Genomic DNA, 72,089 nt, shown 5'->3' on the forward strand with positions numbered 1-72,089 from the left:
CCCCATCTCCTATTCTTAGCCTGTGCATTAATGCACATTATTCATGGTTATTGAGTTGGATAACTGTGGCTGAGTGCCTTCTATTTTTACAATAATTAAAGGGTTTGAAGGAAAATAAATTTAGCTGCTTATGTGCCCTCAAGTACCCTTTTAGGTTGAGAACAAAATGCTAAGACAAGAAGTGAGCCTTTGGCCCTGTCCATGGTTCTGAATTGGAGTTTGAGTTCATGGGATTTTGTAGCCTCAGACAGAGCTGAATGAGACGTTTGTGCATTGCCCTCCAGCTCTGATGATCAGTTGGCCAGAGATGGAAAAGGATTGAACCAAGACCTTAGAACTCATATTAGGTTTGAGCACTTTAGCTTCAAACCTAAAGAAGAGCATATAAAAACAGAGGAGGCAGATGCCCCAGAGGTGCTATGACTGAAGCCATTGTCCATCAAAACCGACTTGGGAGGCCCTTCTGCTTTCTGTTGCACCTAGAATTCTGGATCAGGAGGGAAGGGTACCCTTAATCTTAATTATAAGCATGGTAGGTTTATCCAAAGTTAGCTGAAAATTCCCCAAGATGAAGACTCAGCTTGGCTTTCTCATCTATAAATTTTCCATAAAACAGCCCCCGACTCAGAGATCAGGCAAAGATTTCCTAACTTATAATAGGGTAAGTAACATGTGACAACACTCTGGAACCATTAATCATGTGTCCCAGGAGCACCTGTCCAGGGACGGCGCTGCTCAGTGGGCTGAGCCTTCCTACATCAATCAGGACTTGCCTACACACCAATCTGATGAAGGCAATTCCTCAGCCAAAGTTCTCTCTCCCCACGAGGACAAATAGTCTGTGTCAAGTTAACAAAACTAACCCACATATTCACTGTCAGTGATGTGCTTTCTTTACATAGCAGTCACCATATGGAGAATGTCAGGGTCTGCACAGATTCCCTCTCAGATGGCCTACTTGAATCTTTTAGTAGGTGAAAATATGAGAGTGTGAGAGCTGCATGCAATCCACAAATAGCTTTGCTCATGAGCATTCAGTCACGAGAGCTGACACTTAACTAAGAGGCTAAGTCTTTAAAAAAAAAGAGGCTAAGTCTTCACCTGGTTATTTTTCTCTAGTTCCCATGTAGGAGGTGGCCATGAATATAAACAGTACCTGGAACTCCAGGAATCCAGAAGTGGTACAGGTGATTCTCTTTGGATGTGAGCCCTCTATATTTAACCTGGATTTCCCGGTAGACTAGCAGATTCTTGAAGACAAACATAGCAGAAATAGGGCATGTAGAAGATGCTACATCTTCCTGTTTTCATTGGTAGTGGAGTAAGCAATTTCTGTAGAACAGAGCCTATTTGTCTTATGGAAGAGACAGGATCCATAGAAAAATGTGGGCCTTTCTATATCCTTTTCCAAACAGGGACTGAAAACAGGTCTCTAAACCTCCCCAAGCTGTGTTCTTAGTGCTCACCAATAGGATGTCTTTCCAATAGTCTTCATAGTATGCCTGTCTCACAACCCACAGGCTGGATATTAGACTAATGTTATGTTAGAGATAAGGCCTAGATATGTATTTCAGGCCTCCTAGAAAATAAATTACCATGTTAGGTCAGGTGAGAAAACCCTGGGAAACTATTTCAGACCCCAGTGGTGAGTTTAAGTACAGAAGAGAGGTAGCAAAGCCACTGGCGAGATCCATGAAGTAATGTGGGAAGCAATAGTCCTTATGGTGACATTGACTCAAGAAAATCTAGATTAAGGGAGCTTAATTTTGAGAATGCCATTTAGCTAGGGCCAGAAAAAAAAAATCTATAACTTTATAGATATCACATCCTGTAAGTTTAAGTGTAGCCTGGGCTACATGAGGAGTTCAAGGATAGCCTAAGCTGTTGGCCTTGCCTTTATAAAAGCATTGTACATGGTAAAGGGACAGAAAAACAGAACAGGGACCACAAGGGAGGAGGGCTTCAGAGCTCTGCTGCGGCTCAGTTGTAGGTTAGCAGGGATCTCAGCTTGTTGTTACCTGTGTGGGGCTGGCTGTGGGGTTGGCTGTGGGGCTGGCTGTGAATCTGAGCACAACTGCGTTCTGGTAAAAGCACTTTCCCATTTTTCATGACATATCAGAAAGAAACATGGGATTTTGATTTCCTTGCTTGAATCCTAGTGAATCTAGGTCAGGGAGAGCTTCTCCAGGCTCTGTTTTTATATAGAATGCAGCTCAGCCTTCAGGCAAAAGGATTCTTTTAAGGGTCTAGGAGCAACAGTCTATGGTCATTTCTGAAGGTCTTCAAGAATATGGTAAGAGTGTTTCTAGACCCTAGGGAACATTTAAAAGTGTTAGACCCAGACAAAAGGACATCTCTATAGGGTTTGCTTGCCTGGTTCAGACAGAGTGCTTGGGTAGCCCATTAGCCAATTTACTCAGTTCAATAAAACTGGTCAATGCAGAACACAACAGAGCAGACTAGAAGATCCAATGTTTGTAGTGCTGGGATTCCCTGGTTCTTGATTCACAAAAAAGTTAAGGTGCCCACTTTCCTCAATCACTCGTGTCATCTTCTAGGCCCTCTAGCAGGGGTAGGGCAACATTAAACTAATTCCCTGTGGATGTAGATGACTAGAGAAACTGATGTGGACAATAACATCGCCAGACTAAAGTCTACTATCTGGCTGGATCTAGAAAAGAGACGGTGTAAATATAAAACCCACCTCTTTCCCATTCCCAAAGTTTAATGGTGTATCCTAGTTCTCAGTCACCTTAGATGAGCTAACCATGTCTCACATGAAAAGTTGTTGAAGGTCACACAACATTCTTGAAACCCCATGTTGATCATCCTTAATCAGAATTCTATGTAGAGAATGGATATAGAATCTGTTCGAAATCAAAACTTCCTTGCTTTCCTTGAGGATTCAGACTACAGTATTCTCTTGATTTTCCTGTTTAGCTAATGCAATGAAAAGGAGGCAAATGGTCAACATTTTAACCAAACTATTATGGTTTCTGTTTAAGTGAAAAAAAAAAAACACCCAACCATTTATTTACTAGCATATATATCTTTTTTTAAATGTTGGATGAGGCTGTATCTCAGTTGATAGAATGATAGTCTAGTATTCATGAAACTACGTGTTCAAACAACCAGCACCTCATAAACCTAATATGGTGGTATATGTCCATAAACCTAGCACTGATAAGGTGAAGGCAGGTGGATTGCAAAGTTAAAGATCATTCTCAGTTATATGGTGAGTTCAAGGCCCATCTGGAGAACAATAAATAAGATAAAGATTGGTAAGTAGTCCTTGATTGGAAATCACCCTCTTTTTTAAAAATGTTTTTTTTTTTTTACAATTTATTCATTTTATATCCTGATTGTAGCCCCCTCTCTCATCTCTTCCAGATTTCACCTTGCTTTACTTCTCCCCCATATTCTTCTCCTAGTCCATTGAAAGGGGGAGTTCTCTTCCATGCCATCTGACCCTTGCTTATCAAGTCTCATCAGTACTTCCTAGATCCTCTTCCTCTTTGGTCTGGCAAGGCCACATGGCCAGGCGCATGAGATCAAAGAGCAGGTAACCAAGTAAGGGGAGCAAGGGCTGTCTCTGTCATGAACTCGGAAATCACCTGCTTTAGAGTTGTGATTTCCATTGTATTGCTTCTTGGACCATCCCCGGTATCTGAGGTATTGAGGGCATCAGTGTCTGTCGTTGCTGATTAAAACAAATAACACCCTCACATTCATTTTATGCTGAGCATGCTTGACTACACGTATAACCTCAGTGCATGTCCAATCTCCTGTATTTTGGTCTTGAAGACACAGTGAAACAATGTGCTTTATTTGGCTATCAGATAAACCATCTCCCCAGACTTAGGGATTAGGAAGCAATAGACACACCATTCATTAAGTTCTAGAAGAGCAGTTAGAATACACATCTTCCTTGAAACTTGGAGTCAGTAGAGGATGGAGAAGTGACTGGCTCATTATATATTGGAGTGCTCTTGAATGGGCCGTCTGCCTTCTTCTACTTTACTTCTACAGCATGATGGAGAGAACGAAATGGTCTGATCTGCTGAGTGTTTAGAAGATCAGTGGAAAAGCAATTGTGGTAATTTGAGTGGACAGTGCCCACCATAAGTTCATGCATTTGAATACTTGTTCACTAGTTGACAGTGTGCTACTTGGGAGCTTCAGGCTTGCTGGTGAAGTGTAGCTCTGGGTGTGGGCTTTAAGAGTTTGTAGCCTTGCCCTACTTTCTCTTCTTTCTCTACTTCCTGTAGTATGGGTGAAAATATAATCAGCCAGATTGTTCCTGCTGTTATGCCTTTTCACCATGGCCCATCCTTTTAAAACTATCAGCCAAAATAAAGTCTTTCCTAAGTGGACTTTGAGCACAGCAACAGGAGTGCCCATGACCCCCAAAGTTAGAGACACATGCCTCAGTGGTGAGAGGTGAAAATTATTTCCAGAATGGCTTAGGGACCTTTACACTTTCAACAAGCGTTGAGAACAAGAGCAAAAGATCAGCTAGTGCTTGGGCTTAAGTCTTTATAGCATAAGAAGAACTCTAAGAACATTTTCATGTGGCCAAGTTTTAGCCATGATGGTGTGTCTTTGTCCATGACAATTACATTGGGCATGTCCTCCTGCTTACAATACTAGACCACATCTATAACAAGAAGGATATAAATACACACTGACCTTTGTAGACACTCCAATCAAAACTTTCTAAAGTGGGAACTAGAAAAGATCATCCTGAGTGAGGAATCCCAGAAGCAGAAAGACACACATGGTATATACTCACTTATAAGTGGATAGTAGACATATAATATAGGATAATCATACTAAAATCTGTGCACCTAAAGAAGCTAACCAAGAAGGAAGACCCTGGATAAGAGGCAAATGGGATAGACATTGGAAAAGGGCAAGACAGGGGCCTACCACAGAGGGCCTCTGAAAGACTCTTTCCAGCAGGGTATTGAAGCAGATGCTGAGACTCATAGCCAAACTTTGGGCAGATTACAGGGAATCTTATGAAAGAATGGAGAGATAGAAAGACCTGGAGGGGACTGGAGCTCCACAGGAGAGCAACAGAACAAAAAAAAAATCTGGGCCAGGGGTCTTTTCTGAGACTGATACTCCAACCAGGCACCATTCATGGAGATAACCTAGAACCCCTACACAGATATAGCTCATGGAAGCTCTAGTAATGGGAACAGGGGCTGTCTCTAACATAAATTCAGTGTCTGGCTCTTTAATTACCTCCCCCTGAGGGGGAAGGCAGCCTTACCAGGCCACAGAGGAAGACAGTGCAGCCAGTCCTGATGAGACCTGATAGGCTAGGGTCAGATGGAAGGGGAGGAGGACCCCCCCATCAGTGGACTGAGGGAGAGCATGGGAGGAGAAGAAGGAGGAAAGGTGGGACTGGGAGGGGCTGAGGGAGGGGACTACAGCTGGGATATAAAGTGAATAAAGTATAATAAGTTAAAAAATATACAACAAAGAAAAAACAAACAAACAAACAAACTTTCTAATCACACCTACAGATTTTCTCAACATTTCTGAATTAGGAAATTTTTATTATGACTATTTAAGTAATATATGTATATACTAGATACTTGATAATCATAGAATAACTTGTGGAATCCTTTCCACATTATATAAACTCATATATTATTGGCATTAATTTCAGGATATTTCAATATATCCCATATTTACATAGAAAATCAAACACACAGCACAGCTATTATCTAAGTCTGTCCTCCCCACCTCACTTGCTCCACTGTATATCTTTTGAAGTTGCCACAGAGCTTTCTTTAACTCATTTAAGGCAAATACCCACACAACTGAGTGTGCCCAACACAACTTATACCCATTTCCTTGTTATTAAAGGTCTTTCCAGTGTTCTGTATCAAAAATAATGCTTCAGGAAATATATTCTACATAGAAGTTATTCTTCTTTCTCAGGTACAGAATTATGCCCTTGGGCTCAGTTCCCAGATGTGAATTATTGAGTTAGAGAACATGAATATTTCTGTAAATATATTCCCAAATCACTTTCCAAAATGTCCATTACAATTAAGAGGTAGGGGAAGAAGTTGTACACCCCAATGCCATCAATGATATTGTATATCGGTGGGTTTTTCCTTTAGATATTGCATTTTAGTGGGTGAAAAGATTTTATTGTACCTTAAGACCAGACCCGCATATGAAGGATCAGAAGAAGCCACAGATGTTGGGATCGTGGAAGATGGCCTGTGGCATGACTTTAAGGGAGGCAGAGCTCAATAGCACAGCAATCCTCACAGGCAGTAGCAGCTGAACCCTGCACCTGGCTAAAAGCCCACAAGGAAAGTGGGAACAGAGTAACACCTCAGGCTGCATAATATGCATAATGACAGTTCAAGAAATATGTCTTTTGTGGCTCATGGGATCATGATGTGCTAGAATGCCCAAATGGCACCTATCTTTTCACCAGACTGCTTTGCTTGCCCTCCTACACTAACCCCATTATCACTTTGACCTCAAAGTCTAACTGTCCTAGGAATGCAAACTGTTCCCTCCAGGATTGGAAAATCAGAGGGTATAATATGCATAATAGTGGTGCCAATTTATGGTCCTTAGAGTGGGAGTTTGGCTCAGCTTCGACAGCACATAGACATTTTTCAGGTGTAACACTGAAAATGTTACACCTGTACCTTAACCCTCAGCTCTGCTGTACACGCTGGTTGTATGACTAGCCCTGCACTCATCCTTCCATTTGCTTCCTGGTGGTATGTTCTCACCACAAAAGCAGCAAATCCTTGCCTGTGTATTAGTATGTGGAGGGGGGATACCAACCCACTGTGGCAGTACAACATCAGGGCAAGTAGTCGTGGGCTGTATAAGCTGGTTTGCTGAGCAAGCCAGTAAACAGCATTCTTCCAGTCTTTGCTTTAGTCTCAACCATGTCCCTTCACGGTAGATTATAAGCTATAAAATGAAATAAACCCCCTTTTTCCCCACCTCCAAGTGGCTTTTGGCTGTAGTGTTCATCACAGTGATAAACACTAGGTTTCTGGTCTGTCAAAGAAAAATAAGTTTCATCTGAAACAGTTTTGATGGTTGGTGAATAGACAGTTTTATAAGGAGCAAGGTTCTGAGGTGTTTAGCATCTAACTTGTTAAAAGCCCAGGAATAGGATGTTCTGGGAGACGCCAAGAGCCTTGTCCTCAGGAGTCGGTTCATAGGACTTCCAGTCTGACCACACAATTTCCTGAATTGTGGTTTGGACTATCTACTCGATGTCTTTAGTTCTATACCTCAAAATCAAAATGCCTCCGAGAAACATTCTAAGGATTTAATTAAATGAATGTGAAAATAAATAATATAGCTGGCACCTGGTCGATACTGCATAAATATTTAACACAATCCAGTAAGAGTTTGGAAGAGGCTGTGCCTGTGATCATCCTGCTGACATGAGCAACTTTACTTTTTCCATTTTGATTCTAACTCTGCCTGTCGTCTTCACAAGTTAGCCTTTAGTGACAAAAACTTTAAATTTTGGAAAGGGTTTCAAAGTAAGTTTTGATTCACCTCTATTATATATCTTTTGGTGCTAAGAAAGTGGATTTGTCTATATGATCATATGTGATATATATCTATGATCAATGCAGGGAATCAGATACTGGATAAACCACTTTACCACTGAGCCACACTCTCAGCCTCATTTGTTAAGTATTGATTGATCAAAGATCCTTTCATGTAAACCTTGAAGATTGCATTTTCAGAGACTTTCTTTCCTCATCTAGGGAATTCCTACCCTGATAACCAGAAAGTCATCGGTACAAACGTGAGATCGCAAATTATGGATTCCTAAACTTTGGTATGTTTTTAGAAATCCACTTTGGTGGTTGACCAGTTGTATCATTTTATATGAGGATAGGAAAACATTTTTATGTCATCATTGTGGACCATGGGCATGGTTTGTTTGGTGGCATTTGTAGAGAAATGCCATCCAGACTAGCTTAATCACTACAGCTACTGATTAAAAATTCTGAACTTTTCTTACTGAGTCACCAGATAGCAGCATAGAGCTTATCTTTGGGACTGTAATCAGATTTGTGTAAACTCTGAGGTCTGTATCATACTGACCCTGGGGGACCTTATAGAACTGAGTATTTCCATACGTTGCAAGCAATTGGTGTATACTTTAGAATGAGGATTACATCCTTGTGTTTGGATTAATCTATTAATATCATGCATGTAGACTGAGTCCTTCAGTTTGCTGAGTCCTATGGGAGAAAGTTGAACCAGATGTAGTATGCTTCATCTATCAGGATGCATGACATAGAATGTCAAATAGAGATTGAAGAAACTCTTGAGAATAATGTATTAAAAGGTAATTTAAGAGACTTCGGATGAGATCAGTTAGCATAATGGCAACTGAAACAGGTAATGTCTAAACTACTTATTGTTGCTTTAGGATGCTCCTTTTATCGCATATTTTGACCAGAAACTCTGAAAGCATTTAACTCCCATTTCCAGCTGAGCATAGCTTGTAGAGGCCTGGCAACTTGTCCAAGAGCATGGCATATCTTAGATGGAATTCTGACCATGATTATTCTCCTTTGCAGTTGCTCTTCCAAGCACCCTGTTTTGCCTTTCAGTTTTGATTGGCAGATGTTGAACTGGAACATGAGAATGGGCCAATGTAGGCAGGAATAGATACCGCTGGCTTTTGAAGTCTAGCATGTGGAGCTTAAATTAGTGCCTACTGACCCCAAGGCAAGGCTATAGAGATTCGCCCTGAGCATTGAGGAACAAAGGAAGCCAGTGTTTGTGAAAAGGAATGGCCAAGAGCTGCAATATGATAAAAATCACTGGAGTGGGAAGGTTGGTTTGGAGAATGTGGCAATGATTTATTCAGAACAGAACACGGTCTGGGACAGAAACTGGTTGCCATGTCAGAGAAGCAGGGTAAGCCTGGGTTAAGCCAGCTCAGTCCGAGGAAACAGACATGAGTCATAAGTTCGAATATGCTAGTGGTTGCTAAATGCCCATCAGTTCCATTACTATGAATTTACGTATGGGAAAGATGAGCAAACAAGCAAAAATTCTCACTTGCATGCGTGTGCTGTGTGAACTCTCACCTGCACAATGAACACCTGCTTGTGTGATATTCACTTACATGCAAGATGCTCACATACATGACACTCACATTACACATATCACTTCTATAATGAATATGCACAATACATGTGTACTCACATGTACAGCATGCATGACGATCATACAATGTTACTTTAACAAATGTTGCTATCAATGCTAAAGTATCTCAACAATTCAGAAACATGGACAAATGCAGACATGTGCAGCATCAATGGAGAAATAGGCTGGCAGAGAGTCTGAGCTCTCTAGTGGCAGAAAAAGAAGAAACTAATGAATATATGAACCCTTGGCTGATGGAATAGGCTGGATAGTTCACTCAAGCAGCCATGGAATCTGAGGCTTAATTTGTTAAGTTCGCATGGCCATGAAGGAGCCTGGATGTCATTTCTTTCTTTTTTTTTTTTTTCAGAAAGCATTCGTTTTTATTTTATGTACATTGGTGTTCTGCCTGCATGTATGTCTGTGTGGGAGTGCCAGAGTTCCTGAAACTGGAGTTATAGACAGCGGTGAGCAGCTATGTGAATGCTAGGAATTGAACACAGGTTCTTTGGAAGAGCAGCCAGTGTTCTTAACCACTGAGCCATCTCTCTGGCCCTTTCTGGGCCTAGTACCAGAAACTGTAGGAATTCAAAGTCTGAGGATTCTTGTTAATCTACTGCAGTGTTTTTCATTAATCATAGGATGGTGGAATCACTAACTCTAATTATTATATAGTGTTATATTATATATTATATAGTGTTATACTTCACAGAACTAGAAAAAACAAAAACAAAAAACAAGAATTCAAAAGGAACCACAAGACTCCACAAATATCCAAAGTAAGCCTAAGCATTAAAAACACAGTTGGAAGTATCTCAATACCTAACCTCAAATCATAGTGTAGAGCTATAGAGACAAATTCTGCTTGATACTGGAGTGAAAACAGACAGGTGGGTCAATTGAGGACTCAGAAAAAAAAGTGACAAAAAATACGGACATTTAACTTTTGACAACATGCAGTGAAAAATGACAGTCTACTTAACAATGGTGCTGGGAAACCTGGATGTCTACATGATAATAAAATTAATCTGTATCTTTCACCTGAACAAAAATGAACTTCAAGTGTATCAAGAACCTTAACTTAGAATCTGGAAATGCTACCAGTGATAGAAGAAAACACAGGGAAGGTCTTCATTATATCAGTGTAGACAGAAACTTCCTGAACACAGAAACTAGCCCCATGAGTCAACAGTTGGGAATAAAAAAAAATTAAGATTCTACCCAGCAGGGTATCAAAGCAGATGCTGAGACTCATAACCAAACTTTGGACAGAGTGCAGGGAATCTTATGAAAGAAGGGGGAGAGAGAAGACCTGGAGGGGATAGGAACTCTACAAGGAGAGCAACAGAACCAAAAAATCTAGGCACAAGGGTCTTTTGTGGAACTGATACTCCAACCAAGGACCATTCATGGAGATAACCTAGAACTCCTGAACAGATGTAGTCCATGGCAGCTCAGTGGCCAAGAGAGTTCCCTAGTAATGGGAACAGGGACTGTCTCTGACATGAATTCAGGGGCTGGGTCTTTGATCACCTCCATCTGAGGTGGGAGCAGCCTTACTAGTCCACAGAGGAAGACAATGAAGCCAGTCCTGATGAGACCTGATAGACTAGGGTCAGATGGAAGGGGAGGAGGACTTTCTCTATCAGTGGACTGGGGGGAGAGCATGGAAGGAGAAGAGGGAGGAAGGGTGGAGTTGGGAGGGGGTTGGAGAGAGGCTACAGCTGGGATACAAAGTGAGTAAACTGTAATTAATAAAAATAAAATAAAATTTAAAAAAGAATAAGTATGAAAAAAAAGAATTTTTGCACAGCAGAAGAAACTATCAGCAGAACACACAAACAGCTCACAGTATGGGGCAAATTTTTTACCACTATATTTCAGGCAGGAGCTAAAGTCCAGAAATTACTAAGAGCTCCAGAAATTAAATACTAAAAAGACAAAACTACCAACCAACAAGTGGGCTAAGGAAAAGCAGCAGCAAAAATGTCCAATAAATGTTTACAAAAGTGTTCAAACATCCCTAATAAGGAAAATACAAATTAAAACTCCTTAGAGATAGCCATTCTCACTGGGATGAAATAGTATCAAGAAACCTGCAATTATAGTGTCAAGTAGCCAGCATTATAACATTCTAAAGAACCCCACTAAAAGGGTTTTTTAAATCTACTTTTCTCATTTTCAATCTCCGTCCTTTTTTACATCCTTTGACCAGGATAAGTGCAATTCTCCAAATTGGCAGAGTGTCATATCATATCATATCATATCATATCATATCATATCATATCATATCATATACCTTGTGCAAAGAGAATCAGCATTTAAACAAAGATTTATGCAAACTGGTAACTGACACTGTTCTGACACAATTTGTCAAGCATTGAAGGTTAAAAATAAGGAACCCTTAAGCAGAATTAGGTGGTTTTGTATATTTAAGTTACAAAAAACCACATAGATGCAGGTAACACTTTGCTCTTCCCCATTACATGTTACTTACATACAAGGTACTAAATAACCAACTAGACAAAGAACTTGTCAAATTGATTGTGTCTAGCCTCCAGAGTCATTGGTCATGATTGCTGAGGAGAACATGTGAATCAAGTAACCATGGTAACAGAGACAGAATTCATGTGAGGGCTAAACACCATTACCCCATTTTACTAAAGTTCATTTGTCTAATTTTGAATCTACATGCCTTCTGGGAGTGGAGAACAATGTCGAAGCCCTGAGATGGTGCCTTCACTTAAGAGGATGAACATGGACTACACTAGATTGCCACCAGGAAAGGGACAGTGTTTTATTCTGATAGGAATAGATGCACATTCTGGGTGTGAGTTTGCCTTTCCCAGAGGATTTTTACCAGAAATCCCTATCCAAAAGTTTACTAGAATGTTTGCTCCATGGCTGTAGGTGTAACATGTCTGTCAGCACAGGTTTAACTTAGCAAACAGGTAGCCATCAAAATATACAGGTTCATGACATGCCGTTATTCTCAGCTCTGTGTACCTGGGCAGAGTGAAAGCGGGAACTGCAGGCACACTGCAGGCTTACTTTGAGATGTCAGAGGGGAATCCAGTATCTGGCTCCAGGATGCAGCATGCACGCTGAGTCGAATACATGGCGGCACCTTGATTTCAATAGGAAAATACTGTGGTCTTAAAATAAAGGGGTAGAAACCATCATGGCCTTAGCTGCAAATGACTCGTTTGGCCCATCCGCATTTACTGTTTCAAGCTTTGCACTTTGCAGGCAGAGCATGTCTTCTGTTCAACCTGCCTGGATGAAGAAATGCCAAGGGCATTAATAAGGCACACCTTTGGGCTCATCTGCAAATGTATCTCCAGAGAGGATTAACTGAGGGGAAAAGATCCCCCATCATGCTGGTGGCAACATTCCATGGGCTGGGGTCACGGAGGAAAGAGGGAAATAATTTGAGTGGCAGCATTCATCTTTCTCCACTTTCTCATCTGAAATTGTCATCTAGCAGCTACCAGGTATCCAGCGGCTGACCACTTGCCACACCTTCTCCACAAGGACTATATCCTTAAGGTCTGAGCCAGAATACATCTTCCCTCAAGTTATCTTAGCCAGGCATTTTATCACAGCCAATGGAAATAACTTTTTTTTTACCTTTTTAATTTTTATTTTTATTGATAGATTTTTATATGATATATGCTGATCATGGTTTCCCTCCTCCAACTCATTCCATATCTTTTTTATTTTTTAAATAATTTTTTATTTATTACAATTTATTTACTTTGTATCCCAGCTGTAGCCCTCACCCTTGTCCCCTCCCACTCCCACCATCCCTCCCTCCCTCATCTCCTCCCATGCCCCTTCCCCAGTCCACTGATAGGGAAGGTCCCTCTCCCCTTCCATCTGATACAAGCCTATCAGGTATCATCAGGACTGTCCTTCATAGTTTTCCTCTGTGGCCTGGTAAAGCTGCCCTTCCCCTTAAGGGGGGAAGTGATCAAGAGCCAGCCACTGAGTTCATGACAGAGACAGCCCCTGTTCCCCTTACTAGGATTCCCTATTTGGAGACTGCCGCGGCTACATCTGTGCAGGGGTTCTAGGTTATCTACATGAATGGTCCTTGGTTGGAGTATCAGTCTCAGAAAAGACCCCTGAGTCCTGATTTTTTGGTTCTGTTGTTCTCCTTGTGGAGCTCCAGACCCTTCCAGGTCTTTAGTCTGATAGCCACTGGTTTCATGAAGCGATGCTGCAGTTGTGTCTTCCCTTTAACATATCAATACTGGATTCACAAGTAACATAAGTTTTTTTTTTTGTGGTGTAAGGATCTTCAGGTGAAAACCAGGACCATTTGCAAGCTCTAGAAGGGATTTATAAGTAGCAAAAGATACTAACTACTGGCTATTAATTTTTTTAAAGTTTGCTTTTATACTAGACTCATTTTGTAATTACATCTCATGCATTGTTTGATTTCTTCTTTTGTGAAGCTCAGATGAACTCACAGCTGTGTGCATGCTGGGACAAGTGCTATATCACCGAGCTATATAACTCCAACCTTTTGTATATGTTTGGTTATTCAAGTATTATTTAGCAAGCATTCATAATATATACACCCCTCCCTGTCTTTCATTAAATGCAATATATCATTAAAATACCCCACTTAATTACGTTCAACAATTTGAAATAATTGTTTTCCAGCAATGGTTTCAGATACTTCTTCCCACCTGGGAGTTATTATGCTAATCTGTCAGAAATGCCAGAAATGATTTAAACCATTGATACACATTTAACTGTGTGGAATTTTACAAATCAGACACTTGATTCCCAAGTCAATTCCTTTGATCTGTACAAAATCCTAGCAAGGCTGGTATTTTTCACTCATAGATATAAATGAGAAAAGTGAGCTTACCTCATTCTTGTCATGTCCTGTTCCTCCAGTTTCTTCCCACCTCCTGATAGTCTGGACAGTTTTTTAAACATGACTGATCTGAACATTAACTCTAAAATCCCACCCAGCTCTTAGTGGGTATGGTTTAGGACATTTCTGTAAGAAGTAAAAGGAAAGTAGGTACTGAGATGTTCCAAGCCTCAACCAAGTTACACATGAAGGTAATTGTATGTGCACCCACAGGGAAAAAGTTAAAAGTTAGGGACATTTCCAAGAACTCTGAAATTCCTAATCAATTAATATTCAGGGTAGCACAGACGAAGCAGGTGTAATTGTGTGCTCAGCATTAATAAAGGAGCTGGGGACATGCAGATCCATGCTTGAAGACAGATTTTCTTCCTTCAGATTCTATGCCCTGGTTAGTTTATGACAAGTTGACACAAACTAGAGTCACCAGAGAAGAGGGGACCTCAACAGAGGAATTGCCTCCATCAGGTGGGCCTGTGTGCGGGTCTATGGGGTATTTTTCTTGATTGGTGATTGATGTGGGACATCCTTTCCAATGTGGGTGTGCCACCCCTGGGAAGGTGGTCTTAGGGTAGACAAGAAATCATGTTGAGTAAGCCATAAAGATCCAGCTGGCAAAGCAGCAATCCTCCGTGATCTTTGCTTCATATCTCTTGCCACAGTGTACCTTGTTAATGCACTATGATGTGGAGGCTAAATAAGCCCCTTCCTTCCCTAAATTACTTTTGCGTCCTGATGTTATGGTGTTTGATCACAGCAATAGAAAACCAAAAACAAACAAACTAGGATATGGCTGCACTGTAGGAAAGACTTCAGGCTGTAGCATCAGAGAAGAGAAACCCACCCTGACCCTTAAGATTACATGAGAGGAATCTGAATGGCATGAGCATGTTTTCATCCAGAGTGGCTTACAGCTCTCACAGGAAGGTGACTGTCATGCTCAGGTTCATTCCCAGGGTACACTTTCAAGAGAAGATTTCTCTGATTTCTTCCAAGCAGACAGGGCATGCATTATAAACAAAGTCTATACGTCCCAAATCCTCAGCCTGGGCATGAGAACTGGAGCATCCTCTCAGACGCCCATCCTCCCCTCATTTTATCTCTGTGGGAGTCGTCATTCTCTCTCTTTGCAGATATTTTCAGTGTGGCATTTTGTGGTATTGCTTTTAAAAATAGCCATTGAACTTCACCCATGGGCATTCACCCATGATACATCTAAAAACTTGTCAGGATTTTAATGTCTTCCACCCATTGTAGACAGGGCAGAATGATGGAAATCCAAAATAGAGGTTGTAATGAAGTCATGGGTCAGAGAGTCTCTGCTGTTTAGGATGTATATCTGTTTAAATACAATCTTCACTCCCCGCATTTATCCACATTCACACTGCTGTTGTTATTTGGGGGAAATGCATCATAAAAGAATGGGAAGATATAAAAACATAGAGTTGGTGGGACTTCCCCCCACCCTCTGGAAGACTGCAAGTCCTTGTTAACTCCTCCTTAGAGAATGAAAAAAATCTCAGTGGTCACAAAAATATAAAATAGTTTAGCTTTGAAGTATATCTATTTCCAATATCCTTTATTTTTATAGGCATCTTAGAGCTACTGTTGCTGTGATAAAACGCCATAACCAAAGCCACTTGAGGAGGTAAGATTTTATTTGGTTTACACTTCAAAATCGCTGTTCATCATTGAAGGAAGTCAGGACAGGAACTTAACCAGGACAGAAACTTGGAGGCAGGAGCTGATGCAGAGGGAAGGGAGGGGTTCTGCTTACTGTCTTGTTCCTTCTGGCTTTCTCAGCCTGCTTTCTTATAGGACTTAGAACCACCTGGCAGCCCAATCCCCTGCTACCATCAGCAAGGGGATGGTGGCACCCCGCCCATCAAATCACTAAGGGAAAATGCTCTACAGGCTTACCCACAGCCCAATTTTTATAAAGTCATTATTTTAATTGAAGGTTGCTCATCTCAGATGACTTTAGCTTTTGACAAAACCATTCAACAAAACAGGTGAGGACATCAGGCTTGGTTACAAACAAGATCATGACTTCCCATGATCTCTATTCCCTTCTTTTTCCTTCTCTTAATGTATGTGCGTATTTTTATATTCATATACATTCCTGTGTTATGTCTACTTTTCCTGGCCAGTAGATTGTGGCCAGGATGTAGGGATTAATATATATGTCAAAACTGTGACTGAGCACTCATTGCATTGTTGTTGAAAGTGCTGAGTAAGAAATAAGCATCTCTCCATTAACCCACTACTACTCACTACATTAAGAAGCTCTTACAACCAAGATCAGGAGCAACACAATATAAACAAATATTTGAAGATAGTGTGACAGCAATGGAGCGAGAACTTTCTAAATTATATGAGACAGGCTCATGATTCTTGGTTTGGCTTTCATAGTAGAGAAGTGCTGGTTTGGGCTGAGATACATTTTGGGAATAGAATAGATGCAATTCTGAGAATCGCCCCTCTAGTAGAGATTTGGTTGGTCAGGTTATCCTTTGACCTGACTGTCTCTGACCCATTGTCTGACCCATGCTGTCAACCTGTTAAACTTCTTCATCTTGCAGCAATGTGGCCAAGCTCCTGTTAGAATGCCAGCCTCCAAGATTTATCTGGTGTGAACTGGCCCACAGAGGAAGCTGGTGAATGAAGACCATCTTAAGTCTCAGAGTATCTGAATGTAAGGATATAGATGCCTGAGAGTTGCCATCCAGTTCACGCTATTAGAGACGACTCTTTGTCCTTATGGCATTCCATTGCCACATACTATTAACCCAAGCATATCCTATTATCCATGCTTTAAATAAACAGCCACCCTTCAGATTGATTGGCAAGATATTAAGCTGTTATTCTTACACATCTCATTTATTTGTATGGATTGGAGTTCATGACCTGAATTGTTTCACCTTGAAATGTTTTAAATAATTTTTATTAGCATGCATTAGTTATGCACATGAATGGTTCAATGTGATATCGTTTCCTGCCAAAGAAATGCGATAACAGCAAATTGCTTTGGATTTTGTGTGCATGGAAAATTTACTCTTATTGCACGGAAAATTTACTTTTATAGTCTAGATTTGGATATTGAATTCTTAGGCTATTTCTCACATTTAATCTTTTATTACATTTTTCTGCTTTTATGGTTTGCCATAGACTTTTTTTTGTAGAGTTCACCATTGTTTATCTCTATTAGTAAGATCTCTCCTACCTCTCTGACTTCTTGCTGGAGCTGCTGGTTTTCAGCCTCTGTACCATGCACTGGATCATGGGATAGTAATTGGTGTTGATTGTTTGACATTCTTTTAGCTTCTTGAATCTGGTTCACAGAGGTATTGAGGTCTGTATTTTGGGAAATATTGCCCATGACTTATGGAAATTGCCCCCGTATGTATCTGGTGTGTTCCATTTTTAAGGTTTTTTTTTTTTTTTTTTTTTTTTTTTTTTTTTTTTTTTTTTTTTTTTGTTTTTTTTTTTTTTTTTTTTTTTTTTTTTTTTTTTTTTTTTTTTTTTTGCATTTAAGTTTGAGAATTTTCTGGCCATCTTAAAATCTCACAGATCCTTTCCTCGGCAGAGAGTCTATGGGCAAGCTTAAAATTTTGATTTTATTTTTCTGAGTCATTTTCTTTTTCTTCATTAATGTACTTGTTCATTTTATATCCCAATTGCAACCCCACTCCCTCCTCTCCTCCCAGTCCTACCCTCTCACCCATTTACCCTATACTCCCTTTCCCCACACCCTCTTGGTACCAACCCACCCTTCACAATAGCCACAGACAATATAAAATGTCTTAGTGTAAGTCAAAGACCTGTATGACAAGAACTTCAAGTCTCTGAAAACAGAAATCAAATAAGATATCAGAAGATGGAAAGGTCTCTTATGCTCATGGATCAGTAGGATTTACATAGTAAAAATAGTCATCAGAAGCAATCTATAGATTTACTGAAATTTTACATAAAAATTCCAACACAATTTTTTACAGACCTTGAAAAAGTAATTTTTAACTTTGTATGGAAAAACAAACAAACCAACCAACCAACCCAGGATAGTGAAACCAACCCTCTACAATAAAAGAGTTTCTGGAGGTATCATCATCCACTATTTCAAATTTTTTATTGCAATAGCAATAAAAATTGCATGGTATTGGCACAGAAACAGACAGGTTGACCAATGGAATTGAATCAAATCCCCAGAAATAAACCCATGCACCGAAGAACACTTGATTTTTGACAAAGACTCCAAAACCATACAATGGAAAAAGAACCTATCTTCAAAAAATGATGCTGGTCTAACTGGATATCTATATGTACAAGAATATAAATAAATCTTTTTTTATAAATCTATAAAATTTACATTTATTTTCCATTTCCATTTGTCCACCTGGACAAAACTAAAGTCCAGGTAGATTAAAGACCTCAACATAAAAACAAACACACTAAATCTAACAGAAGAGAAGGTGGGAAATAGCCTTGAATGAGTTTGTATGGGAGACAACTTCCTGAACAGAATACCAACAACTCAGGCACTAAGAGCAACAATTAATAAATGAGACCTCCCGAAACTGAAAAGCTTCTGTAAGACAAAGGACACTGTCAATAGGACAAAATGTCAGTCTACAGACTGGGAAAATATCTTCACTAATCCTACATCTTATAGAGGGCTAATATCCAAAAAAATATAAAGACCTCAATAAATTAAACACCAACAAAACAAATAACCCAATTTTCTGAGTTATTTCAAACATTTCCTTCTGATGCTGTTCTAAACTTTCCATTTCTCAGCACACGTTTACACAGCCTTTAAGTCATGAATATGTTTTCTTAGCTGTCCAGACAAGACACCATAGATAAGGTGTTTAAACAATAAAAATTGCATCTCCATTATAAAAAAAAATCCAAGTTCAACAACAAGGTCCTAAGTTATTCCATTTCTGGTGAAACCTTTCTGTTTTTATGAAAGTCGTTTTAACTATGTAGTTTTCTCTGAGATGTTTGGGTAGGTCTGGAGGGAGGGTAGATCAGGGTAAATGAGAGCACATTTAGGTGTCTTTTGTTTGACATGAAGCCTTGCCAACCATGCTCCGTTCTTCATGACCTATTTAAAACTGTGGTATAGACCTTGTTAAGGAACCACACCAAGAGTTGATATGACTTCATATGTACTTGATCATATAACTATGATCAGTGTGGTAAGGCATTGGTTAAAGTATTTATGGGACATCAAGGAGCTAGAATTTTATGACTGGGGTATCTGACACTCATTTTGTATTTAATTTTAGTCTGACTTGTATTTGTTATTGCTGGTAGAAGCTAGACATGTTTGAAGCAACCAGGAGCAAAAGTAAGCTCATGCAATGTGAGCTTAAAAAGTTAATCCATGGAGCATCTCAGCTTCAATATTTTCTGTTGCCAGACACTTCACTTCCTCTGTATGTGTCCTCCTTCCTGTTCCCCTCTGGTCTTGGAGATTCACTCCTTCCTAATGGGTCTGTTTTGAGAGCTTTTAGTTCTTATCCATTATCCTGAAGTCCTGTTTGCAGTGTGATAAAGGTGCAGAGTGGGGAGAGGGGCCCACAGTCTCTAACATTTAAGCCACTCTTCAAGCTTCTGTCCCATGATCCTTGACTGAGTTTCTTTTTATACTGCTCCTTACCCTTGAGGGGAGACAAGAGAGCTGGAGCAACTGGAAAGAGAAAAGAACACCCATCCCCAGTGTTTGGGGCGTGAAACATTTGTTATGGATAAGGCCCTTGGCTTTTTTCTTGTGCGTGGACTGCCAAGACAAGGAGGGCACCTTTCTTGGATTTCCACCACGAGTCCCCAGTGCTACTCTCAGATCTCAGTGTTGCTCCTCCCAAGACTGCTGTTTTCAAGAGTGTGTCCACCTCATTCTAGCCCATACTTATCGCTCCAAATAGCAAAATTACTACTAAGTAATTCGACCATTTGTAGTTCTGGCAGTCTTTACTCTGATTAGGCAGATTTTGGTAACTCTAGGTTTATACCCTGCCTAACAGTCATGGTGGTGGCTGACTAATTATGCTTACTTTGCTAACATGTATGAGTCATTGCCTTCCTTCTTATGAATAAAACACAGCTTATATAACACACCTTTACCTGATGAAGTAAAACCCACAGACAGTAAATACCCTTTGTAGTTTAGGTTCTTACCCACAGATCATGGGACATGTAGTTGACATGGCAGAACTACAAGAGTTCTGGAGATAGGTTATAGGAAGAAGCTGTGAATGACTGAAGATGTGGCAAAGACATAGGTAGACAATGTCTATCTGTCACAATCAACCACCAAAGCCTTTAACTCCTTCAACAATCATCTTTTCAGAGGGATCAAAAGGTATTCCCTAATTCCCCAAAACTTCCTGCATAACATTGCTTTATGATTTAGGGTTTAGACATAAAATTATTTCACTCTGAGTATGCTCAAGGACCTAGTAAGCTCCACATTTGGAGATTCCGAGGTAGGAAGCAAAACTGCCTCCGGAGTAAACTTGACATCACCCACTAGCAGCATGAATTCTAGTTTTCAATGTCTTGTCAAAACTCAGCTTAAATCAATAATGAATGAGCAAGTGCAGAAGGTGATAATGAGACCCTGTCCCAGAAACGTTTCTAAATTTCATTACTGATCTTTTCCAGAGAGCTTTCAAGTAGTGGTCCTTCTGTGAGACCTGGAAATGCTAATGGGAAATTACATGGCTTTTCAGCCCCAAAAATCCACCCACATTCCTGTGTGTACACACTGAGTAGGCCTGTGGCTTGTTCTAACATGAGGAACAGGGCAGGGGGTGACAGGCATGGAGTTTGAACAAAGGCCTTCTACCATCAACTACAGATAAAGGTCACTGAATGCTATGGAACTATGTAGAACAAGCTCTTTAACCCTGTAAGACCTGGAGTCTCACTGCTCAGGATTGCGCCCTTCCCAGGAACTCTCACAGACCACAACTCAATGTAAAAACAAGAGGTTTTATTGCTATCACGATAGGGTCACTCCTCCAAAGATAGGAGATGACCCCGAACATGCAAAGCACAGGGTTTTTATACCTGAAAATCAGATCACTTTTGCTCTATAGTTTACAGCTGGTTGTAGATAGTTTACAGCTGGTAGTTTCTCAGAACAGTTCATCCTGCCCTTCAAGAGCTATCTGCACCTGGCTTCAATTCAAATAATCAGTTGTTTTTTCTCATTCCCAGGTGGTCCTTCAACCCCAGTTGAAATTGGGCTGTAGCATATCAGATATGTGGCCAAACGCTGCAGATGACTAAACAGAGTTGAGTTCTAGTCCTTCTACCTTCCCTGAGGTAGAATTTAAGGTCTAATTACTCACACTATCTCAATTTTTTCTTTTTTCTTTTTGAAGTCATGGTTTCTCTTTGTAACATTTCTGCCTGTCCTGGAATTTGCTGTGTAAATCAGGCTGACCTCCAGCTCAGAGATCCACCTGCCTCTGCCTCCCTAGTGTTGGGATTAAAGGTGTGCACAGCCGTGACCACCGCACAGTCTAGCCAATATTCTTTTTTTATTATTATTATCATTTATTACAACATATTCAATTTATATCCTGACTGTGGATACAGATTCCACCCTCCCAATCCCACCCTCCCTCCCTCTTCTCCCCGTATGCCCCTCCCCTAGTCCACTGATAGAGGAGGTCCTCCTCCCCTTCTCTTTGACCTATCAGGTCTCATCAGGACTGGTTTCATTGTCTTCCTCTGCGGCCTGGCAAGGCTGCATCCCCCAGGGGAAGGTGATCAGAGAGCCTGCCACTGAGTTCATGCTAGAGAAAGTCCCTGCTCCCCTTGCTAGGGTCCCCAGTTGGAGACTGAGCCTATGGGCTATATCTGAGCAAGGTTTTAGATCCTCTCTATGCATTGTCCTTGGTTGGGATATATTCTTGAGTACAATAATCTTATTATTCCCACTTTAGGCTTCAATAGTACAACTATTATCATTCATTACTATGCCATGTTGTGCAAATTATACACAGAAGACACATCATTGTAGCCTATGATTGAATGTTCTGAAATGCCTGTCTTAGAATTCTTCATGAAGTGGCAATGCTTTAAATTTGTAGCAAGTTCAATTTTGAAGTTGATACCAGCTACTTCTGGAGTGGATTTTGAACTTCTGCTTGGTAATAACAAAATGTGATCTGCTGTAATAGAATCCCCTTGCCTTGGCTCGCATTAAGATTCTGGGTAGGAGAAGCCTGTATCTTTCATCCTGCACATAAATTGAAGCTCTGTTGGTAGCAGAGGACAAGGTCATTTCATCACATAGCTGGATGTGATGAAGAAAGGCCAGCTGTATGACCTAGCACATCGCATCTCCTGAGACTTAAAGGAAGGTTGCTTATAAAAACAGCTTAACAAGAGTCATTCTTCTCGGGTAGAGGAAAGCAAGATCTTCACTTATTACCAACACTAATTCACTTTTCTTTATATTACGGGGAGAAGAATCCTGCCTGGTTCTTTAGAACTGTGATGGTTTAAATGAGAAATATCCTCTAATAGGTTCATGATTTGAGTGCTTGGTTGCCCATTTGGTGGTGGTACTATCTGGGAAGGATATGGCAACATTTATAAAGTAGAATTTCTCTTGAGGAAGTGTATCACAGATGTTAGCCTTTCCCAACTCCAATTCTCTGCTGCTTGTGGGCAGATGAAAATGTGGTTGGCCGGCTTTCTGCCCCTTCTGCCATGACAGGCCTTCCCCACTGTAATGGCCTCTACCCCTCTAGAACTATACTACAGTACTCTTAAGTTGCTTTTGGGCACATTAACTAATACATAGACTCTGGTCATGTGACTTTCTTCCAGGAAGATGTAAAGCAGCAGCAGATTACTCACAGCAGAAGGGAACACTGACGGAGAATTCCTTTCTCTTGGTAGAGTTCATCTCTGTGAAGCAATGAGTCCATTAGTGTTCCTCGTAGGAGCATGAGTGACCCGAAGGTAGCTGCCCTCAGGGGAAATCTCCTAGGGAACGTACAGGCAGCTACACCACCGAGGCATCCACCCATAACGTGAAATGATTCAGAGAGCTGCATCCCTAAAACATCCTCTGGATGGCTAACAGACCTGCCATCCCAAATGAAGAATTCATCCCCCTAAGTCAATGTACCCTTTCTGTAACCTCAGCATAGAAAGCCTCCTAAGAATCTCATCTGCCTCGAACCCCATGAGCCCTCTCCATCTTCCACAAGAGAAGGTGAATGTTCCCGACCGACTGAGATCTCCTTCAGACAATCTCAACTGTTTCAAAGAGGCAGTGGGGTCAGAGCGCAACCTGGAGGAAGTGGCTACACTCCAACTCTGAACCCTTACTTTCCGTTGCGGACATCTGACCATCCATTCATGGTTAGCACAAGAGAAGCACTGTGTTAACACCTTGTACGGTGGTCGGCACATAGGAGGCCGAGTTACACAAGACAAACCCCGAGCCTCCGTTACTTTATCTGAAACAGTCCATAAGTTTGTCGAGTATTGATTAGCAAGGCCCAGGAGCACAGTCTTAATGAAAGGTTTCAGTTCTTAAATTTTTTACTTATTCTGGGAACTGCAATTTGTGATTTTAGAAAGGGATGCTTATCATCGAACTCAGATTGTATAAATGGTCAGCACTCTTTTTTTTTTTTTTTTTTTTTTTAGTATCATTAAAACTTAATGGTAACGTTATCGCTTCTCCTCACTATACATAGTAGGACTAAGGCTAAACAGATAAGGTAACTTGCTCAAGTTTACGCAGCACTTACACAGCTGAGGTGGATTTTAATTAAGCCTTATTCCCAGTCCGTACACGTGCTACTGCTCTGAATTTTCCCCTTGGAGCAAAGATGTTTTCTTAATTAAAATTGATCTTCAGGCAATTTCTTGCTTGCATTTGACTAAACTGTCAGACAAGTATATTGAAGTCATTTTTTTTTTCCTAAGCTACAGAAAAGGGCACCAGGCTTAAAGCTAAAGGTATCTGAAATCAGTCTGGTACTTTTATGCAAAACTTCACCGAAGTTACAGAATTAGCCCTATTCTGGTCATCCTTATTATGAAATGGGAACTTAAGTGTTTTACATTTGTTCAACTTGCTTTGGTCCAGTCTTTCCTCACTGTACTCTCAATTCACCCCTTTTGGGATGGTAATGAACATTTTGTGCTGTTGTACGTTGGAAGTGTGCAATTTCCTTTGATTTTTACAGGAGGTCACAGTTGAGATTTGTAATAGATGATAATGTCCCCCCAGCCCCAACACCAGACCCCCAGATGTTTGACTATTTAGTTCCCAGAGTTGGTGGCACTGTCTATGTAAGTTTAGCAGGGTGGCCTTGTTGGAAGGAGTATGGCACTGGAGACAGGCTTTGATTGTTCAAAGATTGCGCCATTCCCATTGTCCTCTCTGCTTCCTCCTTGCAGCTTAAGATACAAACTCTCAGCTGCTCCAGTCACTATGCCTGCCTGCTGCCATGCTCGATTCACTATCGTGGTGATGAACCTGTATCCCTCAGGTCTAAATAAACCCCTGGAAAAGCTGTTATACCAAAGCACTAGAAAAGTAACTAAGTCAGAGGACACTTGCTCTCTGTAGAGAATGAAAGAGCCAGAGAAAATTCTGTGGGCATTTTCTTGATTTGCTTATCCAACTTTGGATGTGGAAGCTGGGAAACCCCAGACTTAGAAAATGAAGATCAATTTTCAAGATAGTGGAACAGGGAGAAAGACAAAGACCATTGCTGTGGGACAATTACTCAGAGAAACAGCTGGCTTTGAAGCTGTTTGGGCCGTACCCATGTCTGTATATTGCCTTCTAAAGTGCTCTGTTAACACCAGTGCCAAATCTAATAGATCACCTCTGCATGGAGCCATCATTTATCAACTCAGTCTCCACATTCTGAACAAGCCCTTTCCTATTCAGCATAGCAGACCCCTGCTGGCTAAGTTAGATGTTTAGCTTGGTGTCCACTAATGGCCAGAGTTGTGAAAATCCCAGTGAGAAGTCCTTTGTTCTCAAAGCATTGCTGTTTCATGAAGTGTTTGTGACCATGACCATTTCCATGTTCTATACAAAGCCATTGTCCCCTTCTTTTATCTCAGTCAGGATAAAAGGAGACTCTTGACTCTCCAGTCATAAGAAGCCACATTTCTTGACCCTCTCTCCTGACATCTGTAAGCAAAGGTGTTAAAGATGGAAAAATATAAGATATGAGAGCTTTGACATGACCAAGATTTCCAACATCCATCTCTACAGAGTTATACGTAAGTTATACAGAGTCTGCCCTGCCAATACTATGGACTTCTATATAGGGCAAGAGAATGTACATAAGGTCTCCTAGGCCTGCTTATCTGTTTCCCAGTGTCCCTGGATACCTAAAATTGCTTAGTTTTGAAATCAACCTTCAAACACAACCAGACCACAGAACCACCTGGGATTTACAGGCCTAGAAGCTGAGAGAGAGAGAGAGAGAGAGAGAGAGATGAGAAAGAATGAATGGAAGTCTGAGGATCTGGTGTGCTTTAGAGTCCCTCTAAGTATTCCAAGCTGTTTTGAGTGCTGTGGTGTTGGTGAGCGCATGTGGGCTGAAACACTGCTGGACAGCTGCACCTGCACAGTGAAGAAAAGCAGTAACAACAGGCACAGGGGCAGATGATTGTGGAGGAGACCACAGTCTTTGAAGATGCTGGGAGTAGGTTACCTGAGCCTCACTCAATAATGCTTAAGATACCAGGATCTGAAGCTCAGGCAAAACCAAATAATGCCCACAGTGAGTGAAGCTGGAATAGAAAGGCAGACCTCAATAGCGTTCCCCTACCAGGAAAAAAAAAAAAAAAGCTCATTTTTAAATTCAAACAAGGACAGAAGTTGTAGCCACCGGCATTTGCAATGGTAGGCCTGATGTTAATAGGTGTTAATATCCCAAATACACAAAGACCTCCTACACATAATTCAGTAATCATAATACCAGTGACCCAATGAAAGGTTAAATGACTATGAAAAACAGAGCAGACAGGCACAGAGAGACAGAGCAAAGCAGTGAGGAAGGGGGAAAGATTTTTAAGAACTGAAGGGTTTTGACTTTGCAAGATTGAATGATTATGAAGATGGATGGTGATGTTGCCAGTACATTTAACGTCATTGAATTCTATAATTAAGCATTAAGACTTTAGTAAAAAGTTAACATAAAAATCTATTATTGAAACATTCCAAAGCAAATAAAAGGAAGGGGGATGTCATGAAGTTAGGCTATAAATATTTTGTATTTACTGCACTATAAAAATGTCTACCATTCTCTGTGAGCCCTCCAATATTGGAAAATGAACAGAGTAACTCATCAAATTCAATTTGTCTCAAGCCTAGAAGATTAAAGACCACAAAATTATCAGATCGCTTCTCAAACTCAGAGCCTACACCCTACACTTTGCTCAATAACTCGTGGTTTGAATGATAATGTCCCCCATGACCTCTAGAATTTGAATGCTCAGTCTCTAGGTGGTGGTGCTGTTTTGGAGGCATAGGAAGGTTTGGTCTTGGACACAATATGTTATTGGAGGCAGGCTCTTGAGAGTTTAAAGACTAGCACTATTTCTAGTTTGATCTCTACTTCATATTTCTGTGCTTCAAGATGTGAGTCTTCAGTCTCATGTGTGCTATCGAGAGTCTTCAGCTACTATGTCTGCTGCCATGCTTCCTCACTATGATGGACTCTTAAGTCCATATTACTGTAAGCCTAAATAAACCCTTCTGTGAATTGCCTTAAATGTGGCTTTATTACAACAGAAAAATAATAACTAAAAAAGCCGAGCTACCTTGAATTCACAACACTGGGTTCCTGATGTCTATATGTCACTTTAGTGGGTAACTGGCCAAACTTGTGTTATTAAATTTATGTTTATTTAGTCAAAGGATAAGCAGGTGAGATTCAGGAAGCTGTCACTTTACTAACATTGCTTGGTACTCATCAGTAGAGGGTCTCTTCTCTAAAGGGGCCAAGCTCTGATTCTAGAGCCCAACATAAAGAGGGGCTTCTGCAAAACTGTCTCCCACCAATCCAGGGGGATACTTATCACATCCAGATAAATTCTACAGAAGATAAGAGAAACCTGGGCCCTACTGAGTTAACATCCAAGACATGTGCCACCTACAGGGCTCCCATGAGTCATGGGTGTTTCAGCTTCTGTATGGTTTATACTGAAAATATAAAATATAAAATTACAGGATTCAGTTAGAACTAAAGTTTTTATCTTTCTCTAAATGTCCATGCATCCGTTAGCTGTATATGCACCAGAATCTAGAGCTAATCTCTCTAATAGGAACTTTGCTAGGAACTTTGCAGGCAGAAGTCTCTGCAAGCATTGAGATTTTGGAAATCAGCGTGCATACAGAACAGCCCTCTTGAAATTTTTAACATAAGTCCAGGTGACAAACAAGACCTGGGCAACGTATTAACATTAAAAGTTGTCAGAAAGAGTAAGCTTTTGTCTTCTCAACAATGTGTATCATCTGGAACAAGATCTAAAGCCTAAGCATCCTAACCCACTCTGTTCAGACTCCTTTGCAACAGAAGTTTTTGTTGCTCTACTATTTTCCTGTGTCCTAATGAACACATGAAGACTCCAGTTGAATTTCTCCTGATGGCAACTGGACTTCAGAGTTTCTGGGGTGGGGTGTCTCAATACCTGTTTCTCAAAAGCCTCCTTTATAATAATATAATAATATATAATGATAGATATTATCCAGTAATGCTCATTAGAAGACAGTACAGTTTGGATTCATTTTATAGGAACTCTACTTCAGGATCCATTTGATTTTACCTATAATATTTCATGGGAAGGTCAAGACTAAGCCTGGGACCTGCACTTCAAAAACAATAGAGAAAAAAGTCTTCATTATAGAAGTGCAGTGAGAGATTGTTCTCAGTATTCCATGTAGCCATACAGTTAGAGACAAGACATCTCATGATTTAAACGTGGAAACGAATGCCCTGTGTCTTATTTAACAGTCACACATGGGTAATCTGTGATCCCAACACCTAGAATAATTCAATTTAAACAAGGGGAGGCTGAATTATTCAAAGGCCTCATTTACAGAGGCCATAATGTGTGTTGTTGAAGGCAGTCACTGGAGACACAAAATAGTGCATCCAAGGTCTGGAATAGAGAACTCACTGATGCCCACTCCTAAGCCAAATAAACAATGGGATTAGGTGGCCTTGGAGCCTGAAGAGGGAGAGTATTCCACTGGAAACAGGCCCCCACAGGCATCTTGTCTGGTGAATATGAAAGCAGAAATGAGACAAGGAGAGGGTTGACTAGCTGTATTTTTCCTTCCTTCCTCATCTCCTGCCACTGTCTTCAGTGGTCTAGGCCCTTTTGAAACAAACTCATCATGTACATGGGTGAATAGTCTTGAAATTCATCATGATTTATGGGAGAAGGAAGGCAAGGAATAAGTTGGAATCAAAGCAGAATAGCTGCTACTATCAGGAAATAGTGTTATATTGATCAAACTTTGATGTTTGACATTTTTTTGTTGAGATTTACATTTATTATTATTATTTTTTAATTTTTTATTAATTACACTTTATTCATTTTGTATCCCCCCATAAGCCCCTCCCTCCTCCCCTCCCAATCCCACCCTCCCTCCCCTTTCTGCATGCATGCCACTCCCCAAGTCCACTGATAGGGGAGGTTCTCCTCTCCTTTCTGATCTTAGTCTATCAGTTCTCATCAAAAGTGGCTGCATTGTCCTCTACTGTGGCCTGGTAAGGCTGTTCCCCCTGAGGGGGGAGGTGATCAAAGAGCAGGCCAATCAGATTATGTCAGAGGCAGTCCCTCTTCTCATTACTATGTAACCCACTTGGACACTGAACTGCCATGGGCTACATCTGTGCAGGGGTTCTAGGTTATCTCCATGAATAGTCCTTGGTTGGAGTATGAGTCTCTGGGAAGTTCCCTGTGTTCAAATTTTCTTGTTCTGTTGCTCTCCTTGTGGAGACTTGTCCTGTTTGACATTTTAAGACACATTTAAGATACATTTAAAGGCAAGTGGTGCAATTAAATATTGAGGCTGTTGAGGGGGAAAGACAAAACATCCCTGTCTATTTTAAATCTGAATTTCAAATAGGTACAATGAGGCAGCTACTGAATACATGTAACCACACCCCCTTCCTTCCCCTGTTCTATACAGCAAAGCCATCACTCCATTCTTGTCCCTTGATTAATAACCAGGCAGGATAAGACTCTAAAGACTTTGGAAGAGAATGTGCTTAGTCCTGATGTGACTAGATGTGCCAGGATGAGTTGGTGTGGGGCCACACCCCTTTTCAGGGGATAAATGAAGGGGGTAAAAGAGGAAAAGGGTGGGACTTGGAGAAAAGGAGGGAAGGGGCTGCAATTGGGATATAAGTAAGTAAGTAAGTAAGTAAAGAAAGAAAGAAAGAAATAGTTAAAAAAAAAGACTTTGGGCTATCCTCCACTTGCACAAAGCAAGTTAAAAAAACTGAAATCACAGGTTCAGATAGCATTAAGTTGGTTGCTATATTATACATGTTGAAATATACATACATGAGCATACAGATCATGGTCAGCAATCATATACCACATATGTCTAATAAGCTAAAACATGTATGCTAAAAATGATCCAAATCAGGAACACTAAATTCCTAAGACTGAAATCACAGTGGATACTGTTAGCCAGTACATGGATATTTTGGAGGAGAATATGGGGTAAATGGAAGACAAAGCAGCAGAAGATCCCAGATTGCAAACAAAAAATGACTGAAATATAGAACACTGAGTTGGAAGCAAACTGAGTAGCCCGAGACATGCATAAATGATCTGAAGATGCAAAGGAAATTAAGATTGTCCAATGCTTTCCCGATTGAGTGCATATCAGTATGCTGAGCCAAACCCCAGGTTGCACAGGAGCCAGTGAGGTGTAACTTAAGCACACACAGAACAAGTGAACCGAACCAGCAATTTGCCACAAAATTGGACTCATGAGAAACATTGATACCCTCTAGTTATTCATAAAATATCTGCTTAGTGAGTCAGTTGGATGTCCCATGGCAGATGATACTTTGTTTCTACTTTATAATAGGAAAGATCAAACAGACAATCCTGGTAACAAAACCTTCTGTGACTATCACTCATTTAAAATGCCTCCCAAAGAAGCACAGAATGGCTCCTGAATTCAGCAGGTTACCCCATAGCTTTTATTATCTACAACTTCTTTTGATAAATGTAATCTGTAAGCTGGTAAGTTGTGTTATTGACTTGATTGGATTCTCTGCATAGAACTGAGAGAAGCTGTCAATGGGTTACAGGGATGAGGGGACAGAGGGAGCAGGCAAAAACAAATGTTTTTGGTTTTTGTGAGCCCCCTTGTTAACCTTCACCCAGGTTGCAGATGTGTCTATGAGAAGTCATCAGAGGAATGCACAAGGGCCCTTCAAAGTCAGCACCATGTCTCCATTTCTACATGCCTACTTCTGCACCCACAGCAGTGCCACCAAGCTAGGGACAGCTCTGGAGCTGACTGGATCAGTTACCACTTTTGAGAATCTTCTCTCCATCCTTATATTTTGTGTGATCCATTGGAGTCAAAAGAGGTTCCATTTGCTGCTTCCTGGAAAAAGATGCATCAATTAAGTTGCATTCACTCAGTTCTAGCCAGGGAAATGGAAGAACTTCTTCTCCACTCAAAAGTGCAGATGAGCAGGTGGAGGCAAGAGTTACAATAGTATCTGAACTGGGAGAATGCCTTTCTCCCTGTTAAGAATTAGTACATATTTATCTCAGAATTTTGAAAAAATAAAGGAAGTATGAAACAATTTTTCAAAAATCTTGCTACAGAGATGTGTCCTCTATTGATGTGTTTTATTTGTTTTTTTTTCTGTATGCCCAGAATTAAATATTGAACACTTGATACACAGTTTGTGAACAGTTAGCAAATTGAGACTGTCAAGGACCAAGTAACAGTGGTTAAGTCAAAGCTTGAGCCAGGACCAACTCAAACAAACTCTCATGTAAGACAGCTTAATACTCCAAGAAAAAGTCTCAGACAGTAGCTGGCTAGTGAGGCAGAAAAGTAACTAATATATATATATATATATATATATATATATATATATATATAATATTATTTTAATATATATTATTATAGATTATAATATATTATATATAAATATAATATATATATTATTGCTGAGATGGGGAAACAGTCTTCTATTTGCCCTGTTTTGAGGAACAGGAACTTGTTCTACTCAAAGATTTAATTATGTTATGTCGAAGATCAATGTCATGCCATGAACACTAACAAGGATGTTCAAGATAATTAAGGCAGCCCCAGAACTTGGAGGATTCCAATGAAGGTGTACATAGAATAAATCCCAGCCCAACAGCATATTTTGACTGTAATTTTATTCCACATCTGAGGATTTTTTTTTTTTTAGGGTGAGGCAGAATATTTTTATCTCCCTTGAGTAATATTCTAGCTTGTTTCTCTGTTGCTGCAATAAAACACCATCCAAAAAAACTTCATGGAGAGTTTTTCCCCAGTAGTTTAGAACTCTCAAGCCATGGTCTATCAGTGAGAAAAAGTCAAAAGTAGGAACTGAAGGCAGGAATGGAAGCAAAAACACAAAAGAATGCTACTCACAGGCTCGCTCAGCCTGCTTTCTTTTAATCATATTTTTATTATTTAAAACAATTCATAAAGTTAAACACACTTTGATCATATTCATTCCTTTCCCTATCTTTCCAGATCCTCTCACCCTCCCCACCCTATTAGTTCTTCATCAAAACACTAAACAAAATCCCAATACTCCTGAACAAGAGGCCTGCCCTGCAGTGGTTGATGGACCCAGTGACATTCCAGTATAGAAAAATAATTTTCTAGCTGGTGTAAATGGTTCATTTGTTAACTTTTACCCTACTGGCTAGGTTTACACTTATTCATTCATTTTAAAAGACATAATAAAATATAAAATGAAACAAAACTATCACGTTGGGGTTGGACAGGACAAACCAACAGAAGGAAAAGAGCACGAGGGAAGGCACAAGAACCAGAGACCCACTCTTTTTATGGGATTCCTGAGTGTGCAAACTGGAACTGGAAAGTGTGCAAACGTCAAACTGGAAACCATTATACACCGAGGACCTGGTGCAGATCAGTGCGGCAGGCCCTGTGCATGCTAGTTCAGTCTCTGAGATCAATGGAACTTTGGTCATTTTGATTGAAAGGGCCCTGCTTTCTTGGTGTCCTCCATCCCCTCTGGCTCTTACACTCTTTTTCACCTCTACTTCCATGGGGTTCCCTGAGTTCTGAGGGGAATGATTTGATGGAGACACCTATTTAGTTCCGAGTATTTGGTCTCACACTGCATAATACTTGGCTGTGCATCTCTGTACTTGTTCCCATCTGCTGCAGGAGGAAGCTTCTCTGATGGGTGAAAACGAAACACCAGTCTATGAGTCTGGCAGAAAATTACTAACATTTTACCACTACTTTCAGACCAGTATTTGTTTTTACCGTAGGTCTGTGGGCTACCTAGTCTCTGGTTCTCGGTCATCCAAGCAGTGTCGGGTCCATCTTGTGGAGGAGGCCTTAAGTTGAGTCAGTTTTTGGTTGATTACTCCCACACACTTTGTACCACCATTGGCCTATCTTACCTTGGATTCAGCCTGCTCTCTTATACCAGCCAACAGCACTCACCACCCCAGGATAGCATACCCCACAGTGGGCTGGGCCCTTCCACCTCAGTCATCAAGAAATGCCCCACAGGACATCCAAAGAAGGAAATTCCTCAATTTGAGGCTCCTTCTCCAGAGCAAGTCTAATGTGTGAAGTTGATGAAAATACTAACTAGTACAGGTGTGTTTGTTTGTTTGTTCTGATACAGTCTCACTGTATAAGCCCTGGCTGGCCTGGAACTTGCTATGTTAAGGCTCTACACATCTGCCTTCTGTGCCTCCCAAAAGCTGGCAGTAAAGGCCTATGCAACCACAGCCACCCAGCCTCAAGTTCTATTTTTATGGCTAAATGTGATCCTGAAAGAACTTACTCTTCCGAACACTGTGCTTGATCCTTATAGCTCTGAATCTGGTGATATCTGGTTCCCACCGGTACATGGTTTCCTCCATACATGCCAGCATCTGCTACCATAATTGATGCCTATTTTGAGATCCTGGGGAAGAGGGATAGAAGTGCTCAGAATTAACACATTGTAACACACAGAGGACTCAGTCAATAAGTACAAGTCACTCGGGGCCTAGTCAACTTTGGCAGATTCCAGTGCATTCAGAAGTTTGAATCACATTGACATGTAGGTTCATTCTCGGGAATAACTCTTTATTTACACACCAGTGGTCAGCTTCATTCCCATGTCTCCCTCCCATTGCTCTGCAGATGCATTTGGGGTTACTTCCCAGGCACCCTCACACCAAGATTTTCATTTGTCTTACTTTAACAGTGAACTCACAAATAACAGATCCTGTTCCAGGACTCGGCAGTTTGGAAGAGGATGTAAGGACTGGTTAAGGTCCTCAAAGCTAGCAAGGCTCCTATCCCATGCTGTAATGCTAGGCTTATGCTACAAAGTCTTGAAAATGGACTTCATGTCACAGCATCCAGGAGAAACAGAAGAGATATCAAGAGGATTCTGATTTCTGGACAAAACTTCCTCTGAGATGTAGCCTGTTTCCTCGTCTACAGAAATATTTTTTTTCCGGTGATAATTTATGAAGAGATGTTTCTACTTCTCAAAAGCCTAAGTAGCCTTACCAGTGGGAAGCCACCCTTATCAGCCACCTTTATAATCACATGACTGTAATCCTCACATTGGATATAAATTCTTAGACTCCCTCCGTCCTCTGGGGCAAAGTTGACCAAGCCTACTCAAGCTTAAATGGGGTGGTTGGGGCTAAGTCAGACGATCTTGCAAAGACTGAGAAAATATCAGAGTTCCAGAGGCCTTCTGAAAATAATTTTTTTTTTTTTTTTTTTTTTTTTTTTTTGGTGGTTGAGCTATTATGGTCCATACTTCAGTAGATTTGCTACACTAAGATAGAGCCAGCATACCAAATTGTGCAGGTTAAAAATAAAAAAAGCGCTCATGGTCAGAGCACTAGGAGTCTGGCCATCCACTCCTCAGTGAGTCATCACCCCAATATCCTCACTGCCTGTACCTCTGTACTAGCACAGAACAGTGAAGACAATTTTCAGAGACCTCGGGTCATGGATCCCAATTTTTTTTTCTTGAGCCCCTCACAACTTGTGTCTAAGCTTAAAACAGAAAATGTGCTGGACCAAGTTCTTATTTGGTTAGAAGTTCTGAGAATCTGGACATCATTTTTTAAGGGCTCTCAAGTTGCAGCATTCTTCAAATAGCACAGGTTCTCAAACCTCAAACAGGCTCTTAGAGCTGCCTCTGCTCTCCAGACAGCTAGGGACTTCCCAACCCTTGAATCTAGCATGATGAATCTAAACACAGAATCTTCAGCACACAGTATCACACACACTGAAGGACTTCAAAAGGAACCTGCATAGCTGAGACCTTGTCAGTGGCCCAAAGCCTTGCCTGAGGTTACTTAATTCAGTAGTGGAAAAAGAATCTAATAACAACCAAACTTCAAGACTTTACAGCCTCATTCTGTATACAGGAAAGTGAGGGATTGAGATGAAGTAGCTTTGAAACTTTTTTTGCAGAGAACCTCAAATTGAAATGGAAGACTGTTCCCAAATTATGGTTCCACACACTGATACAAATAGCCCTGGAGTATGTTAAGTAGTCACTACAAAAAGATGCTGGAAACATTCAGACTCCAACTCACCAAAACCCCTGACTGCTTATATCTGATTTTATTAAGAAGCAGGTCCTGAGCTTCCCAGTGCTTCTTGATCTGAGCACTCAGGAGCTGGCCAAGGGCCTGTCTGAGAAATGGCAGATAAGGGCAGAGATACAGTCATGATTACCAGAAGTGTGTTTAAAGAAAACCTAGATTAATTCAGGGAAGTCCATTTGATCTCCAAGATTCCAAGAAGCCCCACCTTAAAGCCAAAAGGAAGAAACAAGCCAAATGTGAGATCCTCTCTGAAATTGTCTTTGTTTAAAAGAAAAAAAAAATGGAGCCCAAGAACTCATGTATGAAAGCCACAAATTGCTCCAAGATTCATGGTCTGTGCATTTGCCCAAGGGAAACTGGCAGACACTGGCAGCTATGCCCAGAGCCTGCAGAAGTCACCAGGCTAAGTTACTGAAGTAAGACACTGTGAACCAGGACCTGTCTCAGCTGGTCACCCAAGGAACGTGCTGCATAGGAAAGGCAGAGGGTTACCTCTGTTAACTCAAAAATATGGCCATGAAGGAGGTCCCAAAACAGGGTCAGATGACATGTCTATAGTCCTCAGAGCCAAGGGGCACAAGAAGATATTGTAGGGTAGCAGAGGACATATTCTTCAGAGAGTCCTCAGGGTCAATTGTCATTGATCACAAAGATCAAGATGGTGGAGAGGCAGGTGAATGATACTTCCCTTGACACACCAACAGTGGATAATGACACAACCATGAGTCTCAGGGCAGTGGTGCTCTAAGATCATCTTTTTCATAGGAGATCTCAGATCCAGAATGTGAACAAAGCTCAGATAGAACCCAAGTGCTGGGTCAGAAAACTTTCTGGCACGGGCACTTCACCTCTTGTTTTACTTGTTTTTATTCACTCCCCCTCACATTCTCCCAAGTACAAAAGGACACAGGTCATGTGTGGGAGAATGGAATTCAGCATGGCACTTTTCATGCCAGATCTAAAACCATTGCTTGGCAGGAATACCATCTAAGACATATGCATTGTTCCATTTTTTTTCCAGTGTTGATCAAAATTCTATGTAATGAAGTCACATTAGCAATGAGCTTATTGTGTTGGGAGCAGGCACTGACTACCAAGAATCTATGGTTTTGTTTTTGTTTTTTTTTATTCTAATATTTCAGCGGTAGAATGGGGTTCCTTAAGTCTGTGACTCTATTTACTGGGTTACTGTCCCTTAAGATGTTTGTACTGCTTTCAACCTAGGTGTCTTATGAAACTAGACATGATTGTGCTGTCTGTCTTCTACTCGCTCAGAAAACAACTTGGCCTTCTCATAGGTACTAGAGATGCTTCAGTAGTTAAGAGAACTTGCTGATCGTTCTTGATACATAAAGTTCAGCTTCCCACGCTCATGAACACCTGCACCTGCGTCCTTGAAGGACCAGAACCCTTCTAACCTGTGTTCACAAGCATGCCTACTTCCACATGGTGTGCGCACACACATTTAAAGATAGCTTGGCCATTGAATCAGCTGGAAGCTGGTTGTTCAGGCAGCAGCGTAGCTCTCAATGACTACTTTCCTAGGAGTTAACATTTTACACTAGGTCTGGGACAATAGCTTAATGTAGAGGCTCTGAGTTTAATCTTCAGAATCAGGAAATGAAAAGCCACAACAACTTATTTGATGGAAACGTCTCCATGGACTCAAAGTCACATGACCATGGACGCTGCTTCTCCAATGGGGATCTAAACTGATACTGAGAAGGGCCCAGGTCTTCCCTGTGGCCCCAGGGAAACCTCGCATTTCAGGCTTAGTATAGAAAGATGTAGATGGAGCCAGTTCTACCATTCCCCACTACCTGATCTCACTTCGACCCACAACGAGTATCATGTGCCTTTGTGACTGCCATATTTACACATTTTTATGTCTATTTACTCTTATTCATTGTGTGTGTGTGTGTTTCCCCCTGTGTAAGTTTCTGCACTATGTGCATGCCTAATACCCATGCAGCCAAGAAGAGGGCATGACTAGATCCCATGACTAGAGTTAACGTTGGTTATTACCTGTTGTGTGCATGCAATGAGTCGGACCTGGTTTCACTGAAGGGCAGCCAGTGCTCTTAACTGGCCAGCCATCTCTCCAGCCACTGTGAAGAAGACAATCTAAGGTCAGTTCCTCAGATTTTCCCTTAACACTGAAAACTTGTTCTCATTCTCAAAGCACTTGCACCTTTTTTTTATTTTTTATTTTTATTTTATTTATTTATTTATTTTTTTATGAAGACCCAGTAAGTTAGGTTTTTTAATTTCTTCTTAATGTATGTTTGGCTTTTCAACTGGTACATAAAAATTTAGAATTTGTACATAAAAAATTCAGGCCTGGTGGAACATTATCTGCAATCTAGCTATAAGAGACCACAAGTTGAAAGCCTGCCTGGTCTACAGAGTAAAATAGAGTTAAGGATACTTCACTTAGCAAGTCCCTGTCTCAAAGTAAGATGGATGAAGGTGATCCAAATGAGGGCTCCTAATAAATCATGGGCAGACAGAGTCCCAAGCCTTATTAAGTGAGGCTGTGAATACTGGGACTGAGTGTTGCATTCAATTGAGTGGTTGTCCAAAGGGTTTATATGAAAATCCCCAACAACCACTGCTGCTAACACAATGGGCTGCTCTCTGCAAACTGTCAGCAAGATTCGCTGCTGAGGAGGACAATACCAACACAACACATTGAATATGGAGAGCCAATCTGGACCCTATACAGAGCCTTCACGGCTACATTCTAGTGTCTTCGGTATAGGAAGGTACTCAGTATGCTATCAAGAGAAATGTAAACAATTCCACCACAGAACCTTTGATCTAAGATCTCCCCTGCATGCAAGATATTCTAGGGCAATGGTGGCACAGGACTTGTAGGAATAGCCAACCAACTGACTTGACTTAAAGGCCCACACTAAGCCAGAATCCATACCCAATACTGCTAGGGTGACCAAGAACCAGAGTCTAGATAACCCAGAGACTGGGGTAAAGCCAAAAACTACTAGTCTAAAAAAATTAATAAGTGAATCCTACTGATATTCTGCTCTACTATATATACTATATACTATGGATCAGTGCCTTATTCCTCCAGGGAAGCTTCCTCCTGCAGCAGACAGGTAGGGATACCGAGACCTATAGCTAGACATGAAGCAGAGAGAACACATAGCTCTAAATGTGGTATCTCCATCAAATCCTTTCCCCTCAGAGCTCAGGGAAGCCACATAGAAAGGGAGGGAAAGTATAAGAGCCACATGATGTGAAGGACAGACAGCAAGAAAACAAGGCCCTGTGAGTCAACTGAGCAAGGCTCATAAGAACTCAGAGGTTAAAGCAGTAAGCGAGGGCTGACACAGTTCCTCTGGGTTTATATTATAGCTTGCAGCTTAGGTTTTTTTTTTTTATGGGACTCCTGAGTGTGTGGATGAGAGTGTGTGACTCCTGTGCCTTCTCTTGAAGCTCTTTCCCTCTGTTGCATTATCTTGTCCAGCCTCAATGTAATAGTTGCTTTCTTCTGGTATTTTCTCATATTTGGTTGTTATCTCCTAGAAGCCTGTTCTTTTTTCAATGACGAATATAAAGTAAGTGGATCGAGGGAGAGGAGGTGGGGTGGAAGTAGAGTGAGGTGAAACCATAATCAGAGTATGTTGTATAAGCAACGGATCTATTTTCAATAAAAAAATTAATATGCATTTAGACTTCATCAGTACTGAGTTGGTTGCCTAGCATACACAAGCCCCTGGGATTGCACATATTAAGACCATACATATTAATGGGGTCCCCTGCATTTCAATATGACTGTGAACAACATTTCACAGAGGTTAAACATTTGTCTTCCCAAACTTAGCTCTAATCTACAGTGAGAATTTACGAAATCCTTCTAGCTTTTTAGATGTATTTAAAACATGTTCCTAAAATCTTAATTACCTCTAAGTGCTTTTCCAGTCAAACTGTTTTTAGAAGAGCTAAGATTTACCCTGATATTTCTAATTTCTTTCGGCTTCTAAAAAGCATCAGACAAACTACCCAGCATGATGTAAATGGTGGCTCTCGTCCTGGACCCATCTTGCAAGCTCATGATTATAAACTTGGTCATCATGAACACTGTGCCAACATACCCATTTGTGATCAATGTTAGTGATAAATAAGGGCAAAGCTAGGTCCACATTCACACAAACCCATAACATAGATAGCTCAGATTCTAAAGGGACAAGAAATAGAAATTTACAGAGCACAAGTTTATGGTCTAAATCAACCATTGTCAAGTTGTTCTGACTTCTGAGGCCTTATTCCCCAAGGGGACTGTATTAGTCAGGGTTCTCTAGAGTAACACAATTTATGGAATGACTCTCTCTATATATATAACCAGAATAAGTCTCTACAAAATGTTGCTCTTTCCATGGAGGAAGTGGTCCAACGTAGTCATTCTGACACAAGGTTGCTGGCTAGTCATGCTCAGGGATGGTGCCATAGCTGGAGCTCAGTATTGGTATCTGCTGTTGGAAGATTTGGCACTCAGCAGTAGCTGTAGCCAGGTCAGCCTTGGCAAGTGGAAGTCCATGTTGTTGGGCCAAAGCATAACCCCCATCTCTGCCACCATGGCTGTCTTTGTTCACATGCCCAGTGGGTAGTGACAGGAATAAGTGGGCAAAAAGGCTGACAGAGTGGGTCATGCCATTAGAAAAATTCATCTTGCCTGTGATGACCATCATGGGTTAGGTTACTATGAACATTATTTTGTCTACGTTGCTCATTATGTTAACCATGATCACCTTACCTCTGGCAATTCAATGCTATCACCTGGCCCCTGCTACCTCACCTCAGGGCCCATTAATTAAATTAAATTGAATGCATTTAAACCCATTGCATTCAATTCTTCCAGTTTAGCAGCAGCATCTCCAACCCTAAGGTGTGGCACAAGTAAAAGGGTGACAGCAAAGCTCTTCAAACATGCTAGTGCCCCACACACCATTTTGAATCTTATAGGATTCATGAAGGGTGTGACTCCCTGTTGTGGAGGATTAGGTTTTACACAGTGTACCCACTCTAGCATTGCAGTTTCTCTGAGCCTTAAAATCCCTTTACCAACACTAAGCCAAGGGATACCAGGCATCTCCAGCCCCTTTCAGTAGGCCATCTTTTGACAGATGATTCAGCTAACCATTCAAACAAATTTCTGACACCTTTTTTGATAACTGCGAGGGCTTCCATAGTAAACCTAGAATCTCCACTTAGAGGGCCCATATCAAGAACCTCAGCCTGATCCACTTTTATGTTCCTTCCACCATTATCTCATACCCTTAAAATCCATTCCCACACATGTTTCCCAGACTTCTGCATGAATGAATGAACAAAATCATTTAGCTCTTTAGAAGTGTACCTCCCCTCTAGAGGCCTGCCTTGCCTTGAGTCTGGTTATAGGCCTAGAGACCACTAACTGATGCCTTGAGGGACATCAGTATTATCTTGCTTGGCATTTTCTTCAGAGAAAGTCACTACTGGTTTGGCAGACACTAAAGGATTAACTTCCTTATGAAATATGAAAAAGGCAATATTTCAAGGAGGAGGCTGAGGATATAACCTCCTCAGGTGAGAGGCACCCTGGAGAAGCTGAAGGTTCAAAGTTCTCAGCTTCAATAAGGTCTTCCCATACATCCCCATTCCAAGTTATAGGATCCTCTTCTTTTCCAATTAATATCTTTATGTTAAATGCTCACATACACTGAGGCTGGGACTTGAATTTTCACTGTAATTCAGCCATCCTTATAATGAGGGCTTAGGTTTGATTTTCCAAAACTTAAGCTTTATGCTTACTCAAGAGAAAATTCTCTTTCAGGGCATACTTAGAAACCTTTAGACTATGTATTTCAATCTGGAGCCAGTCAGTTTTATCAAGTTCACTGTTGACCTTCATATCCTGAAGTTAGTTAATTTCATCATGGAGCTCATTACCATTCTTTACCAATTTATCTAGAGATGCTAAGAGCAACGAACTAGCAACATCATTTTCCTTATTTTACCCCAAATTGTCAAAAGTTCCATATACAAGATCACCAAAGCCATTGTCACTCACAAGTGATTAATCAAGATAAATGCTCGGCTGAAGTCACATTTTAGTGAGTGTTTACAGGAGACACAAGTGTCTTTACATCCTTTGCCCATTTAGAAAGATCTAGCCACATATTTCTTCTCTCAGGTGTCTTCCTCACCAATTTTTCAATCAAGTTCTTTTCCAAGTACCTGACCATCTAGCCAATCCATTGGCTGCAGCCTATAAGTCACTGAACAATCATACATCTGGCCATTTGTTCTTCCAAATAAACTGTAATAGCATGCCTACTGCCCAAAGTTCTGCCCACTATGACTATTTCCCTTCAATAACACCCAGCTCATGATGGGCAGTTCAGGTTTCATGGTAACTTGGTGGCTCATTGTATAAAGAAAAAAAAATCATAATCCAATTTCTCAAAGCTAATCTGAATCTATCACCGCTCCTATCACTGTTAATTCCTTTCTTAGCCTGTTGGTTTAGGGACAATAGAAGCCCAAAGTGACCAGAAGCAAAGTCTGATTTTCCAGTTTAATAGAATATTTGTTGTGGCTCCTGGCAGGAATGTTTCCCAGTCTGGAACCAAAATATCTAGGCCAGCAGAATTTACAGGTTATGGGAGCATGAAAAAAAAATCCATTTTAGTGGGCTGGTAGGAGAGATAGTGAGTAGAACTATTCCCTTTTCTAACCCTTAATTCCTGGATTCATGAATATTGGCTATAAGAGTCCGCTGGCCTTGCTGGCTGAAAGCAAATTGCTTCTGGTGGTCCTATAGATAGGTAGTGAGAAAAAGGCATTTGCTAGATCAATTGCTGCATACCACATGCCAGGATATGTGTTAATTTGCTAAAGTAAGAACACTGCAACTGGTACAGCAGCTGCGATCAGGGTTACTACCTGATTGAGTTTTCCATAGTCAACCGTCATTTCTCCAGGATCCATCTGTCTTCGGCACTGGCCAGATAGGAGAGTTAAAGGGAGATGTGGTGGAAACCACTACCCCTGCATCTTTCAAGTCCTTAGTGGTGGCACTAATTTCCCCAAAGTCTAATCTACAGTGTGAACTTTCAAAATCCTTCTAGCTTTTCAGATGTATTTACAACAGGTTCCTAAAACCTTAATTGCCTCTAAGTGCTTTTCCAGTCAAACTGTTCTTAGAAGAGCCAAGATTTACCCTCATACTTCTAATTTCTTCCAGCCTCTAAAAAGTGTCAGATGAACTATCAATCATGAGTCTTGTCATAGACCCATCTTACAAGCTCATGCTTACAATCCTAATAACCATGAAAAAACTGGAGATAAATGTTAAATAATGGCAAAGCTGGACCTACATTCACGCAAACCATGGCTCAGATTCTAAAGGTTTAGGAGACGAAGTTTTCAGGTGTACAAGCTTTGGTCTAAATCAACCACTGTAGTGTTGTTCCAACTTCTGATGCCTCATTCCTGAAGGGGGCAGAGGCCATTCTGCTAAGAGACTATTGGCCTGCAAAGAAGTAGAAAGCAGTTCAGGCATCTCCTCAACAGAGTTTGAGCCACACTCTCCTGGAAACAAGGTCTGGCTTGCTGCTGACCCAAGGAACCAGGATCTGGGAGTTTGCTTGGGTTCCTCTGAAAACTAGAGGTCCCCACAGCTATCAAAACAGTCCTGCTAAATCCTTGTGTGAAAATACCTATGTAATAAAAAAGATGAAGACATTCCCCCTGTATTTTCTCCAGTTATTTTGCCCTCTGCACCAAAGAGGACACTTCAGAGCTGCTAGGCTGTGGATACCAAACCAAGGCTTGGCTACAGCTTTGTGTTATTTTTGGTGAGCCTGAGCTAGAAGCTGGCAATCACACTTCAGTGGGCCCAGGTGGCTGGTACAGCAATGAAATTAGTTGGGAGTATGAATGGAGATCAAACAGTTGGACCAAGTGACATGCCTGAAAGACAGTTAAATATCAAGAGAAGGTAGGCCAGAATAAATAAATTTCTATTTTCACCCTGAAGGTTGAAGGGCCCTTTCCTTCCCTATCTGCTTTTGGGTCATGGTGTTTTATCAATACTTTTAGCAATAGTAACCCTAACCTTAAGTAAGACAGCAGTCAAGTAAAGAGATATCATCTTGGCTAACAGTGGCTTTTCCAGGCATACATGTCTGCTTAATCACAGCTTCCAACGGTGAGGGCTTAGCTGAGAATGCCAGGCCTCACTACTTCAGCTTAGAAGGTCAGAACATGAACTCCCAAGCATTTGTTGTATCTGCTGGGTCTCAACATAACCCCGGCTGTCTTATCTCTAGTCACTGACCTTTTCAGGAGAAAAGAAGCCTCCCAGAGCCTAAAGGAGCATCATAAGAGGTGGGTGAAGCTGCAAAATAGGATGAGGTGAACCAGATCACCTCTCACTCATGAGGAATAAGCTGCAAAGAGGAGGCAGAGGGCATGTATGTTAACTCAAAAATATGGCCATGAAGGGAGATCCAAAATCATTGCCTGGTGAAAATGTCAGCAGTCTTCAGAGACAAGGGGACATGAGGGATTAGAGAGCAGCAGGAGACAGACTACTCAGAATCCTCACATCTGCTGACTTTGATCACAGGGATGGAGAGAATGTGAAGGGTCGTGGGCAGGCAGATGAAAGATGTGTCCCAGGCTCAAAACCGTGGCCAAGAAAATGTCATAACCATGCTGTCTGGCATCATCATCTTCAGCTAGCTGAAAAGCAGTGTGATCAGAGCTTAGCCAGAACCTGAATTCCAGCCCAGAAAGGCTTCCTACAGAGGTAAAACATCCCTGTGTGAGAGGTCACTTCCTTCCAATTTTACTTTCTCACTCCCTTCTTCCCCACAGCAAGAACAGAAGGACACATTTCTGAAAGGATAAAATTTGGCATGTTGCTGTGTGTCAGGTCCCTAAGCCTGGGAGAACTTATTCTCTGAGAGAAGGTATATGAATCGCCCAATTTTCATGTCATAAGAATTCCATATAATGAAGTTTGAGAACAAAAAAAAAAAAAAGAATGAACTGTTTGGATATTGAATGCCAAAAGAAACTTTATACTGCTTTCCTAAAGCAGTTCCTAGAGCCTCATAACTCCAGGGGTTCATGATATCCGTTCCCATTTCTTCCCATCTCATGCAAGTAAAAAGTGAAGTCAGATTGATTTAATCTCTGCTGGCAGGGAAGACATTTCACCAACACATTCTTATCCGGAGTACTGGGAATTTTAGTAGTTTCTTATATGATACCAAACTTGCCTAGAAGATGCCCAAGGGATTCTGAACCCCACTTCTAGACCATTGGTATATGATGCGTTTACACAGCGTAGCTGTGCTTTCATACAGAACTGAGGCTCTGAAGCCAAACTCTTCCTTGATAGGATGCTTCAATGATGGAGTCTGGGCGCTTTCTGCAGAGAGCAGGACACACCATCTAAAACTGTGACATGCTAAACTGTCCGAAAAGGTAGAAAGCCCGTGTTATACACCTTGACCTGTGTCAGCAGGGACTCATTCTAGAACTTCTATTTCTCAAAGAGGCCTCTACCCTATGTGAAACAGGCACTGACACCATTATACATCATCTTCTCTAGAGGACACACTCAGGTCCACACAAAACTTTGCCAGTTCAGGCCATCTCCCATCACTGCTGATTCTGTCGAGGCTCTTCAGAGATGAATCTGAGTATTTCCAAGACTAGCCAGAATACCTTTTCCTAGAGAAAGCCCGATATGAAGAATGCCAACTAACTTGTACCTTAGCTTATACATACGCTCCATCCCAGAGCTATCGCGTTCCACCATACCACCTCAGGTGTAACTTTCCCGGATTCGTGGTAGGGCTCTACCCAGAAAAGAAAGCTCTCCGAAGCCACCTGTTCAGAAGAGTTTGATCTGATACACTGATGACAGTGTGTGTGGAGGGAGGAGGGGAAGGAGGAGTGGATACTGAGGCTCCATGTTTCATTGCCGATATTTGCCTCTACCACAGCCTCTTTTTCAAATAGCACGTGGCATTGCAGCACCTATGAGCTACACTTGAGTTGATGGGACCACTTAGCCACAGGCAAAACGTCCCTTTATTTGTTATACCCACCCCTCGGAGGCCAGATTTTTTTTTTTTCTGAGCTCATGTGGATTATTAGGTAAACCTGTATGGACAAAGACAGACCCAGGAGCTGCTGCAAAGAGGCCAATCCAACACAAACTAAAGAACTTAAGTGCCTAGTGTTCATGCTAGTGTATCTTCTACAGGAAACAGGAGCTGGACAACTCTCTGTGAGTAAAGTTTCTGCCTAGAGCACATAGCAAGGGCTATTAATGATCCTGTACCATCTGTGTCACAACAAGAGTGCTGGCCCCACAACCTCCACTCACACAAATTGGATGATAAATGGTATTTCAGCTTCACACATGAGAAATTAGGTTCTCCTCATCCGAAGATGTCTATATGATGATGGGAGTCCAATAACTATGAATCTAACATACATCATATGCATATTTCCTCAATGATTTGGGCTCCTGATCTACAGAAGAAAGCAATGAAGATGAGGTAGTAGGAGCATTGCTAAAGAAAGAGACAACCAAGCTCAACTCAAAACAGTTCTTCATTTATAAGTATATAGCATAAGTGTAGTCACTGGTGTGACTAGAGGGTCAAATCCTGCTACAATATCCTTTCATTGCTTGGAATAAAACCTGACCTGATTCAATTTCAAGCAGCACTACCTCAATCTAATTTAGAGAGTAAGTGGTGTGGGGATGTGGATCTACTTAATAAAGAAACTTCTCAGAAGTACTGGGATTCCAGTTATCCTCCAAGAAGCAATTACAGAAAACCGTTAAGTCACAAGAACAATTGAAGCCTGTTTTGTTTCCCAAATAAAGATTTCACAGGTGCTGATGCACGATAGAATACTAATCGAACCTGACATTTACAATGAGGAAACTGGACCACAGCACTTTGGGTCTCTGGCTGATAGGAAATGACAAGTTATCTGTCATAATATTTAAGGAGCTTGAAGATATTAGTTGCAGGAGTTGAGGAAATGGCAGAGTCCTGAGCAGCCATGTGTCCGAAGATGTGCCTTATCACCTGTGTCCTGATTGCTGTCAAGCCATGCCATCCCCCTACAAATGGACTTCGTTAATGAGAACTGAGCCATGGTGATGGTCGTTTATCTTTCACAGCTGATGAGCTGCCATTTTGGTGGCTGAACTTCAGGGTCATTTAACCTGCTTAATGGGATCCTATGTAAAGGCTCTGTTTAAGGTCTCAGCTTCATCCCTCATTTAATTGTCAACGACCGAAACAGAGTAATACAAAAAGAAAGAAGCCGATGAGCCCTGGTGCCTACTGGGCACAGGGTAAGCTACCATCCCATCATGAGGAGGATGGCATGGAATTAAGACACACCCAGAGTCTTCTGGACACAGCTCAGCACTGCTTATGTTTATAGTGAACATAGAGACATCCCACCCACTGGACTTCTCTACCTCCCTGGCTGCATACCACTCATCCTGGTTGCAGGCTCAACAGTAGCTTTCTTTTTTTCAGAATATCCTGACTCAGACTTCTTCTTAAAATTCCCCAAAACCGTTTTTGAAAGAGGAGGAGGAGGAGGAAGGTGAGGCAGCTTTCTGTGAAGAGGGCAGAATCCCAGGCTGCAGGACCTCCAGAAAGCTAAGCAGTTTGGCTCCTTTGTGGGTCTCAGGAAGGTGAAGGCAAGAGGAGGCCATTGGAAAGAGGGGTGTGAACAGCATGAGAAGAATTTTTTTTTTCTAGCAAGAAAGGAGATGTAGAAGTCTGCCCACCTCAGCCTGGCCTGTGTGGCACAGCTACTTATGCTCAGAGCTCACAGATGCCTAGCCATAGAGGAGTCATCACACAGAACAACCCTAGCCAAAAGCTACTAGGGTAAGCAGGGCTTCCAAGTCTTCTTATAGGCCCTCTACCTCCTCCCTCTCAGGTAGCATAAGCATTGCTCATTGGATGAGTGCTTCCTTGCCTTCCCTCCTCTGGGGCACCTGGGGGCCTTTCTTTAAGTCAAAACCTACTCTACCTGCCTTTAACAACATGCCAAAGGTAGGCCCGGGCATGGGGCCTAGCAGCTGAGCATCTAATTCAATGAGACAATCCTTCACATGTGAAACCTGTCACTTACTTAGCAGGTGTGGTAATGAATGAATTTTACCCTTTTTAAGTTGGAGGAGAGCTCAAAAGACATAAACATCTCTCTTCTTTCAAGAGGGAAAACTCAACACATAAAGCAAGCCTGAAGCATGGACTCACTGTGAACAATGCTTGATGATGCTACATGCTCAAACGTTACCTCAACAAGTACTCAGGAGCTAGGCTGAAGCGTAGGTAGCCCTTTGAAAATCCTATTTAAAATACAGATGCCTCAGCTCTTCAGAGTGTTCAGAGAATCCCCACATCTTTCAGTTCAACTTGCTACATGTGGTGGCATACGCCTTTGATTCCTACCCTCAGGAGGCAGAAGCAGGAGAATCTCTGTAAGTTCCACTCCAGTCTAGTCTATAAAGCAATCCAAGTCTTAATGCTGCTTTGGTATCCAAGGTGATATACCCATGCAATTTAAATTTTCCATTTTCCGCTTGGATGTCATATCTCACAGGACACATTCTTGTACTAGCTTTCCAGGCACCATGCAGGGCTTTAAAATTTATACACATACATAAACATGCATGTAAAAATTAATAAAAAAAGGATCATGAATTTGAAAGAGAGAAAGGAGAGGTATATAGGAGAGTTTGAAGGGAGAAAAGGGAGAGGACAAATAATATAATTAGGATCTCAGATAAATAATTTTAAAAATTATATATTTTAGTAAATAATTATTTTACTTATTCCAGATGATATTCTGATTTATATGTATGGCATGTCATGGTCTGATCAAGGACATTAGCATTTCATCTGTATCAATATTTTATATTAAGTTAACATGTAACTGTTGCTTGATTTATAGAGTATAATGTGGTTATTTTGATGCATTTATACAGTGTATAAGGAACAAGTGAAGGTAATGTTGCTATATCTTAGTCGTGGTCTGTTAGAAATTATAGAGACCCTTATTTCCTCCTAGAATACTATCATAGGATGCATATGAGGTTACCAAGGACAATCTACACTGAGCTGTAGGACTTGAGAAGTTCATGCTCACTATATTTTTACACACGTGTAAGAAGGGTCTTGTAGAATGTGCCTTGAGATTTACCTCATTTACCACATTTTGCTGCAAATAGAAATAGGAGGATATTGTTTATTTTTCAAATGTCTGAATATGCCCCATTATGTTCCTAAGCCATGTTTCCTTTGCCCATCATCCCCTTGTTGTGGAGTGATTAATATTTACTCTTTATGATTCTTTTGGTAATGCTGCTGTCAATCCTAAACAGCTGTATAACCAAATCACCACACAGAGACTATGATTTATTTAATTAATCTAGAACACAATGCTGGGCAATAGTTACTCCATCCTAAACCTCCAAGCCCTCATAGTTTCCTAACATTTAGATTTCTCACATTATACTTGCTTTTAGTGAAATCTTAGGTCTGGTTCATTCTCCACACTGTTCCAAGACTTCTCTTTTAGCCTCCTCTCCCAGCTTTCTTCCCTGCCCTTCTCTTCTCCTCTCTCTCCCACCTTCCCATCCTCTGGCTCCTCCCTTTCTTCCTGCTTCCTTTCCCTTGCTCAACATTGTGGCTAGTTGCTTTATTTTGGCATGTTTACACAAAGTTGAGACAGGTGATGCTTAGAATAAATATCACAATGCAATGTCCAGATGGAAACCAGAGAGTGGGGGAGAGAAATAAGCATTTGAATGAACAAGGGTAAAGTGTGTGCATTCCAAAAGAACATTATACCAACACTATAGTGAATAGGAAAGCTACAGACAGACATATGGGAAACACAAACGTAAGTTTAGTGGTGGGATGCTCACCTAGCAACTGTGCTAAAAAACAGAAGGTAAATAGGAGGAATAGGGCTATGTATCTCCCACGAGAGAAATGTGCAGACTTGTCTCTGGGCTACCTTCCAGTGGTGGCTGGCAGACAGCAGTTTACTCTTGTCCTTTGGGCAAGAGTGATATTCCCAAACTAGAATATCACCGAGAATTCCACAATCAGCCCCTTTCACTTTGGTGACACTTTTCACTTACTGCTGCCTGGAGCCTTGGTATCATACCTGCATGCATCCTACCCAGAAGAACAAAGACAACAAAGACCACATGAATGCCAAAGCAGAGACAATGGAGCTCTTCTGAGTTAGTTAGTATGGAGCACAAAAGCCATGTAGAGGAGCCATTGTGATAGATGCCTTCGTAAGGGTAGCCTTGAGACTGCATTCTATGGGAGAGACACAGTGCCTCCTGAAGAGGTGACAATATCCTATGCCTTCATATTACAACCTGCATGGGAATGAACATGTGTGGGTGTGCACATGTGTGTGGGTATGCACACCCATTCAGCAGATGTCAGGTGACTTGCCCTATTACATTATCACACTTTTTTTTCTTATTCCCTTGAGTCAGGGAATAAGAGTTAGCTGTTTGGGGGCTAGGCTAACTAACTAACAAGCCTCAGGCATCCTCTTAGCTCCCTTCTACTCCAAACTCAGAACTGGGGTTATAGGTGTGTGTATCCACACCTGCTTTTATGTAGGTGCTGGAGAGCTGAATTCAGGTCCATGGACTTGTGCAGTAAAGGGCTTTTACCCCATGAGCCATCTCCTGGGGCCCTTCATATTATCAGCCCTTGACTCAGCTCATGAACCTACAACTTAAAAGCAACTCAATCAGAAAATATAAGGATCATTTTATACTTTACAAAAGTGTCTAAAGCTACCTTAGGCATAATTTAGGTTGACTGTGAATAGTAATGAAGCAAGTTTTTTTTAGGAGTGGACCAGATTTACCTCCATTCCCTTTGGCTCCACACTTCTCCCACATTGAAAGAAATGAGTTTCACCACAGCGTTTTGCCTGGAGGACTTGCTCAAAATGTCTTAGTTAGAGCTCATAGTGGTTTAAAAAGAAATGGCCTCCATAGTCTGATGTGTTTGAATGTTTGGCCTTCAGGGATGGGCACTATCAGGAGGTGTGGCCTTGTTAGAGGAAGTGTGTCACTGTAAAGGTGGGCTTTGAGGTCTCATATGCTCAAGCTAGGCCTAGTGTGGCACCCAGTCTCCTTCAGCTGCCTGTGGATCCATATGTAGTACTCTCAGCTTCTTCTCCAGTGCCATGTCGGCCTGCACACTATGATGCTTTGCATTGTGATGATATTGGACAACACCTCTGAAACTATAAGCCAGGTCCAATTAAATGTTTTCCTTTATGAGAACTGCCCTGGTCATGGCGTCTCTTCACAGCAAGAGAAATCCTAATTAGAAAGAGCTATGTAAGCTTTCTTGCTAACCTGATACCAATTGTCACAAGCATTTCAAGCCCTCACTCAGTTTCATGGCCCTTCTGGGCATACTGCAGCCATGTTGAGGTATCTGAATGACCATAGGATAGTTCTGGACAGAGGTGACTGGGAGTGTGATGCTTTTGAAGTGACAGAGGCAACACGATGCTGTTACGACTTTATCTTGACTACATTATGTGGTTGAACAGGCACTTTTCACCTCAGTTTCCTGGACAGTCATGCCCACCTTGACAACATATTTGGGAATTTCCATTAGCCTGTTCGTGGCCCAGATGTATAACCAAAATAACGAATGTGTTTTGCCAAAAGAAATACTACAAGATCCCCCTGACCTATTTAAATATTGATGTCAGTGTGGTTCTTCTGGTTTGTGTCTCTATAAATCTTGTGTCCCCTATTCCTTTGGGGCAAGAGCTTGCTCTAGATGGCTGGGACTTTAACATGAGACTCTTACTTGGCTTTACATGCATGGAAGTCTGTAACTTTCTTACCTGGACACTATGCACTGAGCTGTTTCAGGTTCTTGGGCTGACGATGAAGTTCATCTAGATATGATGAGCACATTCTAACCTGAGTATCAGAATCCATGGGCTCTACTGTTTTCTGTTACCAGACTTGTCTTTTGATAAGTGGGTTACCAGCTCCCTCACTTCTCACATTCCTTGGGTGTAACATCAACATATGAACCATATAATTATTTTTTTTCTTAAAATGTGTATTTTGGTTTTAATTATGAGTATATGTCAGGGTGGGTTGTGTGGATGCCCACAGATGCTAAAGGTGTCAGATCTTCCTGGAGATGGGCCCACAAGCAGTTATGAGACCTGACATGGGTGCTGGGGACTGAACTTGGGTTGTCTGCAAGAGTAGCACATGCTCTCCGGCTCTTGGACCATGCGATTTCTAACACTTTCCAATTCAGCTATTAGATTCCATGAATATTTGAAATGTTACAGTTAGACACAGTTAAGGTCAATTTCACTCTTTATCAAAATTTAATGAAAATTCATAGTAACAATGAATCTTTCTTGTTCAGTCTTTGGAAAATGAGTCATTGAGACCACACAGGTGTTACCCAGATCAAAAACCCTGGATGTTGTTTGTTGATAAGATGAATTATATTTCTTCTTCTTAAAAAAAAAAAAGCCTTAGAATTCCTTACAGATAGAGAAATTTTTTAGGTGTGGACAGTTTTACATCCCAAAATAGAGTGGATGGCATGTGATCTTGGATGGGGTCCACTATTACTCTGCCCAATCCCAGTCCTGCTGAGACAACCACCTTGCCTTCCTCTGTGCCATCTGGGTCAGCTGGGCATGCTTTTCTCACTCTGCACCCCATAGTTCCACCCTTGTCCCTATTGGCTTACAACTGTTCGTGGAGATGAAAAATGCTCTCCACTGCCAAGGGTAATGTTCCAATTGAGCCAGCAAGGACCTAGAAACAAATATAGAATCCGCCATGATTAATCTTGTGCCTGCTGGTTTTCATTCCTGGGAGCTTTAAATATACCGTCTCACACCATCCAGGGATATAGTCATGGCCATGCATTGCAGACTGATAATTGAGAATAATCTTTCAAGTAGTTAAAGCCAGTAGTTTCCTGACTTATTTTTTTAATAGAACTTTTTGTCTTAGTTCAAAGGAAACCTTGTATGGATACGTCTTCACACACCTCATTAACTCCTGTACTTAGATTTGATTTGTAGGTGACCTACCCAACAGTTACTAGCTCTGTGCTTACAGCAAAAAGCCTCAACAGAAGCCAGTCTTGCTCCGAATGTGGGAGCTCTCCATCACTCTGCACAGGCAAGGCTAATGGAGCTTTCTGGGAAGGATTTCTTTCCCTGCAGGGAGAAGCCTAGTGTGAGTCACTTTTCCTTCTTTCCCTGGATACTGAGTTGGTGTTTAATGCAAGGTGTTGTCTTGGGCTGAACACAAAGGCACACAACATGGCTATGTATTAAAAAGACAGAAAGATCACATTAGCCTTTGACAAGAGCATTGACTCGCTGCATTGGCAACCGTTAGGTCTCAATTTTAGCTTTGAACTTAGAGTTATTACAAGATGTATTGGTTTTCAGTTTCTCCATCTTACAAGTACCCTCAATGAGGGTACCGACAGAAACTTCTAAGCCATGAGCTGTGGGCAATTTAGCTCTATGATACCTGTGTTGGTTTTGTTGTTGGTCCATTTTATTTCAACACTGGAACATGACTTAATTTCACTGTGGTCAGAGATGTGGACCTAGTTTAATAATTTTGTCTCCTTGTGGGTTTTGTTAGATAGTACATGGCTAAAATCCCAAATGTTTTCTCTATATATGAAAGCGTTATCCTAGTTTAAACTATACATTTTAAGTGACCAGCCATATTGGTGTAACCTTTTTATTGTTTTGTCTCACTGTGTAGTAAAGTCAACACATGTTGTACCTGCATGGAAGCAACTGTAATTCATGTTTTAAGTTTTGGTTCTTTCTTATGCTGTGATTCTGGGGGGTTGAATCCAGGGTCTTATGAATGGCAGGCAGGTGCTCCTCCACACTCTCAGCCCAAAGGTGCTTTTGTAACTGAGCCAATGTCACCACTTCATATTAGCAAGATAAGCTGTGCAGGGGAAAGCCCTGTGGTGTATGCTCAAGATTATTCCTAGAAACATAAACCTTTTCTACAAAAAGTAACTCTAGTCCCAGGGTTACAGTTAGGAATAGGGTTATCTCAATGAATAAGGTACTGGCTTTGCAACTGTGATGACTCGAGTTTGAAGATAAGTAAAAGCTTGGCATGGTGGCCTACCTGAAATCCCAGTGCTTGGAAGGTAGAGATAGGAGACTCCCTGGAGCAAGCTAGAAGGCCAGACTACTCAAATCTGTGACCTCCTGGCTCAGTAAGAGAGCTGCCTTAATAAATAAAGAGCAGAGTGATTGAAGAAGAAACCTGGTATCTATCTCTGGCTTCTATGTGCATACTTATACACTGACATCCATACATTGTAAATATGCATACACACATGCACAAATCACACACATAGCAAAAAAAAAAAAAAAAAGTTAACCTGAAAGAAAAGGCCAGAGTGAACTTGGTGAAAAGTTACAAGGCCATCATGAGCAGCAGAAACATGAGGGTAGGCGTATGCAGGTGTGCTGAGGGTGGTGGTGAGAAGGGCTGGGCAGATGGCTGTGCCTATTGTAACTCCATGTGATTGGACCATAGATTCTGTCACGAGTGGAAGTGGGAGCTGGGCATTGACCAGTCCATGGATACATCCTGGAAACAAATTTTACCCTAAAGAAAACAAAGAAGAGCCACTGAGGGTTTGAACCAAGGAGTGTATCATGTTTCTTCTGAGATGTGGCTCCATGCCTTATCTCAGGTACAACGTGAGAGAGGTGAGGTTTATTTTGGCTGAGAGCGTTGGGAGCTTATCCGCCCATGGTGGCAGTGATGGCATGGTGGCTTGTGGTGGCCCTGTCTATGGTGATGGGAGACTGTAACACAGTGTATTATATTTAGAATTATTTGGAAACAGAGAGAATAAGACCAGAATAGGGTAAGGCTCTCACTCTTTTTTTTTTTTTGGTTGTTTCTTTTTCTTTTTTTTTAAATTTTTTATTAATTACACTTTATTCATTTTGTATCCCCCCATAAGCCCCTCCCTCCTCCCCTCCTGATCCCACCCTTCTTCCCCTTTCTGCATGCATGCCACTCCCCAAGTCCACTGATAGGGGAGGTTCTCCTCTTCTTTCTGATCTTAGTCTAACAGTTCTCATCAAAAGTGGCTGCATTGTCCTCTACTGTGGCCTGGTAAGGCTGCTCCCCCCTCAGGGGGAAGTGATCAATGAAGGCTCTCACTCTTAAAGGGCCATACTCAATGAACCACTGTCAGGACCCGAGGTCTCCAAAAGAGTGCCACTGTGTGGAGGCCAGGTGCTCAAACACGTGAGACTGTTGAAGGAGGGGATTTCATGTTTAAATTATAACAACTCTTGTGCAAGTGAAAACATATAAGCCAGTCTGAAGTTCTTTCTAATCAAGAAAATATTCGAGATCCAATCTGGTGTTTCTCTGTACCTGGAAAAAAAGTGTTGATAGAGCCTATGGCCTCTGTAAGTATCAGTCTATATTGTGAAATTTCTAGGTGGAATCCCATGTCCGTATCCTGGAATTTTATAAATTTCTTCCACTTGGACACCCCATATAGTTGCTGTCTGTCCACATGATTTAGAAACATGCAAAGCGACTTTTCTTTTTTTGTTTGTTTGTTTTCTTTTTTTGTTTTTACTTTTCTACTGTAACCATAACCATCAATGGTGGACAGTCTTAGGAAGCAGATGGACTGCTTGGATGTGGGATTTGTTTTGGAAAAACACACACATCCAATAGCAAAGGCAATACTGAAGCAAAACTCTAGATGCCGAAATTCAAAGCATGCAGTTGTGTCCTAATCCAGGTGTATAACACAAAGATGCAGAAGAAAAAAAAACACGATTCGTATAAAAGACAGAAGTGGATGGATATTTTGATAGTTGGTTTAAAAGTGATTCTATTTGTCAAAACCCATCATCAATTACTATAAATATTCTGAAGAAGGAATGGACAATTAACCTGGGTATAAAAATGACGATTAGTATTTTAAAGCACTTTCTGCATGGCAAGCACTATTCAATTTCCTTTCTATTGGGTGGATTTGGGGCATGGTTGCTTGGGAAGGTTGAATCACTTGTCTAGAGACAACAGCAACCATGCAAGGTGGCAGAACCAGGGTCAGAACATAGCAGCCTGAAGACTTTACCTTCTCAGCCATGTTTTTTAGTCGGTGTCTCACATGAATCAAAGGAAACGTATAGAATCCTCATCCCAGGAATATATGAAATGTTGATGTCCATAAGGGGAGTGTTGAGGGAGTACCACGGCCTCTGGACAGAGACAGGAGGAGATTAACCCTAACCCACATGCTTGGGCTGGCCAAGGCACAGACACTCCACTAATCCTCGGGTACTTGTTGTATAGAGTCATAGGTTGAGTGCAATAGTGGAAAATAAATGCAATGTGTGGTGCCTGGTGCCTCACAGAAGTTCAATTCACATCAGCCAATCTCTCATCATTTCATTTTTCTTGATTTTGGGCTCCTGAATGGATTTTCCCAGCATGAGAGAAGGAACTCATTATTTTGGCAGCTAAGTCTCCCCAGGAAGGCAAATAAATTGGTGCCCGATTTGGACTTGTTAGCTTGGTAAATATGAATCACTCTGCAGAAGGAAGTAACCTCTTGGGGAACTTTTAAGTGTTTGGTTTTTGTTTTTGTTTTTGTTTGTTTGTTTGTTTGTTTTTTCTTCTTCTTCTTCTTTGCTTTTTTTTTTTTTAACAAGAAAGGCTGTAGAGCAGAGATGAGTTCATTAATCTCTGAGGTCCCACCAGAGCCAGCGGCCAGCCTAGCCTCTCTGATAGCAATAGATATAAAATCCCTCTTTGATGGCTTTGCTTTTATGGCTTCTATCACTGACAGTATAATTACATGGTTATTAATATCCTAAATGGCTTATCTGGCTGGCATATCAATGAAAGTTCAGTGAGAACAGAAATGGGGCTTCTCAGCTGGCAAGCTCAGAAGTGCTCATCCTCCCAGGCATCCATCTCACCCCTTACTCTGTGCTTGTTTGGGATAAAAACTCAAGAGTTACATAGGGCCATGGCTACAGCTTCTGTTTTGATTAAGGGCTATCTTTTAGTTATGCATGTCTACACATGAGTGCAGGTGCCCACAGAGGCTAGAAGATATCTTAGAGCTGGAGTCCCAGGATGCTGTGAGCCACCTGACCTTTGTGCTGGGAACAAAAATCTGGGTCTTCTGAAAGAGCAGTATGTACTCTTAAGCACTGAACCATCTCTCTAGAGCCTAGGGGTACAGTTTCAGAGGATGACGTCAAAGCTGGGAGACATGCCCCTTGCTCTTCTGCATGCTAGGTGTTGAGGGGGTGGGTAGGTCGCAGGTACTCAGAGATGAATTCCTGTCTGGTGAGGGGCTTCCGGTTCAGGACTTCTTGCTCCATCTTGAGTGTCTGAAACAATGCTCGGGAAAATCATGGTGTCTGTTTTGTAGAAGAGATCCCTAGATTCATGTGCCCCACCACAGCTGATTGCCTATTTTTCTCAATTACACATGCACCTATGAAGGTCAAAGTTCAACCTTAGGTGAAAGTTCTCAGAAAATACTCATATTTCAGGCGATGTAGTCTACCATTGCTCCGGACCTCCCCAAAAAGGCTAAAATGGCTGCCAGCAAGACCCAGGAGTCTGCCTTCCTTCATATCCTCTCATCTGGGATTACAAGCTGACAGCATCATGTCCTGTATTTTATGTGGGTTCTGAGTATTACACTTACATCCCATGCTTTCAAGGCAAACAATTCAGCGACAGAGTCGCCTCCCCAGCCCATGACCCTGTACTCTTTTTTAAAAAGTTTTATTTATTTTCATTTTATGTGCATGAATGGTTGCACATGTCTGTGCGCTATGTGCATGCAGTGACAGCAGAGAGCCAGAAGAGGGCACTGGATCCCCTGGGACTGAAATTAGAGATGGTTATGAGCTGCTATTTGGGTACTAGGAACCAGAACGGGAACCTGAGTCCTCTGCAAGCCACTTCTTTTGATCTCTGAGCCATCTCTCTAGCCCCAATGAAGCTTCACTCCTAATTGATCCCCAAACCCTGGAACTCTTAAACACTTTGTTGTTTTTATTAGTTTAATTCATTAGCTTGAACCGCTAGCATCCTCTAACTGTGAAACTATTTAGCTCTACTGCCTAGTCTTGAAGAGAGATACTACGGAATTCATGTCACACAATTGTTGGACGTTGATTTGCCTAGTCTTCACATGTCTTTCCCTCTGGCTTCTTTTCCCCACCAGGCTCACGTTAGCTTACTTTCTCACACACAGACCATTTCTAAAGCTTCTCCATTGCTTGCACCTGTCTAGTTTGTTTTCTCCTCAAGAGATAAGAATCCCTGTTTGACCCCCAAATGCTGAACCGATTGAACCATGTTTTTCTCCCGAGCTTGAATTGCCTTCCACATACACACTAGATGTCCTGCAGGGCTTTTTCCTGGTCCTCCCTTTCTGATTTTGTACCTTCTCTCCCTCCTGGATCCACCATGCTGTGATTATGCTGAAGTAATGATTTACCACTCACTTCCCCTTTACCCTTCCTTCTCCTGACCTCAGTTATCGAATGATCAGCATACTCATCCCTCAAGAAGCATTGCAAATGCAGATATCATGGACATCATGCGAATCAAGTCATTCTGTATTTCCCCCTTTGTTCTAGGGGCTGGAGAAATGGATCTGCAGTTAAGAACACTGGCTGCTTTCCCAGTGGACTTGGGTTCAATTCCTGACACCTACATCATGGTTCACAATCTTCTCTAACTCTGATTCTGGAAAACCTAATGCCCTCTTCTGGCCCCATAACATACCAGGCTTATGTGGTACACAGACATGAAAGTAAAAACACTCACACACATAACATATAACATTAAAAAAAAAAAACCCTAACTACCCCAACATTTTTTATTTTTATTTTTTGATGTATTTTATTTTGCATTATAACGTAATGATCTATATTCATGTGTATGTCAGTTTACTGACATACATGTGTATGTTAGTTTAACAAGCTAGCAAGTGCATTATATATTGTATACTCTATAATGTACTGCATATTGCAGACACAGATGATTACCCTGGTACTTTCCGCTCTTCCCATTAAGAGCCAAGCTCAGGTGTATCACTGATGCTCAGTCAAAAATTGGGTAATGAGCACGTAGAAGTTTTGGTACACATATTCAGCCACGGGAAAGTCAAACGGTTATAACTAGTCCCAATTCACTTCTGAAGATAGATGGCAGGAATTAAGTGCATTTTCCATCCTCTGTAGTGACCTCAATCCATGAACTCAGCCATTTTATACAGTATTGTTATCTTTCCATGCATGGAACATGTGCTATTGGTCAGAAACCATGATTCTGTTTAAATGATAATTTAATAGGCAAACTAAAGAATATAGTGAACATGCTGTATTTTAGAATACATTAAATTTACCTAGTGTTAAGGAGATGGGGGCCTGAGTTCAAATCCCCAGGACCCATATAAAGTTGGACAGGTACAGAGCAGCTATAATCCCAGACATTGGGAGCAGATGTGGATCACAGGCCAGCTACCCTGGCACACACAACATCAAACGACAAAAAGCCATCTTGAAAAAAGTAAAAGATGAGAACGGGCATTCGAGGTAAACATCGGCTCTCTAAACACAGACAGAGGGAGCAGAGACACAGAGAGCAAAAGAGATGGGGAGGGGAGGGAAAAGGAAGGAAAAGAATGAGGAGGGAGAGGAGAAAGAGGAGGAGAAGGAGGCAGAAGAGAAGGAGTAAAGTGAGGAAGAATAGGACAAATAGGAGGAGGAGGAGGAGATAGTTTTAAAGACCGGGGGCATGCCACCTTCTCTTCACCGCCAAGCTCCTAGATTGGAGACGTTTCTTCTCTCCCAAAGGTGGGCAAATATCTGTGTGCTTGATGCCCTGTGAAGGCTTCACTGACTCACCAGAGCCACTAAGCTAGCATTCTAGCAATCAGAATGAAGGACTGCAGAGGCCTGAAGGATGCTAACAGGAGCTACGTCAAGTGGGAGGAGGAAATCTAGGTGGGCAGAGGTCATGAGCAAACCAGTTGTGATTTCAATCTTGTCCCATGAACACTATGAAGGAGACAGAACAGTGGTTCCCAGGAAGTCTATCCTCCAGGACAAGAGAGCAGGGAGGGCTGTGACAAGGCCTAAGAACAGGAGATTCACCAAGGCCTCAGTACGTGACAGCTGAGCCTGGAAAGCTCCATGAGGAGGCCATAGAAGGGACTATGTTAGACTCAGGACTGGTAGTAAACTCCTTTGTCCATCTTGCTACACATTAGTCTTGCTGGCAGCAAAAGAAGAGCTTTTTTTCCTGGAGTGGATGATGGTGGGAATAAGAGTGCAGATGAAACAGCTTAGAGGTACAAGGATGGAGGGCTGAGTGTGTTTGAGAGTGGAGTTGCCTTCCTCAGGACAAAGCAAAACCCTCTAAGCTGAAACTGGGCAGAAATACATCTCTGTTAGCCTTCCAGACCCTGTGACAGGTGCTACAAACCGCAAGACTTAAAACAATAGTCATTTACTGTCTTACAGTTGTAGAGGTCTAAGGTGTGGAATCAAAGTCTTGATAGCCTGTGTTCCCTCTGAGGGCCCTACGAGAGGACTCAGAATTTTATCTTAGCTTTCAACTCCGTCTGGTCAGCTCAGTGTTTCTCCACTCGTAGATACATAACACTGGGTTCTGCCTTCATTATCATGTCATCTCTTCTCTGTGTCTCCATATTTCCCCTTTCAGCAATCAAGAGTGTGCGCCATGTAGGATTAGGACTCACTACGACTCATTTTAACTTGGTCATATCTGTAATAGTCCCATTCTCAAGATCACATTCATAAGTGTTAGAGATTATGTTTTTAGCATGTCTTTTTAGTGGGCACAGTGGAACCAACGATAGTATCCAGGAGGCAACCTCCCAGCTCATGAACACAATTTAATTTAAAGCCTCACACTAGACAATGCGATTTGCTCACGTACCCAGGCTACTCCTGGTCCTGTCCATTGGATTTGTGCAAGCAGCACTGATCCATTTATATTGGACATGCCTTGGAGCTTTGGCACAAGACCAGAAAACAGGATTTTTCTGGAATTAGTGTACTAAAAAAGTTAGAGGAACCAGTACTGTTTTATACCTCAGATTGCTTCAAAGAGGTCTTGAGGGGCTTAAGCCATTCATCCAATCTGATTGCATAGAAAGATAACCCATGTGGAGCTATTGTCTTTTCTAAGTTCTTTTCTAAATCTAACCCTGAACTCCTTTTGGGAACCATATATGTATGTGTCTTGAAGTTATTCATAGGGTTAAAATGAATTAATGAAACCCAAGGTGGAGGAGATGACATATGCAATGCACAATGGATATATTTCACTTTATCCTGTCTGTCTTTAGGGGGGAAAAAAAAGAGCAAATGTGTGCCTGAAAAATATTTATCATTGTGTTATATCTGGAAATCCATAAGAAAGGAGCTTTAATTCCCTTTAAACGGCAACCATCTGAGTTCTGGGGAGTAGTTTATCTAGTGCATTAGAAGCAGGAGGGGTGCAGGATTTGTCTTTTGTGCCTATGTTTGCAAATCACAGCAAGGGTAGGCTTTGCATGCTGATGATGTTTTTGTCAAACATTTCACATTTTACCAGCGATTTCCCCAGAAATAATCCCACCTGTGGAGTGGCAGGATGGCTCAATGGGTAATGATGATTGTCACCAATTCTGACTGTCTGAATTAAGTCTCTGGAACCCATGTGGTTGTAGTGAAAAATTAACTCCTACAAGTGGTCCTTTGTCCTCCACATGCTGTGTGCATTCATACACACAATAAATACATGTATAAAAAGAATCCCACATGCTACACTAATTTTAATTACCACGGAATTTTAATTTTATTTTCTGTTTAAGTTTAAACATTACAATGTATCCCATAGACACAAACACACACACACACACACACACACACACACACACACACAGTGAATGTTTAGTATCACTGCAACATATTTGCCAACTCACAAAGTTATGTTCTTATGGCCTCAGTGGGACAGAGCTCCTAAAATCCACTTTTGGAAAATTTCTTATGTGTAATGCAGTATTTTTTTTTCTTTTTACAGGAGGTTTAGAAAACTGTCTTCGTTAGTTGGAAAAATTAACTGGTACAGAAAAAAGTTTAGCGGGAGAGAAGAGAAAACTCACCTTGCCACCCATGAGAATTGGTGGCTTCTCTTGGATACAGTGTTGAGAAAGGAGCACTGTGACTCAGAGCCAGATCCTGTAGTCCAGGTGAGAAAGGCTTTGCCATCTCCAAGGTCTAATTGCCTCAGGAATGAAACCAAATTCCTATTTACTCAGTCCAGTCTGGAAAGGGTACTGGGGTGATATATAGGGCTGCATAGGGGAGATATGGCCCTATCTGACCAGAGAAGGTGACAAAATGGGAATTTAAAAAATTAAATTTCCATCTGACTTTATCTCTACCAGTATTCAGAAGCCAACCATAGTCATTTTTAAATTTTCTTTTATTTTTATTAATTACAGTTTATTCACTTTGTATCCCAGCTGTAGCCCCCTCTTCCATCCCCTCCCAATCCCACTCTCCCTCCCTCTTCTCCCATGCTCCTCCCCCAGTCCATTGATAGGGGAGGTCCTCCTCCCCTTCCATCTGATCCTAGTCTATTAGGTCTCATCAGGACTGGCTTCATTGTCTTCCTCTGTGGACTGGTAAGGCTGCTCCCCCCTCAGGGGGAGGTGATCAAAGAGCAGGCCAATCAGTTTATGTCAGAGACAGTCCCTGTTCCTATTACTATGGAACTCATTAGGACACTGAACTGCCATGGGCTACATCTATGCAGTGATTATCGCCATGCATGGTCCTTGTTTGGAGTATCAGTCTCACAAGAGACCCCTGTGCCCAGATTTTTTGCCAACCATGATTATTAATGATGTCCAGTCTGTCCTTCTGACACTGCTCTAACAGCCCTCTCTGCACTCTACCTGACACCAGGCGCTAATCCACAAAATCTCTTGACTTCTTGCTTCTTTCTAGAAAGAGAAACAGTTGGCAACGCTTGTGAATTAGGCTGTAACTACTTTATAACTAACATGCCCTGCCTATCATCTGTCAGCTGCAAGGCACTCTGGTGAGTCACTTCAGAGCTTACTCCACAACAGATTCTGCTGGCACAGCTCTGGGTTGGGCAGCCAGTGTTTTTGAAAACTTGCTCACCAGAAAGGCCCAAGTCCACACAGCTGTAGCAGAGTTACAGCTCTGTGGTGTCTCATGTTAGTTACCTTAAAGTTACTGTGTAATTAGTGCCACTTAATATATGTTACCAAAGAAATATATATCTACCCCAGACTAGATGTAGTAGTTTTTTTTATAATTGGATCTCCTAATACTGATATTTGTTATTCCCACAGAAAGCATACTGCTTTTAAAAAAAAAAAAAAAAAAAAAAAAAACAAAGTATAAAGCAATATTATTAACTTCAATTCAATGCTTTTGGTGTCTTAGCAAAAAAATACACAAAAACCAATTTCAATGAGCCTTGCTCTTAAGAGCTGAGCCATCTCTCCAGGCATGACTGCAGGAATTTCTAATATTTCTTTTTTTAGGTCTTTAATCCATCTTGAGCTGACTTCTTATATGCTTACCAGCCAAATTAGACGTTTGAGCTATGGTTTCTGTCTAGGAATCCCTAGGATAAAATCTGCACCTGTTTTTACAAGTCATGTGACCATAACATGTTAATTAACGTTTCCTTGAATCAAGTTTGCTGTAAAACAGGGAAGATAAATCTGGGAAGGGAAGTAAACTTGGAAAGAGCACCAACCTAAGCCTGCTCCGCAGCGAGCCTTAAATAAACGGAAGCTTGCCCTGATGTGACAGAACCCAATTATTATACAAACTGGAGCTTAATGACATGAACAACAAGCTTCTATCTTCTATAGAAGTCTCACCACTGTCATTTTCCTAGTCTTCAAATGAAGATATTTCACTCTGTAATGTAAGTTTTATGAAAGTTTTTTCAGTCGTTTTGATCTTGTGTATAGGGGTTCTTTGCTATGCATGCCACGTAGTTTTCATCTTATATATAGGGATTAATTGCTAATGTAGTTCTGGTATAATATTTGAATAGTGTATGATTAGAAATAGGTACACATATTGGAAGTTTATATACATAGATTACAACTTTATTTCTGGTTGTATTTTTGCACATTATCACCCTAATACATACACACACAAATATATGTATAGCCCCTGTATTAGTATAGTTTAATGGTGTTATCTAACAACGCAGGTCCCCTCAATTCTCCCTAGATAAGATGGTACTCCACCTGGACACTTTCTTCCAGGCTTATGTACTCACCCATAACTGCTACAAATATTGGTTGCTGAAGACTCACAAACATGCCCTTCACTGGGCTCACTGCCTAGCAACAGTGATCTGTACATCCTAATGGATGCCCTTATTCCAGAAGGTGACTGTGAGCAATGGTGGACTGATGAGGGACTGCCTCAGACGCGGGCACCGTAAATTAGGATCAATAAGCCTGTGGTTGCGGCTATCTTCCATTGGCCTCACTTCTTGCTGTTTCTTGCCTTCTCATGCCTTGTGGCTGTGTTCACTGAGGCCGCTTCCCCACAGGCCTCCCGAATGTGATTGACTGTCTTATGTTTGTTTTCAGGGGCTTTGATCTAAGGCTTTCATTTGGACTGTCTACAGGCAGGCGCACGGGACTTTCAATAAATGAGATGGTTCCAATCATCCTTGCGAGGCTGTTGTTTCATAAAGTGTTCTCACCAACCCCTCAGATTCAGGCTTATATACATCCCAGTGAATTAGCAGTACAGGAAGTAGCTTGGGAAAATAGAGTCATCCTGAGAAGACTCAGAAAGCTTCCTGCTATTGGACAAACACACAGATTTCTTTGAAGTAGATTCATGATTTCTTTTTTTTAATTTTCTTTTTTTGTTATTTATTTATTATTATTATTAATTACACTTTATTCACTTTGTATCCCCTGTGAAACCCCTCCCTCCTTCCCTCCCAGTCCCACCCTCCCTCTCCCTTCTTCACACATGTCCCTCCCTAAGTCCATTGATAGGGGAGGTCTTCCTCTCCTTCCTTCTGATCCTAGTCTATCAGGAGTGGCTGCACTGTCTTCCTCTGTGGCAGGTTGCAAAATCAGTAGTCTCATGGCTCAATAGGTTTATCAGGGACTGGCATTATAAAAGGTGCTTTGAAAGAAATCAAGAGCAACAGAACCAAAAAATCTGGGCACAGGGGTCTTTTCTGAGACTGATACTCCAACCAAGGACCATTGCACAGATGTAGCTCATGATTTCTTTTAAGACATTTGCTCCTCCCTTTCAAAGCACCTTTTATAATGCCAGTCCCAGGTAAACCTATTGAGTCATGAGACTACTGATTTTGCAACCTGCATCTGCTATCATCAAATAAGGGCTACCTGAACCAGAAAAATCATCAAAATCATTGTTTGATAAAATAAAAATTATCTGTGAGTCCAGAAATAAATCAATCACTGGTAGCCGACAGAAGAAATTGATTTCTACCTTAACATTATTTTATCCTGTGCCTCTTCTTCACCCTCTCCATACCTCTAGCCTATGCACAACCTTGCAGCCCTAGCTGACGTCATGGGAAAGACGCTAAGAGTCTTTTTCAGAAATAGAGATGTTCATTCATTCTGTTGCCATCACCTATAAAGGGCTGCTTCAAGTGATCCTCTCCTGTGTTTATGGTGATGATCAACAATAGACCAGTTGTGAAGGGATCTTGGTGGAAGAAATTTGTGTGGCATTTTTTGAATGTTTGATTTGAAATGAAGAAAATAAAGCCTGCAGCAATTACAGATAGACTGATATATATATGATTTTGCAAAAGGCATTACTGGAAGGTAGATGAAATACAGAGCAAAAGCATGTGGGTTAGTTTCTTCAAAATGACACAGGTATGAAGGTATTTGTAAACAAACAAACAAACAAACAAACAAAAAAAAAACTAAATGAGACTCTGAGGGCACATCCTTCAGATGAAACTCCCAGCAGCTGTGTTCACCAGACGAGCATCCTGTGGATTTCAGTAAGTGTCACTCTTTGGCCTTTGTCTTTTACTCTGTGGTCTGTGCACAAAGGATGTTTGGCATGAGAATGAAGACGTCTCAGGGGTTGTAACTCTCACATCCCATATCAGGGTGAGCAATGACAGCGCCTTGAGCAGAGACTAAAGCTAAGCATCCAATATGGAGGGCAATCATGCACTTGCATTTCCTGAAGAATCTTGGTTTATATTATATTAACCATTCCATTCTCAAAAGTTCCCCCACTCTAGATAATCACATGGTTGCTCTGCTGAAACTGCCACTCAGATATGGAATAATCTTGCTAGCCCATGATAGACTTAATATATTTTCTCTTCCACACTGGAGTGGGAAGCAATTTAATTTAGTGGAAACATACATACTCTGAATAAAGATTTATTTATCCCACAAAAAGTAATTTTAATGAACCATAATTCAATGACTTATAAAGTACCTCTTCATCACCATGGTAACCCCTTTTGCGATGATACAAACCGAGGAAATCATTTTACTGTGAAGAATTGGTAATGAGTTTAGACCTACAGATTAATTTATTTTCATCATGGCCTCATAAAACAAAATAACTGACTTGATACACAGATGGAATGGACTTCTGGGATACAGGGCACGATTTTGAGATAATACCTTGCAAGACAGAGGTGCTATGCCACAAAATAAAATACACCTTTGATCAATAATTATTAGTGTCAATCAGAATTCCAACACAAGGGAGATAAAACTGTTGCTGTGATAAAACACTATAACCCATAAACGATTTCTGCATTAAATATTTTATTTTAGATTACAATTTCAGAGAGGGAGAGGATAATGGTGAGAAAGGCATGGCAGTAGGTAGCCAGAACGAAATGCTGAACTCTTCAGCTGAAAACAAGAAGGCATGGGAGTGAACTGGAAGTAAGGGTAAGGCTATAAGGACTCACAGGCCACCAACCCTGACAAACTTCCTCCAGTAAGGCCACACCTCCAGAACATCACTTCCCTGGTGGCACCACTAACTGGGAACTTACTGTTCAAATTTGTGAACCCATGTGGTGTATCTTTCATTCAAACCACTATAGAAAGCATCCTGTGAGAAGTTATAACAAGCTCTGCAAGATGATCAGGTATTGGGAGCTTATGGAAGAAAAACTTTCTGGAGCCAGGAGTTGAAGTTCTATCCCCTTGCTGTGTTGTTCCGTATTACCTAATGACTAAGGTGAGCATGGGGCTACCTGACCAGACATATTTATGGGATAGTTCTCCATGATCACAAGACAGGCAGTGGCCACCCTTCAGCATATATGTTCAACAGTGAGAAAAAAACAAAACAAAACAAAACAAAACAAAACAAAACAAAACCTCTATGTTAACACACATATCCTTCTTACCAGTTTGGAATTTTTCACACTTTCTCTAAAGCTTCTGGTCATTGTGTCCTAATTGGTTGTTAATTACCCCTCTCTTTTACCAGAACACATAATGAAACTGCATTCTTTTGTGAGTTGAGTCCATGGTTATGAGTCAATCTTGTACATTTCTTTTCTGTGAAATGAGCTCCTTTATCATACACAGTGTTGTTTGGAATGCCATGATGATGGATAGTAGTGCCTGCCAGCGGAAACATTACGGGCAGGGAAGGAAAACCTATATCCAGAATATGTTTCTATTTTGGTGGATGGAAATCTCAGACCTCTCCATTATGGAAGAAGGCCAACGCAATCAACCTGTCACCAGGTGGCTAGATGGTCCCCTTAGGAATTGGGCCATATTAGAGGCTTATTTATGTTGTCTTTTTTTCAGAAGATTAGGTACTCAGCAATAGCATTATCCTAGATTATGAAAGGCCATCATTGCCCTAGCTGGACTCACTGGGAAGATAACTCTTGAGATGCCGGAGGAAGTCACCCATTGAGAGATACCAGGCCATGGTACTTGCTTGGATGCTACATTATGGGTGCCATGGAAATACACCCAAGGTTACCCAAGACTTAGTGGCTTTCTAGTTTCTAGAGGAAGTCATTTTTTATGGAGCTCATTCTGAAGTCACTTCCAGGGGATGAGTGCCAGCAAGTCTATGGGGATAGCTAAGAGGCTTCTCCTCTGGGAAGGTGTGGCATGATGGACTGGCATCTGAGCAGATGAGCACACTGGACCTGGGTGTGCTGTAGAAGTGTTTTCTTCCTACACTGCCCCACCATGCTACCTGTAAATGGGACAGCTGAGTAGGTGACAGGTAGTGGGTCTGTAGATGAATCTTGTGGTCATGTCATCAGAAATTATGCTGAATATATGTGGCAAAGACAAGAGTAGTTGATCTGCTCTCACCCGTGGTTTAGATTCCCACTGACGGTTCGTCTTAATTGCCAACTTAATGAGATCAAGAATCGTGTGAATGATGGGCCTTGAGGCATGACTGGAGGGGGTTACCTTGATGGCACAGTTGAAATGAGAAAACCCAGGCTCTGCGGGTGGTGTCATTCCAGGGCTGGGATTCTGGACTGTATAATTGGAGGAGGGAATTAAGCAGCTTATGTGAATTAATCTCTCTGCTTATCCACTGTAATACAATGTGGCCAGCTCCATGAAGTCCTTAGTGCTATGACTTCTCCATTATAATAAATTCTATTCTTGAACTGTAAGCAAAAATAAGCCCCTTTTCTTTTAAATTGCTCGTTAGAGGCATTTGTTTGTTTAATCACATCAACAGAAAAGTAACTGAAGTGTTCATACATACAACTCGAATTTAGAAGGTTGTGCTCAAGTGATGGTAGCTTTGACTAGACATTATGGCAAAACTGGTTTTCAACCAGAAAAGAGCATATCTCCTAAGCATCTAGGTATCTTTAGGATGTGATGCCACCATGAGGAGGAGATGATCCTTCTATTCGATGAGATGCTGATTCAGGTTATCAATGGGGATATTCTGCTAACAAGATACTATTGTTGAGGAAGACAGTTTATGAAAACAAAGTAATATACCTGGCTATTTTTTAGACATCCCCTGCCTCAAAGTATCAACTCAATTTGACATTTCAGTAACTGGATAAAGAATGACCTGGTGAGAACACGGATTCTGTGGTAATAAAGGCATCAACCAGGCCACACAGTCCATCTGCCGAAGAGACCTTCAGGGATGGAGAAAATGGAATAGGTGGTGGTAAAGAATGGGCTATGACCTACTCAATTATCATTGCTGAAGACCTTCATAACAAGGAACCAGAATACATGTTCTGCTGTTAATTTAATTTCCTCCTTTTCCCAGCATATCTTCTAAAAATAAATGGTTCTATGATATTTTAAACTTCAAGTGAGAATTGAAATGTATTGACATCCTACAGATCCCTCACCCTTATAAATTGTGTAATACTGTGTGATGTGAGTAGAGTTTAAAGTTAACAGATGTCAGCTGTCAGCATGGGGAGTGTTATATAAACCTTCAGTGTGCACAGTAAAAGGAGAACCTGTCTGAATGAGATACCTTACTGGTTGACAATGACTGTAGTCACCCCGATGTTTAGGTTTTCAGTGCCTCAGAGCAAATCAGCTCTATGAATTTTAGTTTGGCTATTTGTGAAACAGGTAGATGATAACAAAATACTTGCGCTCATGAAGAGGCACACATGATACAATGCTTATAAAGGAGTAGGGCAATATTGTAATAGTAGAAGGTTCTAAGTAGTTGCAGATTTTTTCATTTACTTAGAAACTACTTTTATAGTCCTCAAGATGGTCAATAAGGTTTCTAAATTTAAGAAATGATCAAAAGAAAACAATTCATTTTAGCGTACATCAGATACAAGCCAATGTCTGTCACCTGATTATTCCAGTAGCCCAATTCTATATGCTTGATATTTTTAGAGCCAAGCCTTAGCAGTGGCTGAGTACCAAAATCTAAGAGCAGGGATGGAAACTTTGTTCATCTACTGTGCAGTTACCTTGCTTGACTACCAAGTGGTTTTTTTTTTTGTGGCCATACACAGACACCAACATTCAGCTTTGAGATATCCGTACTGATTGTTGATGCTTACAGCAATATCAACAAGCTCCCCATCTCCAGAACTCCAAATACTCACTGTTCACCTTACAGGACTTCTGAGTCTCAAAGCACCGAGTCCCCTAGTCTGTGAAAGTAACTTCTTTAGAATCCCCACTTAGCTCAGCTTCTGTTTCGTTTTCTCCACAGCACTTTTTTTTCTGTTTCCGATTTACTTTCCCAATATACAAAGCACACAAATAATTTTGAAGTAGAGACCAAATCCTCATCTTGCAGATAAGAAAACTTGAATGGGAACTCAAATGACCTACACAAAGTGTAAGTTACTTGAACATTTAAGATACAATAGACCATACTCCTGATGAGATCTGGTAGACTAAGATCAGAAGGAAGGAGAGGAGGACCTCCCCTATCAGTGGACTTGGGGAGGGGCATGGATGAAGAAGGGGGTGGAAGGGTAGGAGTGGGAGGGAAGGAGGGAGGGGAGGAGGGAGGGGAGGAGGGAGGGGCTTATGGGGGGACACAAAGTGAATAAAGTATAATTAATTAAAAAAATAAAATTAAATTAAAAAAAGAAAACACACATATAAGTATAAAACTGCAGTTCTAATTTGCACAACTTTTTTTTCAAGACAATTGAAATCTAACTCATGTCACTTTCCCCGCAGCTGAGGTAGACAGAGATGCCTCCATTACAAGAGCCATGGAAGAGGCAGAAAATGGAGCAAAATCAGTCTGGGACTTGAAGCATTTATCCCAAATTATGCAGCTTTTTACTTATGACATATATTTAGTTAGTCCAAAAACTGTGTGTAAACAAGCCAGAGAAGGATAATTCTGCTCCGAAAAAAAAAAATCAGCAAATAGTTTGAGAAAATGTTATAATTAATTACAACATTAAGCAAAATATGCAATTAGAATATGTTTTCACTTTTAAAATGTCTTTATTTGGTTTACTTCTCACAACTTTATGTTTTAAGTTTTAAATACGAGCATGTTGAATGCTAATGCTAGCTATACCTATGCCATTTAAGCTCACGTCTCACTCTTGTATATTCAATCTTTCCAAAACTCAACAGTCAGTAGCGTTTTTCCCCTTCTGTGGCCTCTCATTGTTTCAGATCTATGACTCTACCTCTCACACCCTGAGCTCTTCCTTGAGACTCACACACATTGGTAAATAGGTACGATTCTAGAGTCATCATAATTTTATGCTACTCTTTATCAGCTACCTATATGTGTACACACACACACACACACACACACACATATATATATATGTAAATATATGTATAATATACATATATGTAAATATATGTATGATTTAGTTACTTTTACATCTTTGAATTACTCATGGGGGGAGTGAAGTGTGATAAATGCTTCTGTGTACCTGTGTGCATACCTTTGCTTCCAGATGCAGGTGCTGCTGAATGTCTTCCTGTATTGTTTTCCACCTCATGTTTCTGAGGCAAGGTCTCACATTAAGTCTGAAGCTCACCATTTGAACTAGGTTGAACTACGTATGGTAATGCTCAGTGTTTATGTGGGTGCTTGGGATATGAACTCCTTTTACACAGTAAGTCGTCTTACCCACCGAATTGTCTTCACAGCCCAACACTGACATTTTCAGAGTAAACACTAAAGTCTTTGTAGACTTATTCTAGATGGCTCTGATAGGCCGGTTACACCTTATCTGTCTAGTGTCTTACAATGAAAGCATCAGTCTCATTGGGCTTCAGTCCCTATACATGCCTCCTCACGACAGACACTTTGTATCTGCTACTGTAACGCCTTCAGTGGTCTCTTCCCACACCTCTCGCTGCCCTTTGACTCTCACAGTATTCTATCTCTCTGCGTCCCCACCTGTCAAGTATGAGAGATCCCGTATAGACTCTATGACTTTTAAGCAAGAGTTCCCTTAGCAAACACAATGCCTCCTATTTTTCTTTCTCACCTTCAAGCATGACACAACAGCTACTGTGGTGGGCACCAACATGAGCGCTTACTGAGCTGATTAATATGTCCTTGCTCGATGCTTCTCTGAAATAAGTTTATCCCATTTCTGATCTCGTACAGAAATTAGAGCAGTTTATTATGTTTTAATGTGGTGTGTAGAAGAGCAGCCTCCCAACAGTGCCCAAGGCCTTATCGCAGAATGTGTGGCTAATGCTGCTTTGCATGCAGAGGTGACACTGAACATGTTATTAATGTAAAGCTCCTAAGGGGACCCCTGACTGATACAGTAAGATGGGTATAATTACAGGAGTTCTTACAAGTGCCCAGGGGGACAAGAAAGTCAGAGAAGGAGCAGGTTTGAAGAGGCTAGAATGGCCTTGAATGGAGGGAGGGACTATGACTTTTGAAAGTAGACAGAAAGCTAATAAATGGAATCTTGTTTAGAAACGTCAGAAGCAACAGAACCCTGCCAACAGTTGATTTTTTTGTTCAGAGACCTGGCTTTCTGACATGTGAGCCCCAAGGAGCAAGAAAATAAATTACTGTCAGTAAGTCACTGACTTGTTCTTAATTTGCCATAAATATAATCAGCATCCATCTTCAATTACAGTATTCTTCCTGGAGAGTTCAAACTCTAAAACAGAGTCCATCCTTGTAGCCCACAGGTGGTTGTATCTCAGGCAATCTGACCTCTTCAGCGGTTAATTTAGACCAAAAGATTTATTCTTGTTATTTAAGGGAGTTCCTGAGGCCTTTGTGCAAATTACAGATGAAGAGAAGTGACATAGTGAATTGCTCTTGAGTTATAAGTCATTGTATATTAATTCCTAAAGACAATCCACATGTTAAGACCAAGGGATGGAACCTGTAGAGAACTCTGCTGGTGCAGAATTATGTTAATACAATTTGTCCTTTGCTAGCTCCTCTCTATCCACTATGCTGCCATCTCTCT

The sequence above is a fragment of the Psammomys obesus genome, unplaced genomic scaffold (assembly GCF_907164565.1).
Source record: "Psammomys obesus unplaced genomic scaffold, mPsaObe1.curated_primary_1811, whole genome shotgun sequence".
NCBI classification, from domain to species: domain Eukaryota; kingdom Metazoa; phylum Chordata; class Mammalia; order Rodentia; family Muridae; genus Psammomys; species Psammomys obesus.